The sequence below is a fragment of the Microcaecilia unicolor genome, chromosome 11 (assembly GCF_901765095.1).
Source record: "Microcaecilia unicolor chromosome 11, aMicUni1.1, whole genome shotgun sequence".
NCBI classification, from domain to species: Eukaryota; Metazoa; Chordata; class Amphibia; order Gymnophiona; family Siphonopidae; genus Microcaecilia; species Microcaecilia unicolor.
Genome location: NC_044041.1, coordinates 73,981,296 through 74,047,646, shown reverse-complemented (window position 1 = coordinate 74,047,646; position 66,351 = coordinate 73,981,296). Strand labels below are relative to the sequence as shown.

The window sequence follows — 66,351 nt, the reverse complement described above, 5'->3', positions numbered from 1 at the left end:
TCTACCATATGTCCTCTTTTTGAGGACATGTCCGGGCAACCAGGCGAGTTTTGCCAATCTGCCCGTTTGTCCAGATTTCTGGACAAACGGGCAGGCTGGTGGGCGTCCAAGGACAGCCCGCCCACCAGCCTGCCCATTTGTCCAAAAATCCGGACAAACAGGCAGATTGCTAGCCTCCCCTCCCCTTACTTACTACTGCCCTGGTGGTCTAGTGACCTCTTCCACCTTTGGGGCAGGAAAGAGCCTCCTCTTTCCTGCCCGGAGCGCTAGGGTTACCATTTTGTGTCCTCTGAAAAAGAGGACACATGTCACGCCCCCGCCACGCCTCATACCCCGCCCCCGCCACGCCCCCTTTGGGTCCTCGTTCCGCCCCTCTATTCCCCGCCCCCCGTCACATGGTTCCCCCCCCCTCACATATTCCCCCCCTCACTTACTATCTAGCCCTGGTGGTCTAGTAGGGTCTTCTCTTCGGGGCAGGAAAGAGCCCCCTCTTTCCTGCCCAGAGCGCTGCCTGTCCTTGCCTGCTGCATCCTCCTCGGTCTGGCTGGAGATTCAAAATGGCCACCGAGAGTTGAAGTGGCCTCGCGAGAGTTCAACTCTCGGCGGCCATTTTGAATCCCCAGCCAGACCGAGGAGGATGATAGACAGGGGAGGCAGCGCTCCAGCAGGAAAGAGGGGCTCTTTCCTGCCTCGAAGACGTCACTAGACCACCAGGGAACATGGTAAGGAAGGGGAGGGGACGGGAGTAGGGTTACCACGGCGCCGTTCGCCCGCCCACACGCACGCGCCTGCCCGCACCCGCGCCCACGTTTGTCCAGAAATCCGGACAAACGTGGGTGCAGGCAAAATCCGCCGGACGCCCCGGACATGCCCTCAAAAAGAGGACATGTCCGGGGAAATCCGGACGAATGGTAACCCTACGGAGCGCTGCCCTGCATGCATCCTTCCTGTTGCTAATCTCAGCTCCAATTCAAAATGGTCACCGAGAGTTGAAGTGACCTTGCGAGACTTCAACTCTCGGCGGCCATTTTGAATCGGCGCTGACATCAGCAACAGGAAGGATGCATGCAGGGCAGCGCTCCGGGCCGGTAAGAGGGGGCTCTTTCCTGCCCCGAAGAGGTCACTAGACCACCAGGACAGTAGTAAGGGGAGGGGGGTGATGGTGTGTGACAGGGAGGAGGGGAAAATTTGATGGGGCAGAGCAAAAGGCGTGAAAAGTGGCAGGGTGGTGGTGTGAAAGGGGACGGGGTGTGTGGTGGGGGCGGGGCATGTGTCCTCCTTTGGGGGGGACAAAATATGGTAACCCTATTAAGTGGAGTAGGTAGAGACTGGCCAGCCTTGAAACATTATGTTGTCTCCTGTTGTCAAACCTCTTTGGAAGCAGTTTAAAGACTATAGAGGGCCTGCACCAGCTCCAGCTGATTCAGAATGCAGCAGGAACCACACCCTCTCCAAAAGACATTACATGATGTGATACCCGCAAGCGAGCCTTCTCCGGAGTAATTCCCACACTCTGGAATGCACTGCCTGAAAGGCTCTGCTTAACATAAGACTATCTGTACTTCAGGAAGCAGGTGAAAGCTTGGCTCTTCAATCAGGCTTTTAATGGATGAAGTAACTAACTTGTTAGTCTCACTCACACACACAAGGAGTGACTTGGGCTGCACATACTGCAGCAGGACATGTTTATCCACTGCTACCCTAGCTGAGATAATATTTAACCATCTCTGACCTCATGTGCAATTTTTACTTTCTAACTCTTCTTACTCTCTTACCTATCTATATGTTACATCTTTGCTTTACCCTTCACTATCAATTAAACTGTTCTATTAGGTATTGTGTTGACATTGTAAGTAGTATACCATGCCATACTTTGTATTGTTATTTGAATATTTTTAGTTCTGTAATTGCCTATCGCTCATGTTTGATCTATTCTTACTGTACACCGCCTTGAGTGAATTCCTTCAAAAAGATGGTAAATAAGTTCTAATAAATAAATAAATGTCCCTTTAAATTGAATCCCCTTGGCAGTGAGATCCTGCTACTGGCACACTGCACAGTTCAATTGCTTTTCTTTATTTTTTAAGCATGTGTTTAACTCTTGTATTACATAAACATATTTCTGTCCCTATAATCACTATCCTCTCTCATTCATTCCTCTCCCACATGGTTCCACAATTCCCATCATTTTCCTCTCACCACCTTTTAGCTCAGCATCTGCTCCTCTTTTAGAACATTTTAATTGATAGTGAAGGATAAAGCAAAGATGGAACATATAGATAAGTAAGAGAGTAAGAAGAGTTAGAAAGTAAGGTGACTGATTCAAAGAAGGTTGTACATGAGGTCAGAGAGATGGTTAAATATTATCTCAGCTAGGGTAGGAGTGGATTGAAGGCAAGTCCGAACAGATGGGCTTTGAGAAAGGATTTAAACTCTGGAAGCGATAACAGGGACCTAAGTTCAGAAGGAGATTATTTTACAGTTTAGGTGCAAGGAAAAAGAAAGCAGGAGAGTGAGTAGATTCATAATATGCAAGCTTTGGGGAGGGAAGAACCAACCTGTGAGCGTCAAGAGACTGAAGGGAACAGGAAGGTGTGTAGGGGATAAAAAGGGCTGAAAGACAGGAAGGAATACCGGAATGTGAAACCTTATGGGTAATGACTAGGATCTTAAACCTGACCTAAAAGCAATAAGAAGCCAGTATAACTGTAGAAAGAGTGGAGTAATGTGATTGAACTTGTTAGCATGGAAGAGATGATGGGAAGCTGAATTTTGTAGTGTCTGAAGATGTCAAAGTTGGCTTTGTGAGAGATCGGTATAGACAGTGTTACAGTAATCAATACGTGAAATAATGAAAGTTTGTATAAGGGTGTGAAGAGAAGGAAAGTTGAGCCGGCAAAGCCAATAGAAACCCTATTTTACCACCGGAGACACTTGGCGTTCAAAAGACAGAGTGGAATCAATGATAACACCTAAGTACCAAAGGAAGAAACTGGTTTCAGATGAGAGTTGAAGAGCATCAGAAGAATAGAAGGAATAGGGTGAGTGCCGGAGTAGATGAAAGGGAATGGAAGGCTGGGGAAGGAGTGGGTTGGAGAATGGGAGAGCTAATGGGTGAGAGTAGTTGATGGAATTTGATAGGTAGCTGAAAAGTATAAAGAAGACGGGTGAGAGAGGATGAAATTCGAGTGAACAGAGAGGCAGTAAAGAAAAAAAGAGAGGAAAGAACTAAAAAGGAAAGACCAATACGTCAGAGGCAGGTGTAGTTAGGGAATGGAAGAAGACAGGAGAGAGGAGAAAAGACAAATGGACAGCAACTGCTTGAAGGAGAATTAGCAGAGGACAGAAAGGAAAGCAGGAAGGAGAAAGTGGAACCAACATGGTGGAAAAATAAAATGTCCAGGCAACAGAGGTAGACAAAAGCATTTTATTTTTTAAATTTATTAACGGAAATACATTAGCTTTGGGAATGTGCATAAGCCGATGTCTTTGTATTGTGTTCATTAGAAAAGGAATTGCATTTCCCTGTTTTATTTCTCCATTGTTACAGTACATGCTGTTTAACATCTTGGGGTTTCAGGTTCAATTTTTGTCTGCATATTTTTAATTCTAATTTGTGATCCCTTGTTCTGTATTTGGTGAGAGTATGTCGATGGGATAGTACTGTTGAGTGGGGCATTCAGAGGGAAGGCAAGGAGGTCAGAGGATCCGGGGGGCCCCTCCTTTATTTTCTTACCCGGGCCCTAGGCATGTCTAATACCTGCCCTGACCCTTGCTGTAGCTGGTGGGGATCCCCAAGCATTGCCAGCTCTGTAGTTGACAGCATCCTTGACCCACTGTCAACTAAGCATGCGTGAGATGCTGGCATCGGTGGCTCATGGATGTTTCTGCTGTCTGCCAAGCTTGGTAAAAAGAAGTTCTGGCCACCTTCGGAAGAAGTCTTCAGTTGACAGATCTTGGGCATCCTCATTAGCTAAAGTATTTATATTTCGAGTTGGGAGGTGACAGGGAAGGGGTGGAGGGTGGAGGCTGACAGAAAATTTTGTGTTCACCCAGTTTGAGCTCAAGCCCACCCAAATTGGCTGTCTGGCTACACCACTGAGACAACAGCAGTTGTTATGGATAGAAAAGCATATGTATCAGAGATTTTTACAATTAAATGATACTACATTCTATTAAAAAAACTGAAGAATGATCCAAGTCATGCCTTTCAGGAAGAAATAAAGCCCTGTTATATATAGGTACAGGATGCCAATACCTTACCTCAGATTAGATTGGTTTCCTAACTAAAAGACCCAATTTACCCACAATTTATATCCTTCCCAAATTTATAAATCTTTAGAAAAACTGCCAGGCAGACCAATTTATATTGCAATTTGATCAGTTTTAGAGCCACTTTCTAAATTTACAGATAAGTTTTAGAGTCCGCTTGTTAAAAAGATACCTTCATACACTAGATCAAGTCCAGTCCTTGCCAGTCAGATTTTCAGGATATCCACAATGAATATGCATGGACTTTGAAAACATACACTGCCTCTATTATATGCAAATCTCTTTCATGCATGTTCATTGTGGATATGCTGAAAACCTGACTGTCAAAGACCGGACTTGGGAAACACTGCACTAGAGATTCCACTGATATAATAAAGACAACATATACAAATGATACTATTCTCATGACTTTTGATGTAGAATCATTGTATACCAATATACCGCAGCAAAAGGCTATAGAAATTATTAGGGAAATTGTCCAACAGGGAGATTTTTTATTGAGGATTCTGACTGAATTTATAGTAGAGCTCACCTCTATAGCATTGACTAAAAATTATTTTGCTATTAATAGGTGCTTTTATTAACAGGTGAAAGGAACAGATATGGGTGCCACTATGGCACCCTCTGTTGCCAACCTTTGGGCCCCTAAGCAGCGGTAGGAAGTACTGATATGTACTTCCCACCCCTAGCGCACCGGAGTGTACCCAGCGGTAATCGGACAGTGCCGCGTGCTGTCTGGTTACCGTAAGAACCCTTATCGCCACCTCAGTGGGTGGCGTTAAGGGCTCCCCCTCGAAATGGCCGCATGGCAAGTGCTTTAGTTGCCTCACAGCCATTTCCTGCAGGAAAGAGAGATTTCCCTTTTATCTACTGCGGTAAAAGGGGGCCTCAGAGCGCGTGAAAAATATGCACCTATGGCAGCGTAGGCCCCCTTTTGCCGCAGCTTGGTAAAAGGGACCATTTATGTGATCAGTTTTGAAAGCGAATTTCCACTCGCACATGAATATGAGACTAGCATAATTTTATCAAAAAGATATATTGACAGTATTTTTATGATCTGTTGTGGTTCAGAACATCCAAAATATAGAACAGGAAAAGTTCTCTACGATGACGAATCACAGAAGGCAAAAGTAGAGACTAATAGACGATTCACCACTGGAGACGTGAGTCCAACAGTCTTTATTATATCAGAGATAACGACCCGACACAGGCCGTGTTTCGACGCTAAAAGGCGTCTGCATCAGGGGTCAATAAATACACCAAGTAATGAATGCAAAACGAAGATTCCTACTTGTATATGTGTTGTCAACTCACTGATCACATAGCACCAAACAGAATATGCTGGATAGTGTAGATAGGAATTTAAAATTTCAGATTCAGTTTGATAGAAGAACAATACCTTTTTTGGATATACAAATATTTAAGACAGATGTACATCGGAAGCCGAAAAATGTAAATGCATTTTTGGACTATGAGAGCTGTCATAGTAAATCACTCAAATCCAATCTGCCCTATAGTCAGTTCTTTTGTCTGAAAAGGTTATGTTCTGACACAATTACATATAATAACAGATGACATTAAGAACAGATTTAGGGAGAAGGGAATACCCACTGTCTTGTACAAAAAATGTTTTCAGAAAGCATTAGGTGTTGATAAGGAGACTCTACTTAGACCCTCAAATAGGAAGAAAAATGAGAAAATGATATGTACTCTACCTTTGAAAGATTTGTTCAGTGACATTGTTAAGGTTTCTGAGACATCACTGGCACATTGTTCAAAATCTGCCTATAGTTTCAGGAAAGGATATAATGATAGTCTATAAAAGAGAAAAGAATCTGAGAGATATGTTGGTACCCTCGGCTCTTCCACCACAAATGACAATGAAGAATAATCACTCGATTGGACGTTTTCTGTGTGGAAGTTGTTCTGTCTGTGGAGTGAATATGCATACCAACACCTTTAGTGATCTAGTGTAGGGAGATAAATTTCTTCTTAAACGCTTTTACTGATAATTTCCAAAATCAGCCAAGTCAAACTGGCAGGCCTGTTTGCTGTGTATACATACATACATCATTTTAAATACCATATACAAAGCAGTGGCTCATTAAAGTCTTGAGACTCATTTAAGTGTTGTGATCCCCTGAAGGAGGTGACCAGTCTGCCGAAACATGGAGCTGTGTTGGGTCTTACTGTGGTGCCTTAATAAAGAATTGTCTTCTGCTACTTGCATCTTGAGAATCATGTGTCACCCTCTACTCCTTGTTTCCTTTTGCTTCTTCGTAGAAGTTCCTTCCTCTTTTCTTCGTGGACTCTTATTAGAATTATGGAACACAAAAGTGCAATCAAAAGACAGATAAAAGAAAAACCACTCGTGAGTCATACATTAGAAGTTGGCCATACTTTTGAGGAATATCGCTTCTGCACACTTGCTGTACATAGAAGATCCTGGAGAAGTAGAAGTATGGATACAGTGCTACTACAGTGAGCAAAGGTTCATTTTTAGATTTAAGGCACTATCTATGGGTGGACTCAATCGACTAGATTCAGTAAATCGTGCTGAAAAATCAGCGCAGAAAAAGTTATGCATCAAGCGCTATTCTATAAAGAGTGTCTGCACTTTATAGAATAGTGCCTAAGCGCCTAAGCCTTACCTAACTTAAGGCGCCTGCATTTACACCTTCTGAAACCAGTTGTAAATGTTGGCGCCTAAATTTGGCACGGATTTGGAGTATTCTATAAAAATGCGAATAACTCATAGGAATACCCCTGAAATGCCCACTTGTGATATGGCGAGCGAGGGTGGGCCTGTTACATCACAGAGCCAGAAACAAAATATGACTTTCTCTCACAATCGCCTTACGGTCCTGTCCTCTACCCCACGGATGTTATTTTAAGTCTTAGCACTTAGAATACAATGTTACCTCCACGCCATGAGCTCCTCTGTACACAAACAGGCAGAGTCATTATAACATTAAGGTAAGTACCTTGTTCTGTATTTTAGAGATCCTTTCCTTTGGGGACCGTGCCTTGGTGTTTTCAGCCTGACCTGATGCTCTTTTGCTCTCTCATCCTTCCCTCTCATTCCTTATGGACCTTCTGGAGGTCCCATTTCCTTTTTTTTTTAAGCTCCTCCTGGAAGTGCTCTTTATATATAGGGCTGCTACCACCCCTCCCCCTGGCTCTGGAAGGGTCCAGAACCTTCTCCTGGGTGCCTTCTCTTAAAGGGAAAATTTTCTGCTATGGGTAGTTTCCCACTTCTATATGCCTGGCCTTTACTGGAGCTTCCTCTACCGATTCCTTCCTAGTATTTCACTGGCGCTCCCCTAGTGACCAGTTCCTGGCATTTTACAGGGTTTCACTATGAGAGCACGCTCTAGTGGCCTCTTCAGGGTAGGAACATGTTCTGTGATTATCACAGTATTTATGTTAATGTTTATTATTTATTTATGCATCCTTTTTATATATGTTAGATATTTAAGTTGCAAGGTTATTTATATCTTGATATACCTCCCAAGAGCAAACTATCTGTTGCTGTGGCAGTATATGCAAAGTTATGATTCTGGGTGTTTTGTAGATGTTTTTATAATTATGTCCATAAGTGGCAGTTTTTTAAATAGCTTAAGCTATTTGTAATGTTTATAATTGGTTAAAGCACATCATTTTTTAGAGTTGCTTTGGGCTTGGAATGCACGATGATGTCATTGACGTCAGTGACATCATAGAAACGCATAGCATTGTAAGTGGTTTTTAATGTTTTTTTCAGCATTTTTAAACATAATTAATTGAGCGAGTAGTGTGATTCAGATGGTGGTATGAATTTACTTCAAGTTTCTTGATTTTTAACAGTTTTAGTAGACAGGCATATTTTCAAAGCACTTAGCCTTCCAAAGTTTCTATGGAACTTTGGAAGGCTAAGTGCTTTGAAAATATACCTCGTCGATTTCTAGTGTTTTTATACTACCCGGATTGATTTTATTGCCATTTTTTAGCTTTGTGATTTTAAAATGCCTAGTATTAACCCTTTGCTTGTATGGAGTCATTTTTTATATCTGCCAAAGGTTTATTATTTTTAAGCAATATGACCTTTGAATTGGCAAGGCATGATGGGAAACATTGATAGTGAAAACACTACAACAAGTAGCCCTGATGCTGTTACTGTGCTGGAGAATGCTGGTAAGTTTTTCAGGTTTTTAAATTATTATTATTATTTTTTAAAGCCAACAATCAACAACCTGATTGGAAAATGTGGGGTACAAATACAGAAATAAATAAGCAGTCTTTTATGTGTGCTGGCACTTCTTGTAGCTTTTCCCTGCACAAATTTTGATTATGCTGTTGTGCCTTTTCTATAGTTTTAATCAAGCAGGTGAAGCTGCTTTACTGCAGTGCTTGGGTATATTCTATTTTATCATTACCACTTATAATCAGTTAATATTAACCGTTTTGTTTCTGTGGATTTGTTTTACTTAGCCTCATTTTCCATTATTTATTTATTTTTGTGTTTTTAATTATTATTGATATTTATGATTTTGTACTAGCATATGTTTTTATTCTTATTTTTTTACTTTTGATGTTAGTATATTGTGTGCCCCTGATGCAGCATTTGCATGGGCAAAACAAGTCCGTGTCCAGCCCTTGAGTTTTATTGTTTGTTGTTGTAGTGAATAAACTTCTCGTCTTAAGAATTTGTGTTTGATCTGCTGTTTTCTTATTATGTCCATAGTGACTCCAAGATCAGCTTCCTGAATGGTGACTCAATATGAGGAGCAGGGGATAAAGGACTTAAACATTTCCCTTAAGTACCTCTGACTAACTATTGCTGGAGTCAGGATGCTTAGCTAGGTGAACTGTAGACCTGACTCAGTTCTTTTTCTTTTTGTATACTTTATTTATAGATGGCAGAACAGAACATACAAAAACAAGATACAGCAAAATGCATGAACATCAAAGGCTAGTAGCAAAACAAACTGAAGAGGCTAGGAATTCACTGCCAGATGAACACTAGTAACACATCGTACCAAACATACAACCAACAAAGTGATCCCATACTAGTCAGAACAAGGAACAATATTAAAAAACAGTATTGAAAAAAAAACCATAGTTTTGTCCCATGCCCATTTTTGGCCTCATGTGCAGGACTCAGAGAAAGGAGAGCTACCTAAGTATTTCTGCATTAAAGCAGTATATTGATGGAGCTCTAGCTTACCATTCTTACAATAAGCAGAAATTTCACATTTGGCCATTTCCCGTATTTTCTGCTCCTACCATATCACAGGGGGGTTCTCCATAAAGGCCCAATATTGCAATATGGTTTTCTTGACCAGGAATAAAGAAATGTACAGAAACTTGAGATATGGGAAAGATATTTTGTATTATCAAGGTTCTCTGGGCTCCCAGCAATAAAGTCTCATAATCCCACACAATCTGGTTAGGTACCATCTGTTCCAGGATAGCCAAAGCCTTCCGCTAGATGCCTAGACCCGGGCATTCCGGAATGAATGGAGAAAAGTCCCCAGGCTTTCTTTACAGTGCAAACACTGCCCATCATCCCATAGGCCATGTTGCGCACCCTGAACACATGACATATGCCCTGTGAAGGATTTTAAGTTGGGTCTCCTGTAAATCCATGGAATTGGCTAATTCATAAAGGTTAGAAAAAAGCTCAAGGATCTGAAGGTGGACATACTCAAGCCCCAATTCCTGGTTCCAGAGCCAAGCAAGGCGATCTAAACCCTCAAAGGAAAGGGAGGTTTTAAGTATTTAAGCTAGAGGGTATCTGCACGAGGTAACAATCCAATTTCCCCCAATGTCATGCACCCCTATATTGCCCTTGAAGAGTGGTTCAATAGTATGTTGCTTGGAGGTATGGGTAGAAGTGTGCATGAGGGACATTCCAGTAATCTTGCATTTCTGCAAATGAAGGGAAGGGGCTCTCCTCCAGATCCATTAGGTGACCCAATGACTCACAGCCTTGTCTAGTCCAGTCCCTAAATGGCATAGCTTCCAGACCTGAGGGGAAGTCCACATTGCCCTCAAATCACAGCAGAGGGGATGCAGTCGCACATTGCCCTCAAATCACAGCAGAGGGGATGCAGTCGCTACTGTTTGTTGATTTGTCCACCACCAGTGCCAGGCTAATTTCACCGGTGACAAGAATTGAATGTGTGAGGCATGTTTCGTATTAGTAGCAGGTTTCATATGTAACAAGCTGCTGAAAGAAAGCGGAGCACTCCAACCACCCCTCCAGGGTAAACTTTGATTTACCCGTGACCCCTTCCGAAATCAAGCGCATCAAAGCTGCAGCATTATAAAGATGTATATCAGGAAGACCCAAGCCTTCCTGTATTTTGTCCAAGGTCAACATCAAAAAAGCTATTTCAGGCCCTCTTGCCATGCCAAATTAAAGAACAGAGAATACTTCTAAAACACTCTCTCATCCTTACGTGTTAACCATATCGGGATAATCTGTAAGAGATACAGCAATTTGGGCAGTAGTACCATCTTAACAAGAGCTACTCTGCCCATCAATGATAAGGAAAGGTCCTTCCACATGTGACATAGTTTCTTGTTCTTCTCTAAGGGGCTTAATTAGTACTTAAATATATGCCTAGGTAAAGCATAGGTCTTTTCACTGGAAGGATAGATAAATCTACATGCCAGGGTTTCACCCTGCTACCCACCAATGGCAGCAATTCAGATTTATGACAATTTACCCGAAGTCCTGAAATTTTCCCATACTCTTGAATGATCCACAGGGCAATATCTAGATGTTGAGGTGCATGATATAAATATAATAAAATGTCATCTGCAAAAAGACTGATTTGCATTCTAACCTGCTGACCCTAATCCCCATAAGCTCACTACATTTGCTGAATTTTGAGTGCCAAGGGTTCAATGGCCAACAGGAAGAGCACAGCGGATAACTGAAAGCTTTCACAGGTACCTCTCTGAAGATGAAATCTTGCTGTAAGCATGCCATTAATAAGTAGGCATGCCTTCGGGTGTATATTGTGATAAATACAGGATATATCCTACCCTTTAGAGGCCACCCGAGGGTGCTCTCACAGTGAAAAGCCTATAAAATGCCAGGAACTGGTCACTAGAGGGAGCTCCAATGGGGATGCCAGAGTAATGACCTGAAGGAGGCCACTACAGGGTGCTCAAAGGTAAATTGAACTCAGTAATATTTGAGCTAACAGCTGTGGAGTGGAGGACAGGACCGTAAGGTGATTGTGAGAAAAAGCCCTGTCCAGGAGGCTGTTAGACTGAGACCTCCATGCTCTATGAAGAGGGGCTCAGTCCAACCAGTGACCAGGAGTGAGAGACCTGGAAAAGAGGGGACAACGACTCTATATTTGTGTTTAACCAAAGGCTGTTTGTAAGGAATTTGCATTAGGCTGTAAATGGAAAGGTGCCTAATTTGCATATGCCCTAGAACCCTCTAAATCACAATGTTTTCCATCCGAATAACCCTAAATGATGAAAGAAACACAGAGCCATTGATTACCGGAGGGAAAAGAAGGATCTTTCCCTAAGAAGTGACCAGAAAGAGGGAGTTGAGCGAAGTCACCCTAAGTTTAAAGAGGAGCGTAAACCTGGACACTAAGCATACTAGCAACTGTAATAATTTTGGGGTTCAGTCACTGAAAGAAAAGATCTCTGTAAAATAAAAAAAAGATACTGTCTTACGTACTAGAGTAAAAATATATCAGGAAGCATTTTTGTTGTAGACTCAAATATTAAGGGAACATTAAGCCAGATTGAACTTGGTAGTAGTTGAGTTAACAGCTGTGGGGTGGAGGATGGGACTGTAAGGGAATTATGAGAAAAAGCCCCATCTAAGGGGAGGAGGCTGTTAGACTGAGACCCCCATGTTCTATGAAGAGGGTATCAGTCCAACTAGTGACCAGGACTGAGAGACCTGGAAAAGAGGGGACAACAACTCTACATTTGTGTTTAACCAAGGCTATTTGTAAGGGATTTGCATTGGGCTGAGAATGGAGAGTGCCTAATTTGCATATGCCCTAGAGCATGTTTTACACCTGAATAAGCCTGAATGATGACAGAAAAACGGAGACATTGATTACTGGAGGGAAAAGAAGGATCTAAGAAGCGACAAGAAAGAAGGTGTTGAGCGAAGTCACCCTAAGTTTAAAGAGGAGCATAAACCTTGACACTGAGCATAGTAGAAGTTATTTATATGTATATATTTAAAAATTGTGTATTTTTAAAATATTTTTTAAGAGGCAATTTCTTAGTTGATATTGATGGTTTAAGCTGTTGCCTACAGAGATGCTATTCTGCATAATAATTTGCACCTGTCTGGATGGTTGGATTCATAACACACTTCACATTGGTCTGCCCTGGTGATACTATCAGAGGGCGGATCAGTGAGAGGCAAGGGAAGCCAGCACCAGCCAGCGGAGGTGAGTAGAGAATCACCCCCCTCCCTCTGAGTTGCAGGCCCCCCTCTCCTCTGAGTTCCATGCCCCCTTACCTCCCTCCCTCCCTCCCTCTCCACCCCTTCGAGTTGAGACTCACCCCCCTCCCTCTGAGTTGCAGGCCCCCCTCTCCTCTGAGTTCCATGCCCCCTTACCTCCCTCCCTCCCTCCCTCTCCACCCCTTCGAGTTGCAGGACGTGACGTCCCCCCTCCCCTTCGAGTTGCAGGACGTCCCTCCCTCCCCTCCGAGTTCCATGCCCCCCCTCCTCTGGGTTCCACGGCCCCGCGCCTCCCTCCCTCTCTCTCTCTCCCCTCCCGAGTGCAAGCACGACCTGTCCCTCCTGCAGCCCCTCGCCTTCCTGCGTGCCGGCTGTAATCTAAAAATTCTTACCTCGGGGTCCGGTATCGTTAGTGGTTTGATATTCTACCCATCACTCCTGCAAATAAGCATGGAACCCAAGGTCTTGATATAAGAACAAAGGAAATTTCCATACTCACTCCTTAGGATCAGACATTACAGACAATGTTAGCATTATCGGGAATGGTCAGATAGTTCTGGAGCCAGAATCCTCACATCTGCTACTTGGGAGAGCAGCAAGATGGACAGCAGGAAGTAGTCAAGCCTGGCATATACCCTTTGCGGGTTCAAATAAAAGATAAACGGGCATATTTTCAAAGCACTTTGGGAGGCTAAGTTCCATAGGTTTCTATGGAACTTTGGGAGGCTAAGTGCTTTGAAAATACGCCTAAAAGTCTCTCTCTTGGGGGTGAAGGATTCGCCAAACATCCAAACCCCCTAAGTGCTTCAGAAAGAAATTTAGACATTTATAGTCATGATCTTTTCATCTAGTTTAGGTGGATTATAATCCAGTAGTGGATCCACAGTGAGACTGAAGTCTCTTCCCAATATAAATTGGTTTTCTGAATAGGTTGACACCAATGCCACTAGAGCAGAGTAAAAATTTATAGTTATAGATGTTTGGTGCATAAATATTGCAAAACAGCAATTTACAGTCCAGAGTTTCCCAGGCAGTAAGACATATGTGCCCTCTCTATGCTGGTACAATTTATGGAGGTGCCTCCCGTTATAGACTGAGTAGCCAAGCTCTCCCATCCAGCCTCTTTTGGCTGTCAGATGGATTTTCTAAAGATATACTGTATCAGTCCCCACCTTCTGGAACCATGTGAGGATTGTCTTCCTTTTAATAGGAGAATTGATCCCAGCCACATTCAGAGTGAATAATTTCATGCAAGTGCCTTTTGGCTGAGGGCCCACTTCATATAATCTCCACTCTCCCTGATGACTCTTTTTATTCCATTGAAGCCTTACTATGAGTTTTCTAGTTCTTCTGAGACCAAAATGTGGTCAGTTTACTCATCAGTACATTTCCCTGTGATACCTTATATGCAGTGTTGTCAGATGGAAAAAATTTGTCACGCCCAAAGCCAACCCCAAACCGTACAAAGTCAATTTGCATGTGAATGACATCATTAATAAATATTAATTAGTCAATTTGCATATGAATGACATCATTAATAAATATTAATGGGGCTATTTGCATAGAAATGATGTCATTAAGGCCACCTCCGTGGGGCTTCTACTGGCCGCGGCTACGGAAAAACTAGCCAACCCACACGGGAAAAAAAACCACAGCGGGCAGAAAAACTGCCAGCAAGGCAACAAGAAGACACCAAAATCCCACAATCCGCACACAGCATGAAAAAGCCACAGCAGGTTATGAAAAGGAGCCAGCAAGAAAACCACCCATCTGACAACCATGCTTATATGCTACTATCTTCCCTTGCGGTGCTTGTTCTGTATCACAAGTTCCCTACCAGAACTCACAAGTACTTTGTCTTTAATAAAAACTCAAAAACAATTCTCTACAGGAGACTGTAAGCTCAGTATCAATGTTTGGGCTCCTCTTTAAACTTAGGGTGACTGCTCCTCAGTTATCAGCCCTCCTATTCTTAACCTCCTCCTTGTGAGGTTCCCTTGCTAACAGGTTGTAGTTTCTGTATACTTGTGTCACAACCTACTGGCACCTTTTCTGGGGAACACAACGCTTACTATCAGGATTCAGCAAGATATGCAAATTAACCACCTCTTAGGCAAATTACAGTTCTCTTAGCTTACTCACATAAGCAGGGAATTCTTCTTTCTGCAAACAATTTCTCAAATCACTTGTCAACTGAGCCCACTTAATATGGGACCTGGGTCTCAGTTTAGAACAGCCTCCTCCCCTGGACAGGACTTTCAACTCTCACTTTAACTTTACAGTCCTGTCCTCCAACCCACGGCTGTTAGTCCAGTTCTTATTTCATTTCCACCAATGTTTTTTCCCATTAAAGTTCTAGAATAGTATTATTCTCATTATCACCATAGGAAGGTGAATATCTTTTTTTTCATTATCCCAATAACAAGATAATTATTTTTTGTCTTACAAGGATCCTTCTTCTTTGGGAACCAGGGCCCAAGTTACCAGCCCCACTTGATCTGCCCTTCTGCTTTGTTCCTTAGAGGTCTTTCTTTTCCTTCCATTAGAAGGTGCGCTTTATAGAGCTGCTAATAGCTCACCACACTCTTTCTGGGCCCCTCCTCCTGGTTCCAGAAATGTCCAGTACCTTTTCCAGTGTACTTCCTTCTTAAAGAGAATCCACTGATATGGGTTCTCCCCAGTCCTAGGTTCCTGGCATTTGCTGGAGCTCCCTCTTGTGACCCCTTCAAGTGATTGCACTGGTTTCCCCATTGGAGCCCCCCCCCCCTAGTGATCAGATCATGGCATAACCCTGGCATCCCAATTGGAGCTCCTTCTAGCGACCAGTTCCTGGGATTTACAGGCTTTCACCATGCGAGCGCCCTCTAGTGGCCTCCTCAGGGTAGGGCATGTCCAGTGTTTACCACAGATTGCATAACGTAGCAGAAAGTGAGTGAAAAAATGCTAACCCAATGTCAGATTCTCAGCAGGTCCTCAAGCCAGGCCCACTGGGCAAGAAAGCATAGATTAGTGTCTTGTAGCATAGTGACTGGGCCCTCTAACTGTAAGCCCTACCCCCCCCCCCACCCCCCCCAAATTACTGTGCTGCTAAGAAACCCCCCCCCCCCATCATTTGCCTATACATCCACACACTATCACTCCCACTATGCTCTTTTTGCAAGATACCCAGCTGATTCACCACTCGTGGTGCTTCATCTTTCTGCTCTGAAACTCTGCATTCCACCTCCAGAAGATGACGAGAATGAGTGTTGAATTTCTCATTTATTTCGTCAACGGCCAATTGTAACTTATTTAGCCGGTCCTCCAAAATTGCATTTACAGTCCTGGAGATTTCTTGGGCTCAGTCTCCCTCCATTGCAGGAATCAGTGCGGTATCATCCGCCATCTTGGTTGCTGTGGGTAACACTTTTCATCTGGCTGCTTTTGAAGTCTTCATGGGCATATCGTGGTCTCCCGCTTCCACACAGTAGTCTGTGGTTCCTGAATCACTCAAAGAGCTCCTCCAGGAGCCAATGATAAGCAAGTCCCGCTCTGACGAACGATATTTAGCAGATTTGTGCAGGATCCCCACAGAAATCAGCTCTGCTGCATCTTACTAGGAGGAAGATATCACATGCCCCCCCCCCCCCGACTAAGTTCTTATGGGGACCAGTTCTGAGTTAAAAGCACTGCCAGTGGCTTATGGCCCTCTGGTTGCCTGTATTGTGGAGCAATATTCAAACTGCCAACGCTGTCTATTGCTAGAAGCAAATGAATGAAAAACAATTCAAAGCAGAAAAACAGTGCAGCAGGAACATCATTTAAAATATGCCATATACATCTAGAAGTAACAGCAATATCAATATATGCAAATGTAGCCATCAAATACCTAGAAATGTCTGCAAACAAAAGGTTTCAATGATAATAATAGGTAAATGTAAAATTACATAAATATGTTCAAAACTTTCTTGTCTCGAATTAGGTGAGAACATAGAACACAAGCTACAGTTCTTGGTCCGTTACCTCCCACCCAATCTCATATCTCATCTTTTTCCAGCTTTTGGAACAAATGACTGCAAAATTGATCCAGCATCAGGCTGGAAAGGAAGTTTTGGTAAAGGCGGGTTGGAGTCGAGAGCCTTGTTTGCAGAAAAACCTCCCGGAGGAGAGGACAGGAAATGTATTCAGGATCTGGAAACGCAAAAGAGAATTTGCAAGGCTTCTGGATGAGTTGCTGTAACCAGAGTAAAGGATTGTGCTTCTTCAGGGGACGCTGCAATAAGAGCTGCTGAAACTTCAGTATTTGGCTGCTACGTTTAGTAGCTTTGAACTGATCTTCTCCTATCCTTCTAGATGTGGAACGCACATGGTGATTCTGTTTGTCACTCCAGTAGCAGGCTTCCTGCATGAGGGCAAAAGATTTCCTGAGAACCTTTAATCTATGTAATCATTTAGTCTTAAAATGGACATCTTGGAGCCAAACACGGTAAGCCTCTTCATAAGAACTTCTAGCATTCTAGGAAGCTCAATTTTGGGGACGCAGTTTTAATATCATTAAGCTTTACAGATGTAGTAACATGTTTTGGGGGCACTTAAATACTTCCAGTTTGGTTAAGAATCTAAACAGTTCTATATCCACAGTGTGATTGGCTAGCTGTGTATTACCTCCATATATTGCATAGAAGCTGTATGTTATCTCCACATATTACACAGCTACTCTGTGATATCTCCACATATGACATAGGTTCTTCTTAGTCACAACCTAAAGAGTAAGAGGGGATCATCCTCAGATTCTGATTCAGACCTTATGTCTGATTTTAGCGTAAGGCCAAGAAGGGGCTGATACATGCTTGCTTTCTGGTTCCCCCTTAGTACATTTAAACAAATAAAGTACACTAGCAAGCAGTAGGCATTTTAAGAGCGATGATGGGGATACTGCTGGATCACATGATTTGCTTGTGGTGGCTGATTAAACTATTGAAAGGTCACTGACTGAAAAGCCTTTGGAAATCGCTGGCTTGTGACATGGATGGCTTTAGAGATGCAGAGAAACTTAAGTCAGTAAAGCCCTGTAACACCTGAGGAATCAGTGCTGAGCCTTCATGCTCTGAGCACTGAGCTCCATGCATGACTAGGAGTCTTTGTTCAGATTGAAAACAGGAAGCCCCTCCTGAGAGTTCCCATTTCCCCTTCACATCAACAAAAGTCCCACCACTTCCCCTCTCCTGCTGCCCTTTGACTTTTGTTTTCCAGAAGGGTTCTTTGTCCAGCTGTGTCTTGTGAAGTGAGAGAGAAGGCTGCTTGTGACTCTAAATGGCCCAATGATTTGCTGTCAACAAACCCCCTTGCCTCTTCCCCAGCTAGAAAAGTTCACCTAGTCTGTAGTTAAGGGATTGATTTCCATAGGGTATAAGTGCCTGATTTTAAGGAATTAGGGGCCACTATTTAAAAGATGTAGACACCTAATGTAAGGACAGGCTGAGTCAGGTTAGTTTTACTCCTGTTCTTTCTATAAATTTCTCTAGGATGCCTTTTCTTTAATTTCACATTTGCATTATCAGGACCGGCTCAGTCTATCCAGATAACAAGGACCTGCTTGGTAATTCCTGAGTGCAAATGAAAATAATCATAAACAGCTGGATTAAAGATCAGGCTTCATGAGCATCAGTCCATGGGACCAATGAGAACAGATAGTTCATTCTCAATTAGTCTCATTGCACAACATTCAGGGATTTATAGTTGTATAGTGGAAACCAAGGCTGGTGCTTGTATCTGAAAGATGGTTTGTTTAGTGTTTGCTGGCTCGAGGATCCCTGAATATATGTAATTGTGGAGCGAATGGAAGAGTTTGAAGAATTCCTGAGAGTTTCTTCTCAGCCAACATTGGATATTTGTGATGAGCAATGAGCTCTGTTTCAATATAAATATTTAAAGTTACCAATCAAGCAAGACGTTCCTGAGGAGAGGTGATTGTGGGTTTTTTTTTTTTTTTGTATTGCCGTATGACTGTGGTTTTCATTTTAATTCTGCTTGTAGTTTATTAGAAACATAGAAAATGACGGCAGTTAAAGACCACATGGCCCATCCAATCTGCCCATCCACAACATTCCCTCCCTTAGAGAGTCTATGTACTTGTCCCAAGCTTTCTTGAATTAAGATACAATCGTTGTTTCAACCACCTGCACTGGGAAGTTGTTCCATGAATTCACCACTCTTTCCTTGAAGAAGTATTTCATTAGGTTACTCATGAGTCTGATCCCTATAACCTTCATCCTATGTCCCCTCACTCCAGAGCCTCCTTTCAACTGAAAGAGGCTTGCCATGAGGTATTTAAATGTCTCTACCGTCTCTCCTCTCTCCCACCCTTCTTCCAAAGAATACATATTGAGATCTTTAAGTCTTTCCCCATAGGCTTTATAATGAAGATCATTGACCATTTTTGTAGTCAGACTCTGGACTGACTCCATCCTGTTTGTATTGTTTTAAAGTTGCATTCTCCAGAACTGTACACATTACTCAGAATGAGGTCAACCTGCTGCCCATTCCTCTCCCAAGACAAACAAGAGAGGTTAAGATCAACAACCAAAGTGCAGGAAACCACTGCAGATCAATACCACAAACCACAGAAGAAAGGAATAAAAGGATGCAAATGTTTTTCTTTTTTTTACATAGACTATACTTGGGGATAAATTAAAAATCACAACCCTACTTGGCCATGTTTTGTCCTCATAAGGACTACATCAAGGGTAAAAGTGTTAAAGTAAATATATCACATTAATAAAATTGTAAGTACATAGATAAAAAGGTCAGTACTACCAAATTACTCAAATAACTAAAAACACTCATACATAAAGTTAACTAAAACTCATACCTGAAATATTTAACACATACAATAAATATACATTTGTCAGGTTTTTGTAGCCCAAATGCATAACCCTGAATTTTTTAGTGTTAAATCTTAGCTGGCAAATTCTGGACCAAGCTTTGCAAGATCCCTCTTCATGTTATCCACACCATCAGGGGTGACCACCCTATTGCATATTTTGGTATCATCTGCAAAGAGGCAAACCTTACCAGACAGCCCTTCTAATATATTGTTACAAAAATGTAAAAAAAAAAAAAAAGAATCGGATCCCTGTGGCAGACTACTTATAACATCCCTTTCCTCAGAGTGAGCTCCCTCTATAACCATCCTTTGTTGGCTTCAACTCAACCAGTTTCTAACCCAGCCAGTCACTTTAGGACCCATATCAAGGGCACTCAGTTTATTTATTTATTAGTTATCTATGTGGAAGTGTGTCATAGGCTTTGCTAAAACCTAAATACACCACAACTCTCTGGTCACGCAGTCAAAGAAATTAATTAGATTTGTCTGACAAGATCTGCCTCAAGTGAAACCATGATGCCTTGAGTCCTATAATCTATTGGATTTTAGAAACCTCACTATTCTGAGTTGTATAAGTGTTTCCAGTAATTTACTTACCATAGAGGTCAGACTAACTGGCCTGTAGTTCCCAACCTCATCCTTACTTCTGCTTTTGTGGGGAGGGACCGCATCCGCTCTTCTCCAGTCTTCCGGGACCACTCCTGACTCTAGGCAAGCACTGAAAATATCAGACCGCAGAGCTGCCAGAACTTTCCTAAATTTTGTCAGTACCCATGGATTGTATGCTGTTCAAAAAAAGCACCTTTCAGTTATGCCTTCTTCTTCCAGATGTACCCATCCAGCTAACAACTCCTTGAGGTGTTTCCCCATCTCAACAAAGTTACTTTTTTTGAGGTCTAGAACTTTCACTTTTAAATGGACCTTCTCTATACCTGTCTTAGAATTGAATCACACCATCCAATGATCACTTGATGCCAGACCACGCACTATAACAAGAATCACTCTCCCCATTCATAAGCCCTAAGGGGCTAATTCTGCACAGGTTGCCTAACAGGTACCAGGATGATGCACACGAAGTATGAATTCCGTATCAACAATTATATGCAGAATTGCCAAGCCTAAGTCTGCAGTTGTGTCCCTAACTTTAGGTGTGAGCACATATGCTAGCACAATGGCTGGTGTAAATACTCGCACTTAACTGCTGTTAATTAGGCACATAACTGACAGTATTCAGTAACCTATGTGCATAACTGCTAGGCATACCCCTGACCTGTCTATGCCCCTCCCAGTTCCAGCTCTGTCCCACCCATGCCTCTCCCAGGTCCACGCCCCTGGCCTGTTCATGCTCCTCCCAGGTCCATGCCCCAGACCTGCCATATACCTCCCAGTTCCAGCCCCTGACCCACCCATTCCCCTCCCAGGTCCACCCCCCTGATCTGTCCATGCCCCTCCCAATTCCAGCCCCTTACCCACCCATGCCCCTCCCAGGTCCACACCCCCTCTTTAGTTGCACCTTTAATTTGTAGAATACTGACTAAGGGCAGTTATGTGTGTAACTGCAAATTAGTGCCAATTGACCAATTATTAGTTGTTAATGCAAATCAGCAACTAATTTCTCAATTAAGTTATGCTCATATCTGGTACAGTTATATAACCTGCTCACACAACTTTGTGTAGTAACCCCTGGTTTCTGTATATGGCATCCAGCATCCAAGTTGTGCGCATATCTTAATTGAGTAGTGAGCTATTAAATAGCAATAATTGGGTGCTAACAACCAGTTATTGCAGCTAATTGGCTCCAATTAGGATTTGCGCATGTATCTTGCTAAGTGCTATTCTATAAAGATCCATGTGCAAATCTTTTAGCGTGCAACTCAAAAGGAGGCATGGCCATGGGAGAGGCATGGGCATTCACTAAAGATGCACACGGTATTATAGAATTTGGGGGATCAACGCATAACTTACATGCTAGGATGTTTTCAGTTGGTATAAATCCTTGCCCCCAAAGTTGAGCCATTTCTCAAAAAAGATATAGTCAAATTAGAAAAGGTTCAAAGAAGAGTGACCAAAATGATAAAGGGGATGGAACTCCTCTTGTATGAGGAAAGGCTAAAGCGGTTAGGGCTCTTCAGCTTGGAAAAGAGATGGCTGAGGGGAGATATGACTGAGGTCTACAAAATCCTGAGTGGTGTAGATTGAATAGAAGTAAATTGATTTTTTTAACTCGTTCCAAAAGTACAAAGACTAGGGGACACTCGAGAAAGTTACATGAAAATGCTTTTATTTATTTATTTATTGCATTTGTATCCCACATTTTCCCACCTTTTTGCGGGTTCAGTGTGGCTTACAATATGAGTTAAATGTTGGAAATACAATTTGTTACAGATTGGTTATGGATTACATTTTGCAGAATTATGCGAAACAATTGAAGTGTCGTTAAGGAATGTGACACTGGAGCATAAACATTGAAACATTGGAAGGAAACAATGGGAGCTTAGAGGGCGATAAAAAGGCATAAAGACATATGATATATATCTTTCTGTGATTGAAGGTATGAATGATGTGATGTTACAGGAATGAGAGTTCAGAGGTGAATGTGTGATGCATTCGTGAACAGTAGGTGTGGACTTTATGTGTTTTGGTTCTTTCCATAAATCTTTTCGAAAAGATGGGTCTTCAATGATCTGCGGAAGGAAGCTTTTTATTTTATTTTATTTTAAATCAAATAGGAAGAAATATTTTTCACTCAACGAATGGTTAAGCTCTGGAACTCTTTGCCGGAGGATGTGGTAACGGTGGTTAGTGTATCTGGGTTTAAAATGGTTTGGACAAATTCCTGGAGGAAAAGTCCATAGTCTGCTATTGAGACAGATATGGGACGCAACTTCTTGCCCTGGGATTTTTAATATGGAGTGTTGCCATGATTTGGGTTTCTGCCAGGTACTTGTGACCTGGCTTGGCCACTGTTTGGAAAACAGGCTACTGGGCTCGATGGACCATTGATGTGACCCAGTATGGCTACTCTTATGTTATCCCCGTGCAATGCGTTAATCTATAAAGGGTGTCCCATCCCGGAGCGCTCTTTATAGAATACTGTTCAGTGCCAATTCTTTTTTTTGCACTGAATCCTGAGCACCATTTACTGAATCTAGTCCTAAGTGTCAAATTGTGTGTGTGAGTTTATAGAATTAGGAGTAAGTCCAGGATCCCACATTGGTTCCAATATCAATTCCTGGAACAATTCTCCCTGTAGAGAATCCAGGATCTCCCTAGACAACCCCACAAAAGAGCTGTCCCAATCAACATCTGTCATATTAAATTTACATATAGTAGTGCTTCCTCTTTCACAGCTGTATTTTGAGTGTCTTCAATTAAAACTCTGTCCACTTTTGTCTGTGAAGGAGGCCTGTATATCATACTAATGTAAATACATTTCCCATTCCCTGTTTCCAGATTAACCCACGGTGCCTCTTCCTTACCCTGTACATCCTGCAATTCTGTCACTTCAATATTACCTTTAATGTATAATGCTGCAACTCCTCCCTTTCTTCCTACCCTGTTTTTCCTGAACAGATTATAAGCCAGTTATGGTTCTCCGTGAACCACATCTCTGTGACTGTCACTACATCCAAATCAGCCTCTAGATCCAGAAGCTTATTTCCCATACTATTGGCATTAGTATAGACTGCTTTCCAGATGTTGCCATTTTTTCCCATTTGTATAGATGTATTTAATGTTTCACTTACCTGAAGGCTTTTACTTTCCTGGGGGCTTTGATCATCCAGTCCCTATGATTCTAATTTAAAGCCCTCTTCAGTACATTAGCCAGTCTGCTGCGGAAGATACTTCTTCCCGTCTTTGATAAATGGACATCATCACATGGCCCAGGAAGCCAAAACGCTCTTAGTTACACCATCTGCACAGCCATGCATTCATCTTCAGGATGTGAGCTTCTCTGCCTTGGCCTTTACTCTTGAAAAAGGAATATTTGATGAGAACACCACTTGTGTACCTATCTGCTTCACCCTCTCTTCCAGAACCATGAAGTCACTTTTGGTATATGTGGAGGGTTACCTAGCAGTATCATTCATACCAACATGGATGAGCTGCACCATATAATTGTTTTCCCCTTTTTGACTATCCCTCCTAGTAAGTTACAGGGCTGCCATCTGGCCTATTTCTTTCATCCTTCTTTATCCTTAGTCCCTCACTTCCTGATCTCAGCTTCAGCTATGAGATGATCATAAGAGAAGCATTGTGCTAATACCTTCGGAAGGTGAAAGCCTTATAGATTTTCCTGGAATAGGCATCAGGAATTAAATGAAAAAAAAAAAGGTAACATTACCCAGCATCTGAAGCTGTGGCATTGACTATTTTTCTGCTGTTTCAGGTAGAACCTGATGCCCTAATCAGTGGCACTGGGGAGAGTGACCTTGAGGCAGCAGATGGGCTGGTGATACTGAGATATGAAGAGTACATCACAAAATTGCTGGTCACCATTGCAGATCTCAACAGTAAGATTGAGTGCCTGCAACAACACATGGGCAGGTGAGCATTCAGCAAATGCACAAATGGCATTCTTATAGGCAGTGACTGGTACATGCCAAACTGATTGAAGTGTAGTAGGTCTTTCAACAGAGAAGAGCAGTACAGATTCTCTGACTTGCCTTCCTCTCCTTCTAGGTATGATTGGTTACTTCTCAAATTGACAATGAAGAAAAGTTATGGGCCCCTTTTACTAAGCAACTGTAAGCCCAACGCAGACTTACCACTCGCTAAACAGGAAGTACCGCTGGGCTACTGCAGCAGCCCGGCGGTACTTCCCACCCCTAACGTGCCGTCATATCCGGTGCTACTATTTTTGTAGTGCTGGAGTGCAGGGAGCCCCTACCGCCATCTCAATGGATGGCGGTAAGGGCTCCCCCCTCGAAATGGCCGTGTGGCAAGTGCTTTACTTGCCGCACGGCTATTTCCTGCAGGAAAGAGAGACTTCCCTTTTGCCCGCTGTGGTAAAAAGGGGGCCTTGGCCTGCATGAAAAACATGCACTGACGCCAGCGCAGGCCCCCTTTTGCCGCAGCTTGGTAAAAGGGGCCCTATTTGCGTTATCGAAAAATGCTGAAAGCATTGTTATTAAGAGAGGCAGAGGTGTTCCTGGGGTGATAAAAGTAGGTAGTTACGCTAAGGAATGAATGTATTTTTTCTTTGTATTATATATTTTATTTTTTTTTATTATTTTGTTTGACCTATTTATTTTATTTTTTATTTGAAAAATGTATATCCCACTCTTCTGATGATCTAGGCTGGTTACAATTAAACATATGTAGAGGGGCATTTAAAAAGAAGAGTCTAAGATCTAAAAAAAACCTGGCCATTTCACAGCCATAATCAAACAGGAAAGACGTCTAGATTTTCTGCTCTATTATGGCTGTGAGGTGGACATTTTTGCACTGAAAACGTCCAAAATGAATAGCCATTTTCCAAAGTGAAAGGTCCAACTTTTGAACGACGAACAATCAGGGAAATAAATGTCCGTCTGGCATCATTTTAAAAAATATGGCCACATATACTTCTCTGCAGAATAGAAGAGTAGCCTAGTGATTAGTGCAAATCCCACTATAACTCTTTTTTTTTGTACATGTCATCCCTCCAGGACCTGAGAAATACCTACTGTATCTGAATGTACAACACTTCAATAGCCTTCAGGCTTTCAGGTGTCTTGTACATTTGCGCACAGTCCCCCTGATATTCAAAACCATTTAACTGGCCAGGAAGGGCACCTGGCCGGTTAAATGGGACTTAAACAGCTATCAGGGGCGTAGCTACAGGTGGGCCTGGCTGGGCCCAGGCCCACCCAATTTCAGCCCAGGCCCGCCCAGCGCCAGCCCCAGCACCCATTGCCGGCCACTGCTGCTTTTCCTGTTGAGCAGCAGGGCCGGCGCTACAAAAAGAAGAAGCGCTAACGGCGCTAAGGACGAAAAATGTTTAAAAAAAAAAGCGCGGCACCGGCAGGCACTGTCTAGGCAGCCTTGAGGCATTGGCTGCTGGCTCGCAGGCTCCTCCCGTCTCCTACGTCACTGCGGGAGGAGCCTGCGAGCCAGCAGCCAATGCCTCAAGGCTGCCTAGACAGTGCCTGCTGGTGCCGCGCTTTTTTTTTTTTTTTTTACATTTTTCGTCCTTAGCACCGTTAGCGCTTCTTCTTTTTGTAGCGCCGGCCCTGCTGCTCAACAGGAAAAGCAGCAGTGGCCGGCAATGGGAGCTGGGGCTGGCGCTGGCATGCAGGGCGGGCCTCGTCGAAGAAAAGAGGGAAAACATGGAAGGATGGGGAGAAAAAGAGGGAAAACAGATGGAAGGATGGGGAGAAAAAAAGGGAAAACAGATGGAAGGATGGCAGAGAATGAGGGAAAACATGGAAGGATGGCAGAGAATGAGGGAAAACATGGAAGGATGGGGAGAAAGAGGGAAAACATGGAAGGATGGGGAGAAAGAGGGAAAACATGGAAGGATGGGGAGAAAAGAGGGAAAACAGATGGAAGGATGGCAGAGAATGAAGGAAAACATGGAAGGATGGCAGAGAAAGAGGGAAAACATGGAAGGATGGGGAGAAAGAGGGAAAATAGATGGAAGGATGGGGAGAAAAGATAGAAAACAGATGGAAGGATGGCAGAGAAAGAGGGAAAACAGATGGAAGGATGGGGAGAGAAAGAGGGAAAACGGATGGATGGGGAGAGAGACTCTGGATGGAAGGATGGGGAGAGAAAGGGGAGAGACTGGAAGGATGCAGAGAGAAAGGGGAGAGACTGGAAGGATGTGGAGAGAGAAGGGACACTGAACAGAAAAGGGTAGAATGATACAGAGACACTGGTTAGAAAGAGGGAGAGAGAGACATTAGATGGAAGGATCAGGAGAGAGGGTAGATGGATGGAAGGATGGGGAGAGAAAGAGGGAAGACGCTGGATGGAAGGGTAGAGAGAAAGAGGTGACAATGGACGGAAGGATGCAGAAAGAAAGAGGGGAGACTACTGGAAGGATGGGGCGAGAGAGGGGAGACTGGAAGGATGGGGAGAGAAAGAAGAGAGCTGCTGGATGGAAAAGGAGAGTAGTGAAAGACTGGAGAATAAGAGGAAGGGGCATGGGGAGAACAAGGGTGAGAAAAAGATGAAAAGCCATAAGTAGATGAAGGAAATTAAAGAATGGATAGTAAGAATGAATTAAATCAGGACAGAGAGAGAGAGAGAGAGAGAGAGAGGCAGAAAAATATTGAAGAAAGCAAAGAAAAAGGAGAGAAAAATGAGAAATGGCCAGGAAACCGTGGCAGAAGAGTTAAGCGAAAACGAAGAAAAGCAGAATCTAGAGACTGGGAGCGACACAATGAGGATACCGTAACAGCATTATACTGACCTGAGGCAGGAGGTTTTGGCCTCTGAAAGCTCACTGAAAAGGGTGTTAGGCTATTAAATAAATTTTCTGAAATCTGATGCACTGAAAAGCAGCACTTTACCCTGTGTGACAAATGCATCTGATTAGCGTGACTAAATTTTGCTGGGGGAGGGGGTAGAGAGAAAATTTTGTGCCCACCCACTTTGGGTTCAGGCCCATCCAAAATTGGCAGTCTGGCTACGCCACTGCCAGCTATATTCAGCTGGGGATAGCCGGCTATCCCCCACTGAATATCCCCAGTTAGCGTGTAGGAGATAACCGACTATATTGCGTGATATAGCCAGCTATCCCCAAATATTCAAGTCATATCCAGCCATTGTAAGCAGCCACATCGGGCCGCTTAAATAGCTGGTATAACCGGCTATCTTCGAATATCAACTTATCTGGTTAACTTTAAAACGGGTAAAAATAAACCGGATATTCAATGCCGGTCACCGGAAATGGCTCAACATTGAATATCTGGGCTGACCGACGAGCACAGGATTTAGCCGGGCTCCCTCCCGTGGTCTGAATATCGTCCCCAGTAAATATTTTTCTGTTTCTGGATGACTCAGAATTATAACCAAAAAAAAAGTGGAGTTGAAAAGTGCGACTTTAACCTGAGTCCTTTCCTTCACAGTCCACTGCACTAACCACTTGGTTATTCCTCTGAGCTGCTTTGTTCAGAATGACCATTATACTTGCTGCTGACATATAGTCAGGTTTTACTTTCCAGTTTCACTGTCAGGGGAGAGGGAGAGGAGCAGCAACCACTGGGGGATTAAGGAAGGGTCATGTCTTAATCCCTCCATTGGTCAGCTGCTCAATTAGAGCAACTTTTTGTAACTTGGATGTGACTGAAACAGGTCTAGATAAAAGCATCCTTCTTCATTTAAAAATCCAATTGTACGTCCTATTTTTGGGCCCTCCCTAGTCCCACTGAAAACATGCCCTCAACACGCCCCCCTTGCTTTCTGGATCAACTACAGCGTGAAACGACCAAATTCTGACTTTCCAAAATCAGGATTTGGATGTTTTTACCAGATGGACTCTTTATGGCATATTAAGACATCCATCTGCTTTGAAAATGAGCATAATAATCTCATTAATAAGACATTAAAATAATGAAAATTAAAATAAAATTAAGCAATAAAAACAATAAACATCAAATTATAAATAATATAAGATAAAATAAAAATAAATACAAAGACATTGACTGTTATAACTATCGTATATCAAATGCTGTTGTGTTCTTCACCCAAAGATGTTCTCTTGTGCCCACAATACAAGAATTTATCCTTCCTTCAGCCATTGACTCTTATCAGGAATTCACATCATTGCCCTGCATATGTCTGGAGAAACAAATAAGCTTCCAACTGCTTTCTAAATGTCAGTAAATGGGGGATGGTCTCGTAAAACTGAGGGTAATAAATTCCAAAATACAGGTCCAGCAATAAAGAATATTTGGTCTTGAATTTCTGCCAGATGGCAATATTTTCCTTTAGGAACATACAAAAACAGTTTATTTATTTATTTATTTAAAAGACTTATATTCTGCACTATCACAATGTTCTAGGTGAATTACAAATATTACATAAACAATTACAAATTATACACACTTATCATCCATATAAATACAAAAACATCTCTAAATAAAACTCAATAAATCAGCACATACATTTCAAATAGGAATCTCCAACTCTGTCTCTTAACCAGTCATCTCCCCTCACTGACCCTCTCATATGTCTGCAAAATAGAAATGTTTTCAGTTCTATCTTAAACTCATCCAAACCCTGTATTGCTCTCAAGCTCAAAGGTAGCTCATTCCACCACTGAGGCCCAGCAACATAAGATATTGAGTTTTGAGACTCCTCTAATTTAATCAAATGATATGATAGAACTTCTAACAAAAACTTGCTGGCTGGTACCTCAATTACCATACTGCCTGATAAATATGAAACCCTAGTGGCTAAAACCTTAGATGTATTCCCTGTTAGTATTTTAAAAATCATATACAAAATCGCTTTCAGAGTGTAAAGATCTAGGAAGTTGATAAATTTTAAAGGTAGAACAAATGGTCAGAGGAGCTTCTTTCATCAATATGTTCATCTTGAACTGTATTCTCCATTTGTCTGGCAACCAGTGGAGAGAAAAAAGAATTGATGATATAGCTCAAAATGGCTACCTCCACTTATAATTCAAGCCACTGCATTGTGAACAAGCTGAAGGGCATATAAAGAAGACTGAGAGACCAAAAGGCCAATGCAATAATCTAGGTGTATTTAATTCAATTTTAAGAAACTTGTGAAATATCTCGTAAAATGGTTGACAACTGAAAGAGGAAGACCATTCCAGACTTCTACAGCTTTATAAGAAAACATTGATTCCAATAATCCCTTATACCTACACATCTTGTATAAAGGGTGTCACATCACGAAAAGGCATCTCCATTGTTGCTAAAATTACACTGGCTCCCAGTCAGAGCCAGGGTTGCTTTTAAATTATGTCCTTACATTTTACAAATTTTGTATGGCATGGCCCCTAATTATATGCAACCTTTGATTGAACTCCTCCTACATAATGCAGGTCAAGGGGCTAGGGATTACTTAATTCTCCATTTCCCTAGCAGCAATAATATAGCTTGTAAATCAGTTCTAGTGGCTGGTTTCTCTTATCAGGGTACAAAATGGTGGAATTCCCTTCCAAAACGAATCAGATGTACAAACAACTATACCAGTTTCTGAAAAAATATTTAAGAACAAACAAACAAAACTTTCCTCTTCAGGAAATTCCTTATACCAGAAAGAAAATAACAAAAGCCGGATGATAGATCTACAGGACCTTGGTATGTTCTTCATTCATTTAATTTTCAATTTTACTGCAAGTTATCCATTGTGTTGAATTTACAAACTGTTTTGCCCTGTATTATTTACTGCATTTAATTGTAAACCTTATTTCTTTTACTTCTGTTGGATTCAAGATGTAAGCCACATTAAATCCAAACATGTTTTGGGATAATGTGGGATATAAATGTCAATAAATAAAAATGATCAATACCTGGATGACAGTATGAAATTTTTTTTTTAATTTTTATTTATTGCATTTACAGTGGGGGAAATAAGTATTTGATCCCTTGCTGATTTTGTAAGTTTGCCCACTGACAAAGACATGAGCAGCCCATAATTGAAGGGTAGGTTATTGGTAACAGTGAGAGATAGCACATCACAAATTAAATCCGGAAAATCACATTGTGGAAAGTATATGAATTTATTTGCATTCTGCAGAGGGAAATAAGTATTTGATCCCCCACCAACCAGTAAGAGATCTGGCCCCTACAGACCAGGTAGATGCTCCAAATCAACTCGTTACCTGCATGACAGACAGCTGTCGGCAATGGTCACCTGTATGAAAGACACCTGTCCACAGACTCAGTGAATCAGTCAGACTCTAACCTCTACAAAATGGCCAAGAGCAAGGAGCTGTCTAAGGATGTCAGGGACAAGATCATACACCTGCACAAGGCTGGAATGGGCTACAAAACCATCAGTAAGATGCTGGGCGAGAAGGAGACAACTGTTGGTGCCATAGTAAGAAAATGGAAGAAGTACAAAATGACTGTCAATCGACAAAGATCTGGGGCTCCACGCAAAATCTCACCTCGTGGGGTATCCTTGATCATGAGGAAGGTTAGAAATCAGCCTACAACTACAAGGGGGGAACTTGTCAATGATCTCAAGGCAGCTGGGACCACTGTCACCACGAAAACCATTGGTAACACATTACGACATAACGGATTGCAATCCTGCAGTGCCCGCAAGGTCCCCCTGCTCCGGAAGGCACATGTGACGGCCCGTCTGAAGTTTGCCAGTGAACACCTGGATGATGCCGAGAGTGATTGGGAGAAGGTGCTGTGGTCAGATGAGACAAAAATTGAGCTCTTTGGCATGAACTCAACTCGCCGTGTTTGGAGGAAGAGAAATGCTGCCTATGACCCAAAGAACACCGTCCCCACTGTCAAGCATGGAGGTGGAAATGTTATGTTTTGGGGGTGTTTCTCTGCTAAGGGCACAGGACTACTTCACCGCATCAATGGGAGAATGGATGGGGCCATGTACCGTACAATTCTGAGTGACAACCTCCTTCCCTCCGCCAGGGCCTTAAAAATGGGTCGTGGCTGGGTCTTCCAGCACGACAATGACCCAAAACATACAGCCAAGGCAACAAAGGAGTGGCTCAGGAAGAAGCACATTAGGGTCATGGAGTGGCCTAGCCAGTCACCAGACCTTAATCCCATTGAAAACTTATGGAGGGAGCTGAAGCTGCGAGTTGCCAAGCGACAGCCCAGAACTCTTAATGATTTAGAGATGATCTGCAAAGAGGAGTGGACCAAAATTCCTCCTGACATGTGTGCAAACCTCATCATCAACTACAGAAGACGTCTGACCGCTGTGCTTGCCAACAAGGGTTTTGCCACCAAGTATTAGGTCTTGTTTGCCAGAGGGATTAAATACTTATTTCCCTCTGCAGAATGCAAATAAATTCATATACTTTCCACAATGTGATTTTCCGGATTTAATTTGTGATGTGCTATCTCTCACTGTTACCAATAACCTACCCTTCAATTATGGGCTGCTCATGTCTTTGTCAGTGGGCAAACTTACAAAATCAGCAAGGGATCAAATACTTATTTCCCCCACTGTACATTGTTACAGCTCACAGAGATAATGGAATACATATAGCAAAAGTTTTTACACTGCAATAAACTAATGTCTTAATTAGACATTCAAAAGGAAAAATATTAAATTACTTCAACCACAAAAACATTTTTTGTAATACGATCCAAGAAAGAGAAAATGTATTTAACAATCAAAGAAAATTGAAAAGAAAAAAAAAACTTAAACTGTGTATACTGCTCCTCAGTACTTCTTCTCAAGCCTATCTTATGCAGTGTGCGTCTGTGAATCAACTATTACCACTACTTCCTCTCTATTTAACAAAAATTCCTCTAATTGTTTTGGTTCAAAAAACTGAAATTGCTTAGATTGATATAATATGCAACAGATACAGGGAAATTTCAAAACAAAATTAGCTCCAAGAGCCAGGGTCCTCGCTCGCAAGGCCAGGAATGCCCTGCGTCTCTTCTGAGTTTCCTTAGAAAGATCAGGATAAACTCTAATTTTGGAACCAAAAAATAAGGAGTCCAAATGTCTAAAGGAAAGTTTTAGAACGGCATTCCTGTCCATTTCAAAGGCAAAAGTTACCACCACAGTGGTTTTTTGAGTAATTATTTCCAACGATGATTCTAAGAACGCTGTCAAGTTCATACCCTCTCCTGTTTGTGTTGGCAAAACTTCTCCATCTCTCTTTTTATTAAACTGTAAATATTGTGCTCGCACAATAGGAGGAAGAGATTCACTTGGCATTCCCAGAGTTTCCACTAGCTATTTCTTCACCATTTCAATCGAAGATATTAATGGGGAACGTGGAAAATTGGTTAGTCTCAAATTTAATTTTCTTACTTGGTTTTCCAAATATTCCAAACAACAGAACATATAGTTCCGATCTTTTATTGAGGCCTGACCCAGTGTTTCTAAGGATTGTAACTTTGCCCCCATTTGATTTAATTGGGAAGCTTGATGGGTGGTAGTCTGAGTCTGTGAAACAACAGCTTCTGAAAGAACTTTTATTTCAAGCACATTTTTTTCAATCATTTTTGAAAGAGAGGAATGAAGTGAGTAACTTAAGTCCCAGAGTGACTCCATCGTCACCACCGCCGGTTTCTCCATAACACCCATAGTAAAGACAGGAGGCGGAGCACTGAGAATTTGGTTCAATGTACTTACAGTTTGTGGTGGCAAAGTTTGTAAAGGTAATTGATCTCCCATTGTAACCGTTCCGAGCTTTTCCAGCAGAGCGGGCTGGCTCCCTCCCTGTGCCTCTGCAATGCCCAATGGGCTCCATGCTACAGGGCCATTCTCCGCTCTACTTCCTCCTGGCTACGGGGGGGGCCGCGCGCTGCTCGGGGCTTAAAGAAACCCCGTTAGCACTGCCGTCTAATGCCGCCATCTGCCTGGGGGTGGACGTCAACCCGAATTGCTCCAACGTCGGCTGTTGTTGAGGATTAGGTCCGGTGCTGGCTGAGGAAACTTCCCGCACTTTACCTCTCCGCTTCCCCATTTTCAAAGGGCCCGCAGAGAACCTCACAGCCTAGGTTTGAGGAGAAGCTCAAGGTACGTCCTAAGCAGTTAACGTATATGTGGCCATCTTGGATCCCGTCCATCAGTATGAAAATATTTGACTGATAAGAAAGATCTTAATTTACGAATGAGGCACAATTTTCTAAAAAAGGCCTTCTTAAATACAGATTGAATTTGAACCTTGATTGTATGTTGAGAATCAAGTGTAACTTCTTATATCTTTTTCATGAAAATAAGAATTACTCACTGATCTATATAAAAAAAAGACAGCAAATCACGTGGGGGCCCTTTTACTAAGGCGCACCCAAGAGTGGCCTGCGCTGGTGTATGCGCGTGTTTTGGATGCACGCTGGTCCATTTCCTGAGCGCGCCTGGAAAAAAAGGGGATTTTTTAATGTGCTGGAAGATGGACATGCAGCAAAATAAAAACCAGCGCTCGTCCATTTTCGACCTGCGATCTTAATGCCACCCATTGACTTAGCAGTAAGGTTCATGAGCTAACCGGACGGTAAGCGTACAGTGCATGCCAACTGCCACTGGGTAAGGGTCCCGCTGTAGAAAATAGAAAATATTTTCTACCATGTGTTTTGGGCGCATGCCAAAATGGAATTACCACCTGGCGCACGTGGTAGCCGGGCAGTAGTGCCAATTTGACATGCGTTGGATGCGCATAGGTGCTTATGCACCTTTGGACAAGGGCCCCATGATTAGGATTTTCTCAAAAACAGGGCCTTGGGGTTTGGGGTTTTTTTTTTTAATGTTCATAGATAACTGAGTGTGAGATAGGATACGATATACTGTTAAATAAATACATGGGGGCTTCTCCTATGTGCACTATAGAAACAATTACTAGGGCTAATAGAAGTTACTTTTATTTCACTCACACATTTTCAGTAGTAATTCAAGGCCAATTATATTCAGGTACAGTAGATATTTCCTTGTCAAACTCAGAATGGAAGGTTAACTATGACTTGTCCAAGATCACAGGGGGAGGCAGTGGGATCTGAACCCATCTTTCCCTGTTCTCAGCCCACAACTCTAACCAGGGCTGGTCTTAGGCAGGGGCGACAGGGGCGGTCGCACAGGACCTCGCACTCCTAGGGGCCCCGCATCTCTGGCACGTCTGTCCTCCTGTCTCGGAACACCTCCCTGCTCTGTACCTTAATGTGCATCTATATTTCAGTAGAGAGCATCAGGCAGTGGCAGCGATTTTCAAATCCTGTCAACTGCCGAACCTAGAGCTTCCTCGCTGCTGCGTCCCGCCCCCTTTTGATGTCACTTCCTGATTCCGCAAGAGTGGAATGCAGCAGCAAGGAGGCTCTGGATTCGGCAGCTGACAGGATATGAAAATTGCTGCCGCTGTCTGCTGCTCTCTACTGAAATGTGGTGGATGCATATCAAGGTATGGGATGAGGTAGGGTTCCGAGAGCTCTAAACCTCCTTATGGATTATGGTGGCAGGCACAGCAGTGGGGGATGGGTGGGCGTGGGAGGGGGGCCCACAGAACTGGTCTGCACAGGACCCCGCAGTTGGTAAGACCGGCCCTGACTCTAACCACAAGGTGACGCCTCCACTCCCTTGTCTTTTGTTTAGCAGCAGAGAAGATGATGATTATACTGATCAGTGCTCTCAGTATACTGCAAGTCTGCCTAGATGTGTGTGGAAGCCCCCTTCTTACAGTGACTTTGAGACTTCACCTTTCCCAGAACCATATGCAGGGGAAGGTAAGCACAGGATCTTTATATAATGACTGACAAAACGGATTAATTCTCATCTCAAACCTGCAACAATCTCAGATATTCCTTCTCTTCACACAGCTGTTACAGCAGCACTCCTGCTAGTCCAGTACCAAGATCTTTATACACAGATAGCTTTGCCAGTGCACCTCACTCCTACCCTGCTATATTCCCTGCTGTTCCAGTACTTAGACTCTCATATACAGCTCTGCCAATGAGGCTCACTCCTGCCCTGCAGTACTTTCTATTCCAGTACTGAGAACCCTCACACACAGCTCTGCTGGTGCACCTCATTATTGCCTTACATCACCCCTCACTTATGGCTTTGTCAATGTACCTCATTCTTGACTGATTGCATCCCCTAATATTCCAGCAGGGAGATCCAGACACAGCTCTGCCTCACTCCTGCCCTGCAGCACCCCCTGCTAATGTAGTACCAAGACCCTCACGCACAGCTACCACCATGATTCTTATGGTTCACTTCTTGAGTCTTATTACTTTCATCTTTCAAGATGAAAGCTCTGATCTCTTCTTGGAGCTTCAGAAAGTGGTTGCATCGCTGGAGAGGATGGTGTATTCCAGACGGAACCTCACTACCAGTCCAATCAACAGCAACACTGCTACGGGTGATGGGGACCCGAGCCTGGCTAGAGAAGAGTGGGCACTGACCATCAAGGTAGGCTGAAGCTTGGAAATAGCATGGATCAGCAATCCCAGCCCTCTCTTTCTCACACAGACCTGCAGGGCTGGCGTTCCTATCTAAAGCAGGTCACCAGCACAAGTTTCTTTGTTCTACTGCTACTCAAGGAGGAGTGTTTATACTGTTAATAAATATAACATGTCATATAATAGCTCGCTTTCAGACACAAGCATGAAAGACATCAATTATATAACTTCCCATGTCTTTTCTGCTCTAACTGAGGAATGTTCCATCCTCTTGATGGTAATATGTGTCTACTGTGTCACTATATAAACTAGTTTCATAAAGATGGAGTAACTTTCAGAGGGGATCCTTGCTTATATAGGTCTTGGAGGAGATCGAGCAGGGATTAGGGATCACGCCCGTGGAGGAGGAGATCTCCAGCTTCCGAGATAGGAATATGGCCCTCAGAGTGGTGATAGGAGACAAAGAGTTGGAACTGGACAGGTCAAAGGTCACAATGAAAGCCTTCCAAGAAGAGAGAGACAAGCTTCAAAGGAAGGTAGATATCAACCTACCTAGATAAATCATGTTTTAGGATAGGCTGAGTTGGTCCTGGTTTCAGCCCCACTGCCTTGGTGTTCCAGTGCCTTGTGGGTAAAACCAGGACTAGATAAGCCTCCTCATAAAAACTGGAATAATTTAGCTACACTATTGCCTGTGTGTTTAAGTGCAAGCCCATTCCCTGGTGCTGCATGTTTTGTGTGTGTGTGTGTGTGCCTTTGAGTTTACAACTTGGATGGTAAAAAGCAAATAACCTGATTAGAACCTTGATATTATTTGTGTAGAGATGTGCTAGGGTTAGTATCAAGACCTGGTTTCATCCTTGTTTTCCTCCCCATTTCAGGTGCATGAACTACAAACTTGTGTACAGAAGATGGAAGCCCCTTTGTTTCCAGCTACCAGATGCTCAGAGTTCCTCAGCACTGGGGGAGCTAATAGCCCAGCCTGTGAAGAGGAACTTTGGGCAATCCAAGTGAGTGAGAGGAAACTCAGACACTAATGTGAAGAAGGACCTCTGTTATTTTAGGAGAAAGCTACACCTTGTATGCACTAATAAGCAGTTAGCTTAGCAGGGTTTAAAAAAGTTTAGGTAGCTTCCTAAAAGAAAAGTCCATAAACTATTATTAAAATGGACTTGGGAAAATCCACTGCTTATTCCTAGAATAAACAACATAACCTGTATTGTACTGTTTTGAGATCTTGCCAGGTACTTGTAACCTGGATTGGCCACTTTTGGAAACAGGATGCTGGGCTTGATGGACCTTTGGTCTGTCCAGTGTGGCAATACTCATATTCTTAGCAAATGCATGCCTTGAAATAGTTCCAAATATTATTTCAAGCTCTGAAACTGTCTTGGCTGCTCTTTGCACACCCACTGCATTCCCTGGAACAGCCACATTGACAGAGTGCCTCACATGCTCACTAGATCCGATTGGTTCATGCTGGGTGAGTTGTCTTAAGTGATATGTTTTGCATGGACTGATCAGATTTATTTCCATAGGTAGCCTTGTGTGACATGACACTAAACATGGCTACAGAGTGTTACTGTGCAGTGTACTTTTTTGTGCAGCACACAGAGGGTATATCTTTCTTTATAAGGATGGGTGGATAATGAAAGCTATCCTGTTAGCTGGCTGGACCATTGAATCCTGGGTAAGGATTAAATATATTAATCTCTCTAGAGCACTAGATCTGCCCAAGGGCTTGAACCACCTTTGCCCCCTGAGCACTTAGAGTGTACATTGGAGCACAGGCAGGTCAAGTAACTTACTGTTTATTGGGGTGGAGGAGAGACTGCACATGTACTAAAATTGGATTAAATAAATAAAATATACTACAATTAGAACTGGAGCATTTATCATAAACATATACCCTCCGATCTTCAGCAGGCAACACTTTGACTGCCCACCACCAGCGTTAAACCCAGATATCCAAAGCCGGTGACCAGCATTGAATATCTGGGGGGGGGGGGGGGGGGGTTGGCAGCTAAACATTTATCAGATAAGCCAGTAATGAGTGGCTGACCGGTTAAGTTATAGCAGTTAAAGACAGGACTGCTATTTATGCTGTTCGATTTAACTGCTAATTTTATCTGGTCTGGCGCTGAATATCTGCTCCTAATGGAATAAGTCATGTGACATAGACTGTTTAGCGGTAGGTTCTAGCTATGAATATTCAGTGAGAGATAACCGGTTATTTCCTGCTGAATATTCACAGTAGGCCGCAAAAACACTATTTAACAATTTCTTACCAGTTAAATAGCACTGCCTATACGGGGATACTACACAGATAACTTCCCCTGTCCTTTGCTTCCACCTCCCCTGTATTATCCCATAGGATGCCTTCAGGAATCCCATTATATTGGCTAAGAATCTGGTGCACTGTCTTCAGACCATTCTTGGGGCCCAGCACCTCTGCCAGCTCCTCTCTCTGCAACACCAACCCGTAGCTTCCCATGGCAGCATCAAAAACCTGGAGACAGAGACACAGCAACTGAGGGGGTAAGAATCTATGATGATAGGAAGCAGGCAGCAGCGGAATGAAGTTTACAGGTTCAGTTTAATGTACTATGACTGTTGTAGATAACAGCAAAAACAGTCTGGTGAAACAAGACCCAAGAGCAAATCAGAAGGAACTTGTTCCAAGCATGGCAAAGGCTCATCCCATCTTAATCTTTCACTTCTTTAGAGGCATAGGGCTAGATTCTACATATCATGCCTAAAACAATTGGCGCCGATAAAAAAATATGCCTATGCCTATTCTATAAACCGCGCCTAAATTTTGGCACAGTTTATAGAATACACCTAAATCTATGTGTATAGAATACGCTTAACAACTATTTCCTGTGACTATATTTAGTTGCAGCCATGAAAACCTGGTGTAAATGCCAATGCCTACATTACGCACAGAACGGATGTATAACAGTATGCATAAATTCTAGGAACACCTATGACCTGCCCATGGTGATGCCCCCTTTTCAGATCTGCTTCTTAGAATTTATGTGCATCACTTTATAGAATACGCTTAGGACGTTTGTACGCATGAATTCTAATGAATGCCAATTAGTGTCAATAATTGCTTGTCAAGTTCAATTATCAATGCCGATTGGCTTGTTAAGCTAATTAAGTTGTGTGCGCAAATCCAGAATACGACCAGATTGGCGTGCACAACTCAACTCGCACTATATAGAATCTGAGGGATAGTGGGTAATTTTTAAATACTGAAAAATGAATAGTGGGACCGGTAATTTTTAAAACATAGATATAAATGATCTGAAAATGGGAATGACTTGATAATGATAAAAAAAAGATGCATCAAAGCTATTTAATAATATGCAGATTGAGATAAATTGCAGGGTGAACTTGTGAGACTGGACATCCCAATTGCAGATAAAATGTAACGTGGACAAGTAGAAAGTGGTGCACATAGAGAAATATAACTCAGATTATAGCTACTGCCAAAGACCCACTCCATATAATCGCTTTTAACAGAGATTATGTTTGGGATCTGGTCACCTGAGACAATCAAAGCTGTGGTGTGAGTTTATCAATTCACCATATGAAGATGCACTTGTAATGCTTTTTCTATCTAGGACAGATCAATAAAAGTGCTTCTAAAGCAATTTTTATAGTGATCTCAGTTAATTGAGAATTTCTACCCTTCAATTAAAGTCTCTAAGCTCACTCAGGAAATTTAACTTGAATATACATATGAAGTATCACATGTAAATGAATTTATTTTGCTGGACAAACTAGATAGTCCATACAGATCTTTACCTACCACCATTTACTATGTATAAAACCATTACAAAAATCAAAAACTTAACTCCATCACCCCCCCCCCCCCCTAAAAAAAAAAGCTCATAGCAGGAACTCATACCTTCAGACTTAGGTACAGGGGTCCTCCTCCACTCAGGGTGACTATTCTCAGTTATCAGCCATCCTGTTCCTGACCGTCTCCTTTTGATGTTTTCTGTAAAACAGGTTGCAGTCTCGATATATTTGTGGCATGTCCTCGGGGAGCCTTTTCTGGGGGACACAACATTGTACTAGCAGGCTTCACTAAAATATGCAAATTAGCCACTTCTTAGGCAAATTATACTTCTCTTAATATTCCTTAATCATGCAAGCAGAGAATTATTTCAGTAAACAGTTCAAAGACTTCAACTGAGCCCACTTTATGGGGATCTGGGTCTCAGTTTAGAACAGCCACCACCCCTTGGACAGAACTTTTATTTTCACTCTAGTCCTGTCCTCCCCTTTCTTATGAGGTCTGAGCCTTCAGCTTCATAGGACAGCTTTTCCCTTTTCTGCTTGACTCTTCAGAGTCTCTCAAACCTTTTAAACATCTCACCACTTCTCTCTGTGGGTTTGTCAGGGTTGTCTTGTTTCTCCCTATTATGACCGATACCCATGGACAGGAGTTTATTTAACCTAATTCCTCCTGGGAGCTCCTTTTTCTTAAGCTTTTTCTGGAGCTTTACAATGCAGGATTTTACTTTGTGGAGCTCTTTTAATCTTCTCTGCCCATCCTGGAAGAGGACATCTACAGCAAGGGTCAACACCCTGCACTTCTATTCCAGGGCCACCCTGCTTCTTTCTGCCCCTGCTTTTGCTTCCTTGGCCTGCACTCTGCAGCCCACTCAGCTGCCACCTGAGCTTGAACTTGTTGCAGCCTATCTATCTGAGTTTCCAACTCTAGCTTACTGTGGGTCAGGTATGCAATCTTTCCTTGGGTTTCCTGCATATCTGTAACTAACCCCTCTACCTTTTGGGTATATACTTTGTGCAGGTCCTCTTTTTGGATTAATTTCTTCCTATTAAGCTTGGGTCCACTGCAATGGAATGGTTAACTCTGCCACAGCTTGAGCATACCCCTGCTGTACTTCCCTCAGCCAGATTTCCTATTGGCCCTTTAATTCTCCCAACCAAACCTTTACCTGGGTCAAACTCCCTTTCAGCTCTCCTATGACTGTTTGCTGTCATTTGCCCATCTCCTTAAAAATTTCCTTCATCTTGGCCAACTCCATTTCCTTTTGCTTCACTTTCTGCCTGGCCTCTTCCAATTCTGCCCTTACAGAGGTGACAAGCTTATTCTCCATTTGCTTCTAGAGTGGAGCCAGGGCTTGTTGTTCCCGTAAACTTTCCTTTAGGACCTCCTGCTCATTTTGCCATTCTTGGTGAGCATTCTGGAACTCGGCTTTAACTAGTGTTACCCTTCTCTCATGGTCCTGTTGCAGCTTGTCTGTAAGGTCCCTTATCTCTTGCTCATGTGTGGACTACTGCTCTGCTAATCGAGTCTCATTTAGTTCTTGGGTCTCTTTCAGGGTAGCTGTAAGATGGGCTACTTCTGCTTCCCTTTCCTCCCTTAACTTACATTCTGTGAGCAACTCAGCCTAACTGTGGCTAGCAGTGCCTCACAGATTTCCTTCTGTTTAAGGGACTTTGCCTGTTTGGCCTCTAAGGCATGCACTGAAGCAGCCATTTCTTTCCTACATACTGACTCGAATAGGACCCATTTCTGTCCCGTCTCCCTAAGACTAGTTTCCATTACCTTGTGGGACTCCTCTTGCTGCTGTAGGTTGTCCAGTAAAGCTAACATCAGTCCCTTATTTAGTTCCAGGACCTCCCCCAGACATTGCTCTGAGTGCCTATATGGCTTCCCCAATTTACGTAGGGCCTGTAACTGCTATTCTATTTACCTGATACTTTCTTTAAGGGATTTCAACTACAGATTCTCATTCTAACTCATAATATCATAGGCCCCTTATAGCCAAGGGCCCACTCCATATAATCTCTTGACTTAATAGAGATAATGTTTAGGATCTGGCTATCTTAGACAATCAAAGTTGTGGTGCAAGTTTCTCACATGAAGATACACATAGAACACCTTTTCTCTAATGCATATCAGTGAGAGAACTCCTAAAACAATTTCTGTAGAGATCTTAGCTAATCTTGGGTATCTGCCCTTCAATTAAAGCCTCTGAGTTTACTCAGGCTATATCAGAGAAGCATTACCAAAGTTTTCTTTCTAAGAAAAACCCCAGCAATAACTTATAACTACTCATAGCTTCAAACATAGCTCCTGCTTCTTTTAACACTTCCTGTTTTGCAGGTACCTTGATAAACTGTGGATCCTGAATGATTTGCTGGCAGTGACCCTGGAAGAGTGCAAGAGTCACTCGGAGAAGTTGAGCATGCTTCTGGGGAAGCAGGAATCCAAGAGCACCATGTTGCGCCTGGCCCTGCAATGCAGGTGAGACCCAGGGGGCGCAAGCTGGTCACATATTTTGAAAGTGGTGCCAGTTTTGTCAGACATAATGTAGTAAATGATAGCAGATATAGACCTGCATGGCCCATCTATGTCCAGTAAAGTGGCTAGAGTTGTACCTTGGTGCAAGTTATCCCCATCTGTGCCTTGGCATTTTACATTCATTCATGGCCAGTGCACAAATATTATCCTTTAGATACTTTTTTTTTTAATTTATTGAATTTATAACAATAATTCACAAGTATCACACTTGTTTAAGAAACATGGAGGTATATAAACATGAGGAATACTTCCTTTAGATTCTATATATGGCACCCAAATTTACATGCAGATCGAAGATGTGTGTGCAAATTAATTAGCTAACAAGCCATTAACTAGCAACAAATTGATGTTAACAATCAAGTATTGCAGTTAATTGGCATTAATTAGATTTTGTGCATGCATCTTCCTGCGCGCTGTAATATCCCCTCTGTCCCTTGGCCCCTAGTAGGAGAGGACACTTCAGCCCTAGGGGCTGGAAATAAGAGAGACAATCAGACTTAGATATAGGTGCAACCAGTAAAAATCTTTATTGGTATCTCACTAAGCCAATACAAAATAATTGTTCTCTCTGGAGCAGGTTATCACATAGACTGCTCAGCCCATGTCTCTTAGTTATCACATATATACTGTTGTAAGTTTTGTTTCTCCTAAATCATGTGATTTATCCTAAACTAAGTTGTGATCATATATGGATTTTCCTTTAATATTCTGTTATTTTTATACATATACATATATGGCAATTTCCTACATTGTATTGTCCTCTCCTCTTGTGTGCACGTGCACACTTTGTGGCAATTGGCTAATTCCTTTTCAGTAAAGCATGCTCACAGCATGCAAATATCCATGCAGCAAGCAAATAGATATTATAAAACACCTGGTGTCCTTCCTCTCTGAACATATATTTCCGTTGGAACATCTTGGGCTTGCAGGGTCCTCAGTCTCTCATCACCACCAAGGTTATATCCATACGTTTCTGACATATATGGACCGCATAGCCTCAGTTCCTTCCAAGTGTCACCTTGACATGTAACATGTACTTTCCATTTCCTGAGAAAGCACTGTAACTTACATGCAGCTGCAGGAAGAAACTAAAAATATGCTGAAGACAGCAAGGCTAGGAAAGCTGAGGGCTAGCAGGGCCCTCTTACAGGCCTAGTACCATATAACAGGTCTGGTATAGAAAGGAATATACAGCGCTATTCTATAACTCCATGCGCCTAAATCCCCTAGCGCACAACTTAAAGGGGGGGTGTGGCCAGGGGCATTTCAAAAATTTGCACACAGAGTTCTAGAATACAGCCATTCCTGTGCCCAAATGCCAAGAGTTGGGGGCAGGCATTTACACCAGACTTCAGCTCGCGTAAATACTGGTGCCCAAATTTGGGCACAGGAATGGGCTCTAAGCACTAATTTATCAACTCAGATCAACTCGGAGCATTCTTTGTAGAATAGCGCTCTGCACTGATTTTTTTCTGATGCCCAGATTTGTGCGCTATTTACTGAATTCATGCCTATGTGCTCTAGGCAAAATTTTCAGACCTGTGTTCCCCCACCCCCACCCATCCCATACACTTGCTTTCCACTTCACCCAGTCCCCAAGTTCCAACTGTCCCTCCAATTTAATCCCTGTATCTCTGCCCCTCCATGCAGTCCCTAAGACTCCACATTCCCCCTTCCCAATCCCCGAGTCTCTATTCCCAGAGCCGCCAATAGAGCTGGGCCCGGGGCAGAACCCGGATCACTACGCGCCACCTCCCCCACTCGTGCCGTCACTCCCGCCTTACCCCGCCCCCTTAGCTTTGTGTTTCTGCCTCCAAGGGAGGGCCAGCACCGGCAAGCCTCTTCCTGCCTGCCTGCTCCCACAGTCTGTCCTCTCCTTCTCCTGTCCATGCTGGGGGTCGGGACCCAGATGATTGCATTAACGCGATGTTGCACTAATGCAATCATCCAGGTCCTGGGCAGCATGCAGAAGCAGGAGAGGACAGACCCAGAATCAGGCAGGCAGAAAGGAGCTTGCCGAGGCCGGCCCATGGAATTTTGCCCCCCCCCCCCACCGCCCTCCCCTCTTGGTGGCCCTATGTGTTCCCCCATAACCATCCTACTCCTTACCCCTTTACCTCTTAGAACCTATCGTTTCTTCCGGGCCCCTTTCTCCTTCCTCTCTCTGTAGCCTGATAGGAGAGAGTAACCAGAGCTCTAATGCTTCTAACCCTGTCATTCGTGCTATAGTCAGCATTTCAGAGCTATGCTGGAGGGACAGGAAAGGCTTCAGCTGCAGCACACGCAGGTTAGAAGTGCCAGACCTGCTCTATTGGTAGTGCTGTAGAGGGAGGAACTGGCTCAGTGGTGGGCATACCAGGAAGGTGCCACAGTCACAGTGACTACTATTTGTACCCATGAGCCCATCAAAACACAGCAGGCAGAGGCCTGATAATCCTGACACAAATACCTCACTAATTTCACCTCTGGCACCTGTCTAGTTCAACTAATGAATATTAATCTGGCCCTGCAATAACTGGTATTTTACCTTTCGAATCCTGCTCAGCAGGTAAGATAACTGGATAATTTTACTCAGTTATCTTAAGCTGAAATTTAAAACAGATCTAACCAGCTAGGTTTAGAGTTGAAAATTCCCCTGAATTTAGCAGACAAAATTTGTCTGACTGGAATTGTGTGGGTAAGTTAGCTGGTTAGTGCTCTGACCTGCTAAATTGAAAACTCGCTCTAGAAATATACCTTTAGAGGATGGTGCTTTTTAAGCGGTTAGATTTAGCTGGTTAAACCTTTTGAAAGTCTGCTTCTTTCTGCAGTGAGCGATGCATGGAGGTCTATGCAGCACTCCTGGCACAGGCTGACTGGAAGCAGGATCTCCTGCAGCAGCAGGTCTTGAGGAAGAGCTTAAGTTGCCCAGGTAAGAGTTATGGTTCAGAGTCATGGTGAAAGAAGTTTGAGGAGGGGGAGGGGAGACGGAGGACTAGTGCTTACACCTACTGTACCTGAATGTATCTTGCCGTGAGCTACAACTAAAAAATGCGTGAGCTGCAACCAAATAAAAACTTTAAATATTTTGCATAACTTAAGCAAAATGTGCTGTTGTTTCCCAATTGTATTATGTTTGTATTTTGTGCAGGTTTTTTTTTTAAGTACAGTATTTTTAGAGGGCATCAGCTTGATTGATAGGTTTCTGTGGCAGCTCTGCCAGATCAAACCCTGAAAAGAGAATTGAAGCTGGTGTTTGCCCTGCTTTTGAAAAGACAGGACGGGGATGTGGGCAACACTCCATGTTTATCCACTCCTACCCTAGCTGATATAATATTTAACCATCTCTCTGATCTCATGTGCACCTTTCTTTAAATTAGTCACCTTATTTTCTAACTCCTCTTACTCTCTTACCTATCTATATGTTCCATCTTTGCTTATACCCTTTACTGTCAAATAAAATGTTCTATTACATATTGTGTTGACATTGTAAATAGATACTATGCCGTACTTTGTATTGTTGTTTGAATATTTTTACTGCTGTAATTGCCTATTGCTCATGTTTCATTTATTCTTACTGTAAATAAATCCTAACAAATAAAATAAATAAAAATAGGGAAACTACTGAGTTTCCTTCTCCTTTTCAAACATCATTTCTCTGGGAGGGAGAATGAGTTTGACAGGTATGCTATAAGTCATGCTTTAGCAATTTAACAAAACTAAAAAATTGTAGCCAAGCTGTTTCCGGCCATTTAACCCCTTCTGAGTCTCACAAGCTTTGCCCAGCCAGGGGATGACTGCAAATGCTTGATGTAGCATGTCTGCTGTGCTCTAGGAGGTGATCAGAGGTGTCCAAGAGCCCCACAAGACCTGGATAGTGCTGTGAAACTGATGATTTTGGAAGCTAAGAAAGTGCTGGACAAGAGGGATCCCAAGGAAGGAGAGAAGTCTGATTCAGAAGCTGGTTTCCCCTGCAGGTACCTAGTAGCACTGGAAGATTGTATTTTAGAGAACATCATTTGTACTGTGCTGACTTCATGAGTATCATATCTGTGTTATATGAATGTTCTTCCAAGCTGCCTATTATGGTATAATTCATATTCTGCTGCCATTTATCATATTTCTTTTATATAATTATTGCACTGCTGTTAAATGTTTATACTTGTATTTCTGACACTGTATAACGTTAGTCCTATTATTAAGCTTCAATTTGCCATCTCCAAGTTGACCTCATTGTTCGTATTTATGCGTACATTTGGTTATTTTATTATTGTTGTGCTGTTAATAAAATTGTAAGTTTTATGTCAGGCTGTATCTGCTGTACACTGCCTTGGGTGAATCTCTTCATAAAGGCAGTAATCAGTGGCGTACCAAGGAGGGGCGGTGGGGGCGGTCCGCCCCGGGTGCACGCCGCTGGGGGGGGGGGGTGCTGTGCGCCATCAGCTTCATTCGTTTCCATGCTCCCTCTGCCCCGGAACAGGAAGCAACCTGTTCCGGGGCAGAGGGAGCATGGAAACGAACGAAGCTGACCGGCGTGCAGCACCCCCCCAGCGGCATGCACCTGGGGGGGTTCTTTCGCCGGGGTGGGGGGGGTGTCCTTTCGCCAGGGGGGGTTGTGCTGCACCGGGGGGGGGGGGGGGGCACTGCACCCAGGGGGGGGGGGGGGGGGGTGGTGTCAGCCCCCCTAGGAACGCCACTGGCAGTAATAAATCCCATGAAATACAGGCAAACAAACATTAAAAGATATTGCTCAAGTAAGTCAGGAAAACCTGCTCTACCCCAAAGGACAATTTTCAACTTTCCACACTGGGACAAAGACCATGTGGAGTTTTTTTTTCACCTGCAGCTTCTCCGCCATTTTTTGAATTGCAAGTTTGTGTCCTTTTATTTTTTAATTTAATTTTTATTCAGCTATTAACTTCCATCATTCAATTATTCACTTACATCAATTGGCACAGGTAGACTTGCAGAATCATATCTCTTCCTGCATATACAATCTTGCTAATACTTTGTTGTCATTTCTTATCTTTCATTCTACACAGCCAGGATCCCTTACATTTCCTAAATGAAGGGGAATGTTTGTTTATGCCAGGGGTGAACTGACCATTCAGGCTTCCCCACATGACCAACATCTCTCTCCCCTCTGTCCCTGGGTCTGGCACTCCCCCTCTCTCTCACCCCTTCCCCCGCCTTTCCCCTGTCTCTGACATCCCCAGCCCGTTTACCTCAAAATTCCTTTCTTTATACAGGGTCCAGGCATAGGCTGTTTGCTATTGATCAGAACCTTCTCTCTGCCTTGGTCCCCCCCATTCTGATGTAGCTTCTGCAAGGGCGGGCCGCAGCAGAGAGAAGGTTCCGGTCAGTGGCAGATAGCCTATGCCGGGGCCCTGTATGAAGAAAGGAACTTTTGAGGTAAATGTTGGGGAGGGGGGAGAACTGAACCTGGGGAAAGAGGAAAAAGAGGATTGAGGGGGAGAGGTTGGCCTCGGGAGGGAGACAGATGTTGGACCTGGGAAAGGGAGGAAGGGAGGCAGAGATGTTGGACCCGGTTGTGGGCGAGGGGGCAGAGATTGTGGAGCTGTAAAGGGGGCAGAGATGGTGTACCTGGGGGAGGGAGAGATATTGCATCTGAGGGGAGGGGGAGAGATGTTGGATCCAGAGGAATGGAGGAGGGAGGGAGAGAGAGATGTGGGGACTCGGGGGAGGGGGGAACTCATGACTCTTATTGCCCAGGGGCCCAGATCCCTGTCACTCCACCCTTGGTTTATGCTTATGCTTATTAAAAACATTTTATACTGCTAAATCTGACAGGCAGATCAAAGTGTTGTGTAATATAAAATCAATGAAAGGAACTCCAAAAACAAGACAGGAAAGCAGACAGCAATCAAACAAGGGCACTCAAGTAAATTAATAATATAAAATCAGCTGTGAAGTTAACATTCCGAGAGGGGTTACAAATTAGGATTGAAGGCAAGAATAAAAAAGTGAGTCTTGAGCAAAACTGAACCAACAATTTTACAGACTCCGAACCAACAATAAGTTCCCACAGGGCACACTCACTCAGAGCTTATTCCTGTCTGCCGTGAAGGGGGTTCACAAGTGTCTGTATATATTTAGTTTACCAAACACACTCCAAGGGATCATTAACTCATTCAGATGTTGAGGGAAGATGATTAAATATCCCAGTACTGTACAGCATCGTCATCTCCCTCTCATTGTACCCTAAATCGCCTTTAACATGATTGGCATTTGCCTGCATTTCTCACTTGCATTCTGCATTACCCTTATCACTTTGGGCAATCTGCTCAGCGCTGGGTTCCCAGTCCCAGTTGAGGTACCCCATGTACCTGACATAGGTCTCCCTCAGCTGTTTGTATGTGGATAACCTGCCCCAGATCCTAGCTGCAAGACTTTCACCCTCTGTTGTCTGTCAGATTTTCATATGCCAGTGTCAGGATATATGAATTCTTCCACTTTTGAGCTATCACTATTCTGGTGCTAATTACAGATAACTTACCACATCCCTTCTATTTAACATTCTGTCTGGTCTCATATCCAATTAACATTAAAGTATAGAATCATACTAATTGTGTCCCTGTAAAGATTAAAAACACTATCCTTACAGTCACTGTACAATCTTTTATTGATTTGGTTGAAAACTGGGCACTTTGATATCCTTGAAAATCAAATATCAGTAACATCCTATATAATAAAACGCACCTCCAACATTCTGAAGCTGACTGCATGAGTGAGGCATTCCTGCTCTCTGTATCCATCTCCTGAATTGACATCACGTACTTCCGGGTTTGGCACAAGCAGAAGTGACCAACCACATGAGGTTTCTCGGCTTCAGAATGTTGGAGGTGCATTCTATTAAATAGGATTGGTCAGTTCCTTGAAGCACAGCCAGAGCTCAGCATCCTGCACAGTAACGCTCAGACACCAGAGAGATAGAGGGAGGGGGCTGACACCAGAGAGGGGGGGGGAGGTATCTCTGTCACACACACACTCTCTCGCACACACTGTATCTGTGTGAAACACACTCTCTCTCTCTCTCTCTCTCACACTGTCTCACATACGCCCTTGCACAAACTCTCATTCTCACACACACACTCTCTCTCTCACAGACACACTCGCACCCAGACTCACTCACTCTCTCTCTCACACGCACTCGCACATTCACTCTCTCTCTCACACACAGTCACTCTCACAAACACTCTCTCAAACATACACACTCCGAGGAAAACCTTGCTAGTGCCCGTTTCATTTGTGTCAGAAACGAGCCTTTTTATTTATTTGTTACATTTGTATCCCACATTTTCCCACCTATTTACTAGTAATCTATATAGGTTGTTCTGAGATAATTAGAGAGATGTGGTAGCCGTGTTAGTCCACTTTTAAAGTTAATCAATAGAAATAAAAGAAAATAAAACATAGAAAAGAAAATAAGATGATACCTTTTTTTATTGGACTAACAATACATTTTTTGATTAACTTTCGAAAGTAACCTTCATCAGATTGGAAAGCTAATCACAAAATGTATTAAGTTAGTCCAATAAAAAAGGTACCATCTTATTTTCCTTTCTATGTTTTATTTTCTTTTATTTCTATTGATTACCTGAGACAATTAGGAAACAGTCACAGACTTTACAGTGTCTCAGCCTCAAATGTCAAACCTAGCTCCATGACAGCAGTATGCAGGTCCCTGGAGCAGTTTTAGTGGGTGCAGTGCACTTCAGGCAGGCGGACCCAGGCCCATCCCCCCCTACCTGTTACACTTGTGGTAAATGTGAGCCCTCCAAAACCCACCAGGAACCCACTGTACCTACATGTAGGTGCCCTCCTTCATCCATAAGGGCTATGGTAGTGGTGTACAGTTGTGGGGAGTGGGTTTTGGGGGTGTTTTGGGGGGGCTCAGCACACAAGGTAAGGGAGCTATGCACCTGGGAGCTTTTTCTGAAGTCCACTGCAGTGCCCCCTAGGTTGCCCGGTTGGTGTCCTGGCATGTCAGGGGGACCAGTGCACTACGAATGCTGGCTCCTCCCATGACCAAATGGCTTGGATTTGGTCGTTTCTGAGATGGGCTTCCTCAGTTTCCATTATCGCCGAAAATCGGGGACGACCATCTCTAGGGTCAACCTAAATGTTGAGATTTGGGCATCCCCGACCGTATTATCGAAACGAAAGATGGCCGCCCATCTTATTTCGATAATATGGGTTTCCCCGCCCCTTCGCAGGGACGTCCTGCGAGGATGTCCTCAGGAAAACTTGGGCGCCCCGTTCGATTATGCCCCTCCATGTCAAAATCCTTAAATAAAAGTAAAAATGAATGTATATTTGAATACTTAAGTAAAACTACAGTGAAGAACACATTAAAAGGTTTAGGGCCTCTTGTACAAAGCTGCGCTAGCGATTCCTGTGTGGTAAATAAGAGGACGCCCAATCAGTTCCTATGGGCTTCCTGTCATTTGCCAAGTGGGGATCGCTAGTGCGGCTTTGTAAAAAAGGCCCTTACTTAAGTGAAAGTAAAAAGTTATTGCCTAATATAATACTTGTTGAGTAAGAAGTACTGCCATTACAATGAATGCAGATATTGTTAACATTTTTATTTCAACAACTTTATGTTCTACAATTCAATCCACTTTGCTTTTAGTTAAAACAACATTTTAAAAATGAATGTCAATCATGTGAGTGTACTTGTGAGTCATTATCCGAACAGCAAAACACAGCACTAGCAGGAAGGGAATGTTCAGTCTGATAAAAAAAAAGTTCCTTTAAATCAGGCCAGGTTACAATACTACTGATGTCTTCTGACTAGGTCTTCAGGTATTGATCAGGGGAATCTCTGTCTGAAACACTTGACTTCCATATATTTCCTGTACTTCTTTACAAGTAAAAAAGTGGCAAAACCTTTACTTAAGTACAGTAACTAGTTACATTTACTTAGTTACTATACAACACTGGATACATCTGGAACAGATGGGTGACTGCCACTCTAGCACTATTTCATTTCCCCACCAACTGTAAGACTCCCCCCAACCTATTTAGTGTTTATTTTTCCTCTGTCTACTTCTCCCAAGCATGTCTTCATATATGCCTGAATTTAGCTTCCCCAATTCTGTTAGCATCTCCCATCCCATCAGCTCTTTTTCAGGTACTCCCCATTTTACTAAACTCAGCATGTTTCAAATCCACAATTCCAAACATGCTGACTTGAGAAAAATAACACAGCAAATGATGGCAGATAACGACCCGCAAGGTCCATCTAGTCTGCCCAAAATGGCGGCCAGAGCCGCACACACCACTCTGTGCAGGTTAAGGTCATTCATGCTTAAACACTGGTTGGCAAATATCCATCATGCTAACCACATATAGGCAGTTAAATATGTTAGAATCTTTGTTATAACCATATATTATCCCCAAGTATTGCTAACAGTATTTAACTTACTAATGAAGATATCTTCCCATCCCCCTTGTTGCACAGCACCCTCACTCGTAGCATGTGATAATAAAGTAATTTACAATACTGGAGTTAGGAGACACTCTCCCTTCTGAGCCAAGACTAACCCAGTGTCCCAGCATGGTATAAGGAGACATTCTCCTCTCTGAGCCAGTACTGACCCAAAGCCCAGCACAGTGTAAGGAGATACTCTCCTCTTTGAGCCAGTAGTGACCCAGTATCTCGTCTCATTTTAGATAGTAAACTGAGGTCCCGTCTGCTCAGTGGACACTGACTATTCTGGGATTAGTTTTTCTAAGAATACAACAGTTGATCCTGATTTCATGGCTAAATGCTAGCCCATATGTTGTACAATCTGGTGCTTTTTGGGATTCTCACTTAGTAGATTCAGTAAGAGCTTCACCATTTCAACTAATGCATGTTTGTTCTGCTTTAGACAGATACTAATCCCTCTATGAATTCCCAAAGCTTTCAGATTTGAGATTACTCTTAGTTCTAGCCCCTGGCTGTAATGTGTGGCTGTAAACGAGAGTTTCCTGTACTGTCTCTGTTGGATCTGATTCCTGCAGCTGGAGTCCTGTGGTATTGAGCAGTGAGGATGAGGTGCTTCTCAAGGATTATGTCCAGAAGTTGAAAAAGGACCGAGCCTCAGTCATAATCACCCTAGCATCACTGAGAGAAGATGGAGTCTGTCTCTGCACTCAAGTGGCACATCTTAATGATGTCATCAGGGCCAAGGTTGATGATGCAATTGAGGCTGCTCTTGACATTCTGCCTGGCATAGCAGAGAAGCCCCAATTGGACAGGATTAAATTGCAGCAGGATTTAACATCCACCAGGGTAAGGCATTGGGAATGAGTTTATGGATGACTGGGATTATTTCTCACGAGCTCTGGCCACTGGGAGAGTGTACAAAGGGCTACTTACATTGATCTAATGCTATAGGCCAACTATCACGTGAATGAGGATATTCAGAGAGTGATGGTGTCTCTGGGCTCTCAAAGAATGTTTGGTAAGAAAGATGGTATCTTGGGTTTTTACAGAAAGCTTGGTAATGATGGTATGTCAGGAACTCACAGAATACTTATTAAGAGTGTTGGTATCTTGGGCTCTTACAAAAAGCTTTGTAAGGAGTGATGATGTCTCCATAACTTCAGGAGGAAATATCTGATTTGAAGACTCAACTGCATATCACAGAGAAGGAGAAACGGGTCTTGGAACTACAGACGTTGGCACATGGTGCTCAGGAAGCTGCATATCTTCTCCTGACTGAGCACTTGCAGTGGGAGTTGGAAGAATGGACAGGAAAGCGGACAATGAGCATGAGCTCTGAGAGCAGCACTGGAGACAGCTGTAGCATGGGAGTAAGTAATTCTCCTCTTCCTTCTGTTGGCATAGGATGAGTGATCAATTTCAGTACCATCAAATCCTTCATGGGCAGTCATTTTTGTGTCTCTGCTTACTGTGCCATGTCTGTGTGATATCACTGCTGGACATATACTATAAGCTTTAGTTCCCTTCTCCTCTGAATAGATTACATTGCAGACTAGAGATGCAACTTGGGTAAGCAATTATTAAGCAAAGGTATGCAGGCTGTTTTATTGCAGTTTGGCATCTCCACAGCCTTTGATGCGATTAAACCACTCGCTGTTATTATTTAAACTAAGTGAATTAGGAATAGTCGGGTCAGTTTTGAGTTGGTTCAAACTATTTTTCAGATCTAGGACCTACCGAGTGAAAGGGAAAGATATCATGATATTGGAATCCTGGCTGTGGGGTACCCTAAGGTTCCCCACTTTCTCTACTTGTATTTAATACTAGTAAAAAAGGCCCGTTTCTGTCAGAAATTAAACGGGCGCTAGCAAGGTATTCCTCGGAGTGTATGTTTGAGAGAGAGTGTGTGTGAGAGATGGAGTTTGTGTGTCAGAGAGATAATGAGAGAGAGAGACAGAGTGTGTGTGTGTTTGTGTGAGAGAGAGAGTGTGTGAGAGACAGAGTGTCTGTGTGTGTGAGACTCTGTGTGTGTGACAGAGAGATGAGTGTGATAGATAGAGAGTGTGTCAGAGAGAGTGTATGTGAGAGACAGAGTGAGTGAGTGTGTGCCCCCACCCCCACCCCTTTATGGTCTGAGGACCCCCTTCCACTCCCACCTCTCTGGTTTCAGGACCCCCCTCACCCCTCCCTCTCCCCTGCTCCCCCTGCAGCCACCCATGTCCAGTAACCCTCCTCTCCCCCTGCCCCCCTGCAGCCACCCATGTCCAGTGACCCTCCTCTCTCCCCTGCCCCCCTACAGCCACCCATGTCCAGCGGCCCTCCTCTCCCCCTGCCCCCTCTGCAGCCACCCATGTCCAGCGACCCTTATCTCCCCCTGCCTCCCCTCCAGCCACCCATGTCCAATGACCCTGTTCTCTCACCTGCCTCCCCTCCAGCCACCCAGGTTGTGTAGTGAATTCTTCGGGGCAGGCAGGAAAGATCCCCGGTCCTGCCTGCCCGCTGCTGGCGCTGACCCTCCCCACTGCCGGATCGCTGTTCAAAATGGCCGCCGAGACTTCCAATGGCGGACTCGTGAGACTTCTGCTGTAGTCTTGGAGGCCGCCCTTGTAAGTGTCGGCGGCCATTTTGAACAGTGATCCGGCAGCGGGGATCTTTCCTGCCTGCCCCGAAGAATTCGTTACACAACCTGGGTGGCTGGAGGGGAGGCAGGTGAGAGAGCAGGGTCGTTGGACATAGGTGGCTGCAGGGGGGGCAGGGGGAGAGGAGGGTCACTGGACATGGGTGGCTGCAGGGGGGGCAGGGGTAGAGGAGGGTCGCTGGACATGGGTGGCTGCAGGGGGGGCAGGGGAGAGAAGGGTCGCTAGACATGGATCAGCTGTGAGGCATGGAATGGTTTTTTATTTCTTTTTTCACGGGTTCTGAAATTCACTGCATAATTGCAATGGTGACGTCAGCCTGACTACGGGCCTAGCTCAGCAACTCCGAAGGAGCCATGGACACAGGCAGCAAGATTAGAAAGTTGGAGGTGAGAATTATTATATAGGATGTATTTACAGCCAGTTAGTTCTTTATTTGAAGATTCAGAGATTTTTGTTTTATCGTATGTTAATGACATCTTTATGCTGTGCCCTGTCCTAGAAAATTTAGATGATACATTGGCCTCCTTAAGGTATTATATTTCTATTGTAGATAGGTGGGCATTTCATCATAGTTTAAAATAAAATTAAAATCTTATGGTTTGGAGATGTGGACAGATCTTTATGCAAAGAACTTATATTATCAATGGGTGAAAAATTAATGATTGAAAATCAGTCTAAAGTGTTAAGGATTATTTTAGACTCAAATCTGGCCTATACTGACTAGATCAGTGCAATGGCATACCTAGGTTGGCTGCCAGCCGGGATGGGTCGCCGCTATGCCCCCTGGTGCATCGCGTCCCCCGGAACATCACCCCTCCCCTCTTGGCGCATCACCCACCTTCCCCCTGAAGTGCATCATCCTTACCACTGGGGGGGTACACGGAGCAGTCATGGGGCTGTCAGCTCCACTGGTACCCTGCCCCGGAACAGGAAGTAACATCAGTGTGCGCAGGGAACTGGCGGAACTGACAGCCCTTTCACTGCTCCATGCACTCTCTCACTGCCTGCACTCTAGGGTGAACTGCCCCCACTGCCCCACCCTTGGTACACTAGAGGATCAATGCACTTAGCAATAAATTTTTTTTTTAAGCTCAGGCAGCTCTGTGTGATCAGAGTATCACTCCACTCGCATAATTTTAAGATCTTGGCCCAGGCGATTTTGTTATCACTGTTGGATTATTGCAATTCCTTATATGTTGGCATCTCAACTAAATTGCAACATTGGTTACAACTGTTACAAAACACAACAGTTAGACAGATATTTAGTAGAGGTCGCTTTGATTCTGTGTCTAGCTTTATGATAGATTTTCACTGGTTGCCTATTAAACAACGAATTAAATTTAAGCTAGCTTGCTTGGTTTTTAAAGTAATTTGCGACTTGAATTCTGAAGATGTAATAGATCTTTCGGTTTTTCCGTCCATTACTCACTTTACAAATGAGCTAACCCACATCTAATGACATATGTTTAAAAAGGGTTCATGAGAATTCATTTTCGTTTCAGGCAGTCAAGATTTGGAATGATCTCCCTCGAGACATTAGATCCATTCATCCTATTTTGCTTTTAGGAAGGCCTTAAAAACATTTTTGTTTGAGTTATAACATAATTGTACTTGTTTGATGTAACTTATATCTAACTAAATGTAATTCCCTTTTATGTGAAGTCTTATTCTGTTTGTTAACTGCTTCGGATCCTTTGGGAGAGTTGGCAGTATATAAAGCATGAATAGAAATAGAAAGGAAAAGCTATTTTGCTGTGACATTTTATTAAGTACATAAATATGATTTTCAATGCTGAATCCAGAGCTGGAGTATCTGAATCTGCAGTGCCTCTGATGGAGCTCTCTGAGTAAACACTACAGTGGTGATTCACGATGCGCTGCTCTGTCTGCTCCAAGGTATAGTTGTTTGGTGAAGCTGTTAGACTGTGGTAGACATCTGAGTTCTCTGCATTGTCTCTGATAGAGCTGTCCTGATCATGATGAAGCTTTTTGATAGGATTCTTTGAAAGAATTGTCCACTGTCTTCGGTCTGAATTTCCTTGAAGGACTCCCTACATTATCCTTTTGATGAGGCTTCCTGAGCAAGGTCCAGGATGAAGACTTTGGAAATATCTTGGGATTAGAACTACATGTCTGTAACACAGACAGAATCATCGCAACTCAGTTTTCCATTTTATCACACAAACCTTTTCCCATTGTCCTTAATCTTTTCCCTGCATCTCAAAATAGATCCTTCTGATTCAAACTTATCTTTGATAGGATGACAGTGAAGGAGAGACACCAGTTACTAGAGCTGAAGGAGACCCTAGTGTGATACAGGAGCTCATGCAGTCATTTGCTCGGTGAGTAAGTGCATGTGTGTCTTTCACCTCCCAATCTTTTTCCCCATCTCGCATTTCAAGACCTAATCATTGTTCTAGTTGTGTCTCTAACAGCCTTCCTAAATATGTATTAATATGTGCACTACATTGTATGATTGCAGTATATCATTACGGGTTAATCAACAATAATCCTCATGTCTTCAGCATGCCCATGTTCAATCTCATGAGGTGACTGCTTTGGACAATTGAGAAGGATTCAGGGAAAGAGTGATACCTTATGCTAAAAACCTCACTCACAGCTCTGATTATGGTGCAGGAGCTCAGAACTGAGGGATCGTATTCAAGTTCTCCTGACTGCATTGGAGAAATCTATGAAGGACAGCAACTCTCAGAAGCTTCAGTCTGTCCAGATTACCACGGACATCTTTAGAACTCACAGGTATGGATAAACATTTACCAGTGGCGTAGCCAGAACATAGTTTTTGAGTGCTTGTATGTGTGTGGGGGATCATAAGCATACAACCCCCCAATCAGTATATGTCATTCACGAATGGCACCCAGATAGCAGTGTTGAGAACCTGCCATGCTACTCCTCACTACTCTACCCTCCTTCTCTGATGTATAGCTGAAACAACATACACATTGAAACATTATGGGTAGCTTGTCATGTTCACAATCTTGTGAGATCATAATTGAGCCTGCAAATAGGTGGGAAAATGTGGGATACAAATGCAATAAATAAAAACATGCTGCCTATAAGTTTTACCATATGTGCCATGCTGGCTGAACATTGGAGAAGGCTATGGCTTGTGGATTTCTTCTGCTGGTGAGGCTTCGGGATCCCTGTCAGCCATGATAATTCACATTATTCATGATAGGGCTATGGAAATTGGAAGGGCCTGAAATGAAAGTGGAGGAGCCTAGGCCCCTCCAGGCCATCCGTGATTGCACCTTACATTTATAAAACTAATAATGTGTGTGTTGGGGGGGGGGGGGGGGTTCATGGTCTACTCAACACAGCTGATGCTGAATCACCCTCCCGGGTGGTATCCCTAGGATGAGGATTGAGACACCTGAAGAGGTGGGATGAAAAAGCTAGTGATACCAAACAATAATTTGAAACTCCCTGGATAAATGGAGTGTAACTGAATATGCTTCCTGTTGTATTTGCAGTGATCTGATCTTTGCCTACAAGAATTCTAAGAAGAAATATAAGGACCAGTTGGAAAAACTTCAGACACAAATGGCTTCCATGTCAGAGCAGCACAAGGAAGAAATTCACTGCTTAAAGCAAAACATACAAAGACTGGAGGAGTGTCAAAAAGCAAAAATCTCTGGAGAAACATTGATATGAGCTGATCCTATAGAGACTGGAGAAACTTCAGGCAATGCAAGCTTATTGTACACAGGCCAGAGCATCCTGCATGGTGAAGTTATCTAACAGTTTGGAGGAAACCAGAACAACTTCTGCTCCAATCACAGATCACTGATTTTCAGGTGGTGGGAACATATTCCTTAAATGACTACTAAAGAAGCAATATTATGTGAATAGAAGCTATGTATGAGCCCATAATAAGGGAAATAATCAGGGCTATTGTGGTTCAGATTTGTCTGACTGCCCTGCGAATGCTTGGCAAAGAAGAGAGGAACATACGGCAGGCAGCGAGACAGTTTCTGTAAATGCAGTACTGCTGTGTTCCAAAAGAGGGCACTAGTACTCTAACGTCTTTAAATAAATGACCACAGTTCATAAAACACATATGGTAAGGACCTAATGCACCAAAATATACTGTAAATTTTTGACTTTCACTTTTGAAAATTTCTTTTACTTTTATTAAAGGTCACAGACTAATAATTGTGAGGTTTACTGTTTAAGGAAACCTTAATCTGTTGTAAATATTTTGTCTCCGGCAGTGCTCAAGCTGGAGAGGTAGTGAACACAGTAAGGATGATTTCAGTAAACTAACCTGAGTAGTTTATTTTTGAAAATCAACCTAGCACCTTGTACCTGTTATTTGCACAGATGGAGGAATGAGAGCATAACAGTTGAAAATACAACTGGGTGTTTGCAGTTTACTTGCCTACCCTAAATAGACTTCTGGGAATGCCAATTTATAATGCAATTACAATGCATATATATTATTAGTCACCCAGAAGAGTGCAGTTATAGCCCAGGGGCCACTAGCCAACTAGTTCAGTAGTTACCTACTAGATCCTGAGCCCAGTAGCAAAAGTTTAAATTAAGAGCCCCAAGCAAAATACTGAAAAGGGACCCAGAGCAAGGGGAAGCTGCCTCAGAAGATATGGGAACAGCCCTGGATGGGCTCCCACTTTCCTGGAAGGGCTACCTGTGTGGAATTTATGTCACTGTCTGAGGCACCTTGGAATGTTCTCTAGATAGAGGGCAGTGGAGAAAAGGGAAAACACACACACAAAAGGAAACTGTGTAGCAGGTCTGGTTCATTGTTAATATGCCACCGACTGCCATTTTGCTGGAGAGCTCTTAGTGAGGACCTGATACCACAACTGCTCCCTGCAACAGTAGTTCATCCAGTCCCTGACGCAAGCCTTCAGCCTCCTATTACAAAATGCAGAGGCCCTTCTTTATAACAAATCCTTTATCATAACATACCTTAAACTTCTAAAGTGTACATGTCCGGTATGTCTTTCAAGAGTTAGATTACACTAAAAGTGACAAACATTGTACAGGAAACTCATTACCGGCTTCTAACATATCTGTCAGAATGAAGGGCTGTGGCACCCACCATCTCCTCACCCCAGGCACTGGAGATGCTGCTTGGTCCTTATTAATGCTGACAGAGAAGGGGAATGTGAAGCTGAACACAACTAGAAGTTCCAATGAATATTCATGAATGTAAGATAGCTAGGAAGGGGTGTCTCCAGTTACCCATTCCCCTGCATTTCATCACATCCATCTGCTGAAGGAGTTTTAACCTTTGCATAAAAAAGTGGGCCTACAAGAGAGGCACAGATTAAACAAGTTCTAGAAACAAGGAGGAAAACTGGAAAAATTATATATACTAATGGTCTGTCCTTTATTCCTGTTGTGCTCTGCCTTGGTCACTGGTTGTCATACTGTACTTGTAGGGATGTTGGTGCTCTGCGGGGTGGGCCCCAAGTGTAGGTTTCAGTCTGTAGCATTTTATTTTCATAGTCTGGCCTGAGGTGTGCTGCTTGGTACTGTTGTAGAGAAACCCCATCACATGGCCTTGCAGGTCAAAAGAGTCAGGAGACATTAGGGTGGGGGAGGGGGACTATTAACTAGACAGATTGAATCAAAGATCTCATTGCCTGTGTCTGGGAGAGCATGGTCACTGCAGGTCATGGGCTGTGATCTGGAGGAGGACAGGAATCCACTTTCATTACAGAAACTCACCACTTTTAAAAACTATATTAATCTTTATTTTTTTTGTGTCTTCCTGAGCAACTTTCAAGTTCATACATTCTACAAAGGGATAATTTTAAGAGCATGGACATTTTAACCCTTAAACCTTGTACTCAGTTTCCAAAAGGAAAGCCAGTTTGGTTGTTTTCAATTGAGACTGGCAGATGCACACTATCCCCCTGATGTTATAAAAGTTGCCAAAAATTGTGCGCACAAATTCAGTCATATTCCTGATTTGTACACACAATTTAATAGAATAAGGAGCCAATAAGTAACAGTAATTGGCTTTTTAACAAGCAATTATTGGCATTAATTAGATTTAATTGGGACTTACGTGCGTAAAGTTAGGCACAGGATCCATGCCTAAAATTTACGTGTTGCCTGAAAAAGGGGACATGGAAATGGGAGGATCATGGGCATTTCTGAGCAGATCGGGGGTGTGATTTTGAGTTACGCACGTAATTGTAGAATGCCGGTGCTCTGTGCATAAATTTAAGCATGAGCATTTGCACAACATTTTCATCGGTGCAAATAGTGGCACCAAATTTACACCAAACCTCTCAGCTTAAGTAATAATTCTATACACCACGTTGAACTTTAGGTGCAGCTTATAGAATACTGCTTAAGCGATTTTTTTTTTCGGCCCAATCTTTTAGGTGCCATACATAGAATTTAGCCCTATGTCCACTAAGACTGGCTACATGCCTTACACCTGGTTTCTATGCTAGTGGGGGTAAAAGTGAATTTACATATGCTGTTTTCCTCTTTATCCCTGCTTTCTGGAATGTCTTTTTAACCCAGCTGAAAGGACATGTATGAAAGCTGAGCAGAGGAGAGCAAGTTTCAGACAGAACTTTGAGTAAAATGGTGTGGTAGCCATGTTAGTCCACAAACATGGGGAGGGCTGTTTTCAAAGTTCTGTCTGGTAATAAATAGAAATAAATAACAACATAGAAAAGATTCGTTTTCGAAGATAACACTTCTTCAGATTGGAAAAAAAAAACCTTTTTTTCTGATTTGAAGAAGGGTTACCTTTGAAAGCTAATAAAAAAAAATGTGTTGTTAGCCCAATAAAAAAGGTATCATCTTATGTTCTTTTCCATGTTTTCATGTATTTCTATATATTACCAGCAGAACTTTGAAAACAGCCCTCCCCATGTTGTCTTTGGGGGGGGGGGGGGATGTCAGTGTTCTCTGCATCTTATAGAAGGTAGTCAAACCTCCTGTTTCTTAGTATGTCCCTGTCCCAAGAGCTTCCACCGGGGATGTGGACTTTGGGAGGGTGCAGCAGGCAGATTTCTGTTTATTACATTTCTGCAAACTGTTCTCAGTTTCAAATTGTGCAAGAGAAATGGAAGTAGTAGCCAAAAAGAAGATATGGCTAGAAGTTAACATCTCCAGCAGTTAAAGAAAACGGTTCCTGCTTGAATGTCAGCAGCCAGGCTCCGGGAGAGTTCAGGGACTCGTTTCCAGGGCAGAAAGAAGGCCAAGAGTTCAGCTACTCATCCCTGAATCAGTTTTTACAAATTCTTTGCAGTGCTTGTTATTTGCAATTATTCACTGACTTTCCACCACCCTGTAAGGGGTGTGAGAGAAGGGACATGCTCCCAGGATGGGACATCATTCAACTCTGATGCGATTAATTCATCTAACTCAAAACAACTGTCTGCCTTTAAGCCCCAAGGAGGTCAAGTGTCAAAGTCCAAGGGTCAGGGAGCAGCTGACCAAGGTCACAGGCCTTTCATGTGAAATGCATGAAGCCTCATATGGCTTTTGCATGGTAGCATGTGTATGAGTGCTGGGCCTTGTTCCAATTATCAAAATGGAGGTGCAGGTGCAGAGGCGTGGAGAGAGTAGCCCAAACGGTGGCTTTCAACCATGATAATCAATAGTGCCCAAGGAATTCATATATAAATTTATTAGAACTGGCCACTGGGTGAGACCAAAGATCTATTCAGCCCTGTGAGCTGCGGCAGAGTGCTCACAGAAAGTGTAGGGTGTAATCAGTCCGATTTTGCACCCTCAAAGTTCTGATGGATTTCAGAAATGTTCTCATATGAGCTGACAGATGTCCAGGTGCTGGTTTGTGCATTTGTTCTCCTTATTCTGCATGCGTATGGGTGCCTTACTCTCACTTTGCGAAGCGAATGGGTAGCACAAGAATCTAAGAATGTGATAAAGCTGATGAGCAGGCAGTAACAGATCCTCTTAGAACAGGGGTTCTCAACCCAAATCCTCAGGACATACCCAGCTGATAAGGTTTTCAGGATACCCACAATTAATATGTCTGAGATAAATTTACATGCACTACCTCTATTCTATGCAAATCTATCTTATGCATATTCATTGTGGGTATCCTGAAAACCTGATTGGCTAGGTATGTCCCAAGGACTGGGTTGAGAACCACTGTCTTAAAAGATGATCAAGTGGAATTTGAGCAATTTGTGAGCATGGGTACACCCTTTATCCTGTCTAAAGAAAAAGCACATGAGTTTTACAAGGTAAAATCTGCTGTATTATAAATCACAAGATTTTGTTCCCATTAATCAACTCAGATATTCAATGATGTTTATGTTTATATGGTACTTACTATACCGCATTTAGGCACAACACAACCAGTGTGCCGGTACTCAAATGCTTCAGGGTGGGGTGATCACCAGCCAGGCTCCCTGCAACCAGTCACAGAATCTATGACATGGCAGAATTGTTGTGTAGAATAGAGAATGACACTGGGACAAAGTTTGTCCCCGCCCTGTCCCTGCAGGTTCTGTCTTCATCCCCGCCCCGTCCCCGCAGGCCCTGTCTCCGTCCCTGCCCCATCCCCGCAGGTTCTGTCCCAATCCCCGCCCCGTCCCCACTCCATCCCCATGGGCTCTGTCCTCATCTGCAGAAGCCTCAAACAATTATGATTTTATATTTAAATCTTTTTATTAAAGTATAAAAAGGAACAATATGCTGTGCAACTATTGTGTATAAATTACAAATAGAAAGCAATAATAACAGTGAGCCACTATAATAACCCTCCTCACCACCACCTTCTACCCATCCAACCCCAACAATAACTGATTTCTACTACCCCAAGGAATCCTAATTCACCCTGTTAAAATGTCCAGGGGTACAAAATACAACCCATTCTGTATGCCCTAGAGGGAAGAAATATGCCCTATGAAGCACTGTTATGATTTTTTAATCTGTGGATGAATAAGAAGTAATCAACAATCTCAGGATTCAGTCTAGCTCTCCTGTCTTCCACAGTTCTTCCTACAATAGAAAATGTCTTCTTAGAAGATGTGCTGGTAGCAGGATGTACAGGATCCCCCATGCAAATTTTGCTAGTTGTGGCCAGCGTGTCTACTTGTTTTTCCAAAAAATCAAAATATCATTGTCTGTATCACTCAAACATAAATAACAGTCCAGTTCATTAACAGACTTCAAAGTAGGAAATGACATAGGGACAAAGTTTGTCCCTGTCCTCGTAGGCTCTGTCCCCATCCCTGCCCTGCCCCCATGGGTCTGTCCCTGTCCCCATTGGATCTGGCCCTGCTCCGTCCCCGTGTCATTCTCTAGTGTAGAGCCTGAGCTCTTTCATAAAACTTGGGGTCCATGGGTCAATTTTAGCAGACAAAGGAAAAGGTGCCGGTAGTCAGTACCCCCTCAAAAAAAGCCCTGAACACAACAAAGCAGTGTACAACACCAACAGGGGGAAATACAATGAAAGGAACTTCATTATATGACAGGACAGAAAAGAATGAGCAAACAGAGAGGACAGACAAGTGAGGGAGGTGAGGGAAGAGGAACAGGTAGAGGTGGAAGGAAGGGGGAAAAAAAAGGAAAGAGACACCAGTCACTGAGCTGGGCCCTCATCACGGCACCCTCTATGAATAAAAAGGCATGATGGTTATCAAAATTCACAGTGGAGACAAAGACCTCAGCTATAGAGATTCAAAGGTAAATCTTAGAATTTATATTACAGCAGATTTTATTAGATTTTCATGGTTTGTGCTGCTGCATTCTCATATTGTTTGATGTGCTGCAAGGTAAAACCAGAACTGGATGATCCAGTCCTGAAAATATGGTGCCACGTCAGGGCCAGCCTTAGTTTCAGTCTTGTGATTGAAGAGCAGGATCCGCCAACTAAGAGCGGGTGGGGGCTGGGGGATAGGAAGAAGGTTCCCTCTCCCTAGAGACCAAGACATATACCCCTTGAGCACTGTGGCAGTGCCTTGTGCAGCCACACTGGTCACACACCTCTAAGGTTAGTCCTGAGTGACATTAAACAGGGAGTACAGAAAAGGCTCATTATGTGCCTGATAAGCAAGGCAGTAAAACTGAGTTTCATTGGAGAGGAAGGGGGGCTACAAATGGAAGATCTAGCATAGAGAGGATACCAGGCCAGTGTGTTCTATTCTGGCTTTACAAGGAGTGTAAAGCAGGTTGGAGCAATCAGGGTAGTACATGTCTACCTATGGTAATTTCTTATCGCTGTCCTGTATATTTATATTTAGCTCTCATCTTTCAGTGGTAGCTCATGGTGCATTACACTCAGAACATGGCTTATGGACTTTTCTTTTTGGATAATTCCCTAAAAGTCCATAAGCCATTGTTAACATGGGCTTGGGAAATTCCACTGCTTATTTCTAGGATAAGCAGTATAAAACCTGTTTTACTGTTCTGGAGTCCTGGCAAGTACTTGTGACCTGGATTGGCCACTGTTGAAAACAGGATACTGGGTTTGATGGACCTTTGGTCTGTCTCAGTGCAGCACTTATGTTCTTATGTCATTTCCCTGTTCCCAGAGGACTTACAATCTAGTTTTTGTACCTGAGGCAATGGAGGGTACAGTGACTTGCCCAAGATCACAAGGAACTATAGTGGAATTTGAACCCTGGCTTCCCTGGTTTGCAGCCCATTGTTCTAGTTTAACCCCTTGTCTACTCCTCCACTCCTACAGAGACTGGCTTAAGATGAGTTTTCTTCCCTTGCACCGGAATTCACCTCAGCCAGAAAGACAGGTCATGCAGCCACTGTCTGCTTCAAATGTTAGAAAATGGCGGGGGGGGGGGGGGGGGGGGGGGGGGGGGGTTCTCTTTCTGTTTTTTTTCATTAGACTCTGGTTTGAAGTCTGAAAGGCTGATGACCTCCTGGGGACGGGTGCTCCCTGCAGCTGGGTGACAGACGAATGGAAAGTCTGACCCACAGGTTGAAGGTCACCTCATTTTGCTCTGGCCTCTTTTCAGATTCAAATTGGAGCCTCTGAGGCTTTTCTTGGGGGGAGGGGGAGGATAAAGTGGCAGAGAGGCTTCAGACCTTGGAAGAAGATTTCTAATTCCTGACAGGGAAAGAGAGAAAGAGGGAAGGAAAGGAGAAAGAGAGAAAAAAAAAAAAAGGAAGAGAATAAAGGAGAGAGAGAAAAAAAAAGAAGAGATCAAGGTAAACAGGACCTGCTGGGTATTTGAGACGTGGACAAGCCGCTATGAGACAGGAAGCTGGGGTCAATGAACCTTGGTCTGACTCAGCATCTCTTTTGTTTTTATGGGCTGTAGCAATGTTCAGCACTGAAGTCTAGATTCCATATATGGCACCTGAAAAATCGGCGCAGAAAGAAACTTCCACCTAGGTATCCTATATAATAAACTCACCTTCAACGTTCTGAGGACACTGACGTCAGTGTCACTTCCTGTGGGCACTTCCTTCGGGTTCGAAGGGTTCGTGGTGGTGAAGCCACCGAAATCACTGTGTCTGGGCCCTGCCCTCGCGTCAAACGTGATGACATCGAGGGCGGAGCAATGGCGTCAAAGACTGAGGGCGGAGCAATGGCGTCAGTGGATGAAGGTGGCGTGCGTTGACGAGGTGCGGAGCAATGGCGGTCAGTGGCTTCACAATGCCGAATGGGTGGGTAGGGGGGATTCAGAAGGAAAACTTTGCTAGCGCCCGTTTCATTTCCTCCAGAAACGGGCATGTTTTACTAGTATTCTATAAAAGCCTTGCGGCCATGCCTGCACCTGAGTCTAGGTGCATTCATTTAAGCCAAGTAAAGTTGATGTAAATACTGGCACCTATGTTAGGCGTGGAGCAAGTGCATTCTATAACCCTATGAATAAATACTTGGAATGCCCACGGCCCGCCTATTCCATGCCTATGGCCATGCCCTCTTTTTGGCAGTGCGCATTAGAATTTACATGCACCACTTTATATAATATGCTTAGCAAGTTATGCATGTAAACGTTACTGCCAATTAGTGTCACTAATTACTTGTTAAGCGGCAATTTCCGGTGTTGATTGGCTTTAAGTAATTAAATTGCTTGCGCAAATCCAGACTATGACTGGATATGCATGCGTAATTTTGGCTGCACTATAAAATCCAGGAGTGAGTGTGTTTTGGGGAGAAGGGGCTTATGACCTTATAAACAACCATGGAAGGTCACGCCAAATGTGAAAGGCTCTAAACCTTGATCTTCCTTATGGGCATGGATAGAAGAGGGGTTGAAAGCAATCCTTTAAAATGCTTTAATGTGCTCTCCCATCTTCTAGCCACTGGAGGAAAAGACCCTATGCTATCCTTCATGAAAAGAGAGCAGCTCACACATTCTGCAGATTGTAATGGGGTCAG

The 66,351-nt window shown here is 43.2% G+C and overlaps 1 protein-coding gene across 2 annotated transcripts; it reads left to right on the top strand.

Moving 5' to 3' along the window:
* Positions 1-16,870: 16,870 nt before the first annotated feature.
* LOC115479561 (colorectal mutant cancer protein-like) lies at positions 16,871-58,184 on the top strand. 2 transcript variants are annotated; one of them, XM_030217532.1, is made up of 15 exons: positions 16,871-17,177; positions 23,968-24,125; positions 34,788-34,915; positions 35,440-35,603; positions 35,953-36,129; positions 36,475-36,603; positions 37,968-38,131; positions 41,745-41,885; positions 44,753-44,853; positions 45,757-45,898; positions 51,951-52,221; positions 52,539-52,745; positions 56,274-56,356; positions 56,652-56,774; positions 57,509-58,184. In XM_030217532.1, exons 1-15 carry the CDS (start codon positions 17,154-17,156, stop codon positions 57,687-57,689), a joined length of 2,193 nt encoding a protein of 730 aa, XP_030073392.1. In that variant the 5' UTR covers positions 16,871-17,153; the 3' UTR covers positions 57,690-58,184. The 2 variants fall into 2 exon arrangements, with proteins under 2 accessions (XP_030073392.1, XP_030073391.1); XM_030217531.1 differs by having other exon boundaries at positions 16,872-17,177; positions 34,785-34,915.
* The last annotated feature ends 8,167 nt before the right edge of the window (positions 58,185-66,351 follow it).

Coding starts and splice junctions, on each gene's coding strand:
- LOC115479561 (XM_030217531.1), top strand. CDS start 17,154: ATGGACATCTTGGAGCCAAACACG. Junction 34,916..35,439: donor AGAACCATATGCAGGGGAAG/GTAAGCACAGGA, acceptor TCATCTTTCAAG/ATGAAAGCTCTGATCTCTTC. Junction 45,899..51,950: donor GAAGCTGGTTTCCCCTGCAG/GTACCTAGTAGC, acceptor TGATTCCTGCAG/CTGGAGTCCTGTGGTATTGA.